At 46.5% G+C, this 69,808-nt stretch overlaps 2 protein-coding genes and 1 non-coding gene across 6 annotated transcripts; 2 read left to right on the forward strand and 1 right to left on the reverse strand.

The window, feature by feature from the left end:
* Positions 1–6,786: 6,786 nt before the first annotated feature.
* Rab19 (RAB19, member RAS oncogene family) lies at positions 6,787–16,057 on the reverse strand. 2 transcript variants are annotated; one of them, XM_021632155.2, is made up of 4 exons: positions 15,774–16,057; positions 13,478–13,690; positions 9,556–9,739; positions 6,787–8,481 (listed from the first exon to the last, which is right to left on the reverse strand). In XM_021632155.2, exons 2-4 carry the CDS (start codon positions 13,676–13,678, stop codon positions 8,213–8,215), a joined length of 654 nt encoding a protein of 217 aa, XP_021487830.1. In that variant the 5' UTR covers positions 13,679–13,690; positions 15,774–16,057; the 3' UTR covers positions 6,787–8,212. The 2 variants fall into 2 exon arrangements, with proteins under 2 accessions (XP_021487830.1, XP_060236138.1); XM_060380155.1 differs by having other exon boundaries at positions 13,478–13,701.
* Positions 12,318–12,507, forward strand: LOC132653314 (U2 spliceosomal RNA). The gene has a single exon (XR_009591083.1). It is a non-coding gene; the product is annotated as a U2 spliceosomal RNA (small nuclear RNA).
* Positions 16,058–18,494: 2,437 nt separating the features above from the next.
* Positions 18,495–55,817, forward strand: Slc37a3 (solute carrier family 37 member 3). 3 transcript variants are annotated; one of them, XM_060380156.1, is made up of 15 exons: positions 18,495–18,650; positions 28,248–28,407; positions 31,039–31,162; positions 34,800–34,892; positions 36,532–36,615; positions 38,615–38,760; positions 41,319–41,415; positions 43,745–43,829; positions 44,363–44,541; positions 46,386–46,527; positions 47,797–47,898; positions 48,401–48,448; positions 49,871–50,022; positions 52,904–52,969; positions 54,602–55,817. In XM_060380156.1, the coding sequence occupies exons 2-15, from the start codon at positions 28,319–28,321 to the stop codon at positions 54,692–54,694; spliced, it is 1,500 nt and encodes a 499-aa protein (XP_060236139.1). In that variant the 5' UTR covers positions 18,495–18,650; positions 28,248–28,318; the 3' UTR covers positions 54,695–55,817. The 3 variants fall into 3 exon arrangements, with proteins under 3 accessions (XP_060236139.1, XP_060236141.1, XP_060236140.1); XM_060380158.1 differs by having other exon boundaries at positions 31,039–31,147; XM_060380157.1 differs by lacking the exon at positions 18,495–18,650 and adding an exon at positions 20,316–20,547.
* Positions 55,818–69,808: the final 13,991 nt, after the last annotated feature.

A 69,808-nucleotide genomic window follows, 5' to 3' on the forward strand; every position in this document is an offset into this window, starting at 1 on the left:
CCCAGGACTTTGCCAAGTACAACTGGACATCTTCAATTAGCTTTTTTTAAGACAAAGTCTCACTGTGGAGTTTGGCTGGCTTCAAACCAAACTCGAGGTAAAGCCTCGAAGTTCCTGAGCCAAATTTCTTTCTTTTCTTCTTTCTTTCTTTCTTTCTTTCTTTCTTTCTTTCTTTCTTTCTTTCTTTCTTTCTTTCTTTCTTTCTTTCTGATTTATTTATTTTTATTTTATATGCATTGGTATTTAGCCTGCATGTATGTCTGTGTGAGGGAGTCAGATCCTCTGGAACTGGGAGTACAGACAGTTGTGAGCCACCATGTGGATGCTCGGACTTGAACCCAGGTTCAAGGGATTCCAGCACTGGGGAGGTGGAGGCAGTCTGATTTCTAGGCCACTTGATCTACAGAGTGAGTTACAGAGCAGCCACGACTACACACAGAAAACCTGTCTGGAAGAAACAACAACAAAAACGGGGGGGAGGTCCTGGAGAGATGATTCAGAGGTTAAGAACATTGGCTGTTTTTCCAGTGGTCCTGAGTTCAATTCCCAGCAACCACATGGTGGCTCATAACCATCTATAATGAGATCTGGTGTCCTCTTTGTGGCGTGCAGGCACACATGCAGGCAGAACACTGTATAAACATAAATCAAAAGACAAATCCAGAGTTCAGGCCCCAGTACCCTAAAAGAAAATGCTTAGTAAAAAGTGCAAAGAATATATCAGAGGTTTAGGGGTTGGAAGGAGGGATACCTCCCAATGGAGGTACCTCCTGGCTGGTCAGGTCCATCACTGCTCACCAGCTTCTCATCCTCCCCATGGTCTTAAGTCCATGACAGCATGCACATGATATGCGTATACGAGAAGACAAAATATTTCACACACATACTTAAATCCAGTCAAAAGTCAAGACCTTTATGTGATTTCGTCTCCTCCTTTCCATGGCAGTCAGTTTTATGAAAACTGGTTATGCCACCAGCCTCAGTCACTATGAAGAGGATGCTCAGTTGAGGGATATGGGACTAGGAAATAAACCCAGCTAGGGCAGCTGCTGAGCTGCTATCTCTTTGTCTCAGCGTAACACTGTGTCTTGTGTTGCTTAGAGAAGTTAATTGTCAGCCAGGCAAGTGTGGTGGTGGGATTACACGTGTAATCCCAGTACTCAGGCAGAGGCAGGCAGATCTCTGTGCCAGCCTGGTCTACAAAGTGAATCCAGGACAGCCAAGACTACACAGAGAAACGCTGTCTCAAAAAACCGAAACAAAATGAAAGGTACAGGAAAACGTCTCTGGTGAGGTTCTGGCTGTCCTGGGCATGTGTAGACGAGCCTCGCTCCAGACTCAGAGCTGCCTCTCTGTCCTTAGTGCTGCGATTCAAGGCAAATGCTACCATGCCTGGGCAGAGAAAAACTTTAAGATAGTGAGGGGCTAGGGAGGTGGCTTAGTTGTTTAAGTTTTATGATTGCTCCATTGACACAGAAAGCAGGGTGTGCAGGCATGGCCACTTGCTCATGCTAGTGCCGAGGGAGACAGGATCCATGGAGCTTCTGGTTGGCTAGTCTTGCTGAATCAGCTCCAGGTTCTGTCAGAGACCCTCCCTGAAGTATACAAGAACCTGTCCAAAGTCAAGCATGTGTCACGGGTACTTGGGAGGCCGAAGCAGCGAGGTATTCGTGAGTAAAAGGCCAGCTGGGGCTCCAGAATGAGACCTTATCTCAAAAATTAAAACGGTCCTGTAGGAAACAGGATTGAGAGCTGGGTTAGCCACTAAGAGCATGTGTTCTTCCAGAGGGCCTGGGTGCAACTCCAGCCACCTCTTTGGTGGCTTATAACCATTCCTAACTCCAGTTTCTGGAGATCTAACACCCTCTTCTGACCTGGGGCCCCAGGTTCACACAAGGTACACATACGTGCAGGCAAAAGCAAAACACTCATACACAAGACAGGTTCTAGGTTCTGGACAGATGCTACACAAGCCTGGGCCAAAGTCAGTGTGGTGTCACACCTGCTTTGAGAAACCAAAATGTCAGTCAAGCCTATATGTCTGGACTGGAGACCATCTAGGGTTTGTTATTTCAGTTTTCTTTCTCTCTTTGTTGCTTTTGTTTTTCCAGACAGGGTTTATCTGTATAGCAGGGCCTTGGCTGTCCTGGAACTTGCTTTGTACCCCAGGCTGGCTTCAAACTCCTATGTCTGCTTCCTTAGTGCTGGGATTAAAGGTGTGTGCTGCCACGCCTGGCTCATAGTCTGGGACAGCTCAGCTGCAGCATGAAGCTGTCTTCAGCTTCACGTTTGGGTTTCCCAGACTGCAGATGCTCAGTCAGGACATCCTCCATTGCGAACCACAGGTAATGGGCCTTTCTGGGGCCAAAGGCAATTTCTGTACAAGCTGTGAATATGGGGAAAATTAGAACCATGGAGATGTGCTCCAGCAATGCAATTGTGTAAATCTGTGTCTGTGGGTGTATGTGTGTGTGCTTGTGTAAAGGAAGTTCTGTCCTTCACCAAGTGAATCCTGAGGACTGAACTCGGATCACTGGGCTTGGTAGGTAAGCCATCTCAGCAGCTCAGACGTTGGCTTTTGGAACTGCTTAGAGCCCTGCCCCATGCAGGGCTAGGTCAACACTCTCAGGGGTGAGCAACTGCATTTTCCTCACCATTATCCTTGTGGACAGCTTTGTTGACTCATTCACATGCTGCCATAACTTCTCCAGCCCACCAGCCATATTAAATGGTATTTTGACTGGCCAGTCACTATCATCAAGGCCAAGGTTTCTCACGGCAGGCACCGATGCAGCTCACTCTTCCAGTCCTCCTGGCCACCATCATTGACGCACCTCCTTCTCATGGCTTCTTCTGGCCACCATAAGGAAGCTCGAAACTCCGCCTGCCATAGCCCCCTCAGGGACAATTTATGAGCAATGAAATATGAACAAGGATTTCCTCACACATTTCACACCCCCAGACAAATGTAAATACTGAATGAAAGGTTTTATATTTCCATTTTTCCCAAATGTCCCTTTGGGGTCCTGATTTCATGGAACTGCCTGGTTGCCAGCTATACAATATTGGAGGTGTGTGCAAATGGTATCAGTCTAGTCTACCCAGCCTGCCCAGCACCAAGTCTGTGAGGCCAAGTCCACCGGGAAGGGTTTTCTACGGGAATTTAGGAGCTTGCTGCGCTTAAGGAAAGCCTGCCTCACTCTTCTTAGCAGGCAAGACTATTGTGCATAAAATCCACAAAAATCCTCCAGTCTGTTGCTTTGTCTCCTGGGTCCCTTTCAACCGTGTGCTTGAGGATTTCAGCGGTAGGCCAGATTGGTTAATAAGAAGTTGCCAGTACTCAAGTGCACTCTTCTCAAATTTGGAGCCCGTGGGGAAGACAGTTCCCCAGAGTGTATAATTATAGAGGCTGAGGGAAGCTTTGGAGTGCTGAGAATCAGTGTGGGTCCTCGGGTCCGCATTCTGGCTGCCGGGGGGAGCGCTTCCTTTCAAGGAGCAAATTGTTTGTTTCATGTTTGTTTGTTTTTAATGAGTTGTTTTTGTTCTGGTTTTTTGAGACATGGTTTGTTTCGAGACAAAGTTGGCCTGGAACTCACAGAGATCCACCTGCCTCTGCCTTCAGAGTACTCGTACTGAGTGCTGCCGGGCCTGGTGTCACACGCCGTTTGTGCCAGACAGTGCCAGCGTGCCAGACAGAGATGGATCTCTGAATTCAAGTCCAGACTGGCCTGCCTAGTGAGTTTCAGGACAGCCAGGGATACATAGTGAGACCCTGTCTCAAAATCGACAAACAAAGCCATGTCACCGGTGCCTGTTCTTTGAGGCAGGGTTTCCTTACATGGTCCCAGCTGGCCTTAAACTTATCATCCTCCTGCCTCAGACACCCAAGTGCGAGTGCTGGGATTAGCGTTGTGTGCCACAACACTAGCTTTAGTTTTTTAATAGCGTATCCCTGTCTGTCCCTCTGACTTGCTATGTAGCTGAGGTTGACCTTGTGCTCTTAATTGTCCTGCTTTTATATTCCAAGAGCTAGGATTATGGCTGCGTACTACCACAGCTGGTACTAGTGCTTGAAGCCCAGAGTTTGTGCAGAGGCAAATGCTCTGTCAGTTAAGCTATATCCCCAGCCCTTGGGGATGTACTCTGTGTGTGTGTGTGTGTGTGTACATGCCATTGTGTGTTTGTGTACATGCCATTGTGTATGTATATGCAATTGTGTACATGTGTATGTGTACATGCCATTGTGTGCATGTGTGTGTGCCTACCAGTATGTGTATGTGCTATCCATTGTGTGTATATGTATGTGTGTATACATGCCACTGCATGAATTATGTATATGTACATGCTGTTGTGTACATGTGGAGGTCAGAGGACAACTTGCAGGAGCTGGTTCTCCCTTTCCGATGTGTGAGTCCTAGAGCTCAAACTCAGGCTGTCAGCCTGGGTAGTAAACATCCCTAGCCTCCAGTCGGTCTCTGCCTATAATTACTTTAAATACACACTTTCGTCTTCTTCTGGTTGCTGAGTGGCCTGAAGTTCTTTGTGAGGAAAGAGTTTGTGACTGCTCCTGTCTACTGTGGGTGATGAGCCTAAAGGCCTTGGTTTTCCTGGCTGAACAGGTCACTTACCCCCAGCCTTGGGTCAACCTAGGGTAGCACTTGGGCTTCGACACTTAGTTGTGCTTTCATTTTTAATTCCTAGATTGCCAGTGTTCTTGTGAATTTGGTTATGAAGCTAGTTTTTTATAAACACTAAGCCAGTCAGCGTGGCATGTATATGCAGGTCCCACTACTCTGGATGCTGAGGCAGGGGTATTCCTTGAACTCAGGGGCTTTTGGTTGGTTGGTCAATTGGTTGGGTTTTGGTTTTATGAGACAGGGTCTTTCTATGTAGCCCTGGATGATCTGGAACTGCCTATGTAGATCAGGCTGGCCTCAAACTCACAGGGATCCTTCTGCCTCTGCCCCTGCTCCCAAGTGCTGGGATTAAAAGTGACCTCCCCCAGGAAGGCAGAGGCAGGCAAGTGCTGTGAATTTGACGCCAGCCTGTTCTACAAAGTGAGTCCAAGACAGCTAAGGCGGGGTTTCTCTGTGTAGCCCTGGCTGTCCTGGACTCGCTTTGTAGACCAGGCTGGCCACGAACTCATAGAGATCTGCCTGCCTCTGCCTCCCAAGTGCTGGGATTATAGGCATGCACCACGCCTATCTTCAAATTTTTAACTTTACTTATATGTGTCTCTGTATGAGTGTAGGCCCACAGGAATGTAAGTTGCCCTCAGAGGTCAGCAGATGCTGTCAAATCCCTTGGAGTTGGAGTACAAGACATTTTTGAGCCATCTGAAGTGAGTGCTGGGGCCATGATGGAGCAGGAAGTGCTCTTAACTGCTGAGCCATCTCTGCAGTTCTTTGCTTTTTGCTAGGGATATGATTGTTTCCCTAACATGGGTGAAACACTAGGTTCATCTCCAGCCCTGCAAAAAGCAGATGAAAACAGTAATAAAAACCTACAAGGCAAGCTGAAACAGATTTCTTTCTTTTTTCTTTTTATCTATCTATCTATCTATCTATCTATCTATCTATCTATCTATCTATCTATTTAGGTTTTTCTGGACAGGGTTCCTCTCTGTAGCCCTGGTTATCCCGGAACTCACTCTGTAGCTAGGCTGGCCTTGAACTCACAGAGATCTGCCTGCCTCTGCCTCCCAAGTGCTGGGATTAAAGGCTTACACCCTCCAGCCCCCATTAAAATGTTGTTTTGTTTTTGTGTTTCTAAGACAGGGTCTTACTATGCAGCTGTAACTGTCCTGTTCCTCATTCTGTAGAGCAGGCTGGCCTCGAATTCACAGAGATCCACCTGCCTCTGCCTCCAAAATGCTAGGGTTAAGAGCATGCTATGGCTAGATTTTAAAATTTTTATATGTTTTTATCTTTATGTGTATGTGTTTGTGACTAAGTGTGCCACACGTGTGGGGGTGTCTGGAGAACAGAGGAAGGGGTCAGGTCTCAAGCTATAGTCTTTGAGAGCCACCTAACATGGATGTTGGGAAATGAACTCAGGTCCTCTGGAGGAGTGTCAAGCATTCTTAATCCTTGAGTCATCACTCCAGCCCAGAAAACTGAGTTTTCAAGTTAGGTGTGGTGGTGTACATTTGTATGCCAGTACTTGGGAGACGGAAGCAGGAGGATCAGGACTGCAAGGTCCTTCTTGGCTACACAGTGACTCCAAGGCCAGCCTGGGCTACATGAGATTGTCTCAAAAAAATAACCTATTTAACTTTTTGGTCATTCATTTGGAAAGTCAGCACTTAAATAGAGAACCTAATGCATGCTAGGCAAGAGCTCCACCCCCAAGCTATGTTCTCCCCATGTACTTTTCCTAGGTTTTTTGGTTTTGTTTGTTTGGTTTGGCTTTTTACATCTGGTGCTTTCAGACATTTATAGTAAGATTATTTCAGTTACCTGATCTGCCTAGTACTTAACCAAAGCCACCAGTCCTTTGAGGAACAAGTAACTTAGCATTGCTCTTTGTCTGTAAATCAGGAGACCAGTAGGTCTCAAATTGGAAGAACAGTACATCTCTTAAGTAACAGTTCTGAAAATGAGGCATGAGCACTAAGCATGCACAGAAGAGGTGCTGCCTGGCCTCAGACCTCAGCAAGAGCCGAATCCCCAAGTCATGATCTTATCCAGGATGATTGGTACTAATCATCCAGCTTTATGCTTGATCGGTGGATGACTGCCACAGCAGTCCATTTATATCACTATAACGAAATACCTGAGGCTTGGAAAATTACAAAGGAACCTGGTTTATTTAGCTCATGGGGTAAAAGTCATGGTGCTGCTGACCCCAGTGAGAATGCCAGACATTTGTTTGAAAGGGAGAGATCACATGGTGGATCAAAAAGACAGGGAGGGGGAGGGACCAAATTTACTGCTGCTCCTTTTTGTTTTTGTTTTGTTTTATAAGACTGTGTGTGTGTGTGTGTGTGTGTGTGTGTGTGTGTGTGTGTATGTGTATACTATGAGCATGTGAGTGCAGGCTCTTGTGAAGTTCAGAGGAAACCATCAGATCCCCTGGAGCTAGAGTTACAGGCTGTTGTGAACAGCCTAACACGGTGCCAGGAACCAAGTCAGATCCTCTGCATGAAGGGTACCTGCTAATAACGGAGCCATTTCTTCAGCTCTGGTCTGAGCTTTTGATCCTCCTGCCTCAGTCTCTTGAGTAGTTGAGAGTACAGGAGTAACAGGTCTGTACCACCAAGCCCTGCTGTTAAATATGGTATTAAGACAGGGCCTCATGCAGACCTGGGCTGGTCTCGAATTCAGTATGTAGCCAGGATGACCTTCAATTTCAGGATGGCCTCCACTTTCCAGGAGCTGGGATCAGCCCCACGCTGCATGCTTGGCCCTCCCTTATGTTTGTATCAGTTCATCGTCGTTTATTTCTTTGTTTTTAAAGTGTCGGGGACTAAGCCTAAGACATTGTACATGCTTGCGAAGTGCTCTACCACTGAGCATCACCCTAAACCTCTATGTCGCTCTGAAAGTGGGGACTACTCCACTCCAGGAAGACATCTTTGGCCACATCTTATGGGAGGCGACACAATACTGGTTTGCTAGTGATCTATAGCACAATTTAATGTCAATGCAGAGCTGACTTTTGTATAGTGGATAATTTGATGTTTTAGGAACTCGTGGAAGGCATCTCTTCCATCCCTGTGGTCAAACAGATTGACAGAGGGGAAGCCAGTTCCATCTGCCTCCTGGTTCCTGACCATTTGGCAAGAAGGCATTTCTGGCTTTTAGGTCAACAGGACTTGTTCCTCGGGAAGAAGACCTGGACGTGACCATCAGGAAGCAGTCTGGCTTTTCATTACAGGCTTTCCCCGTGCCTGGGCTGTTCCCAAATCCAGAATGTTCCAAACATCCTCTGCATGTTCCTGCTCTCTCTTCCCTTCACTAGTGTCTTTGGACATCAGAGAAGCAAACTCCATGATAAACACTTGGGATGCTGGGAGCAGTGGACAGAACGGGAAAAGGCCATCCTAACCCTCTTCCCGCCTGAAGTTTATTTCACAAGGAGTCTGTGAAGATGGTGGCATCCCTTTCTTCGTTCTGTGCTGCCCATCTCCGCCAGGATTAAGGCTCAGCCTGCAATGCCACTGGGTGATGCTGGTCTGGGTACTCTGGCTTCTGCGCGGGCCCACACGTGTTCAACAAGTACAGCGGGTGCTCTTGCTGGGGGCCGGGGCCACCAGGACTGGGCTGGAGTCCTGGGACAGACCTTGCTGGGTGCTTTCCCCATAGAGGTGCAGGCTGTTGCGGGCAATCAGCTCCTTCGCCATGAGCACAAAGACTTCATCTATGTTCCTGGACTCCTTGGCAGATGTCTCCAAGACAGCCAAGAGGCCGTACTTCTCGGCCAATGTGCAGGCGTCCTCAAACAAGACATGCCGCTCCTCCCACAGGTCTGATTTGTTCCCTGCAGGTAAAGGTGTGTGAATGCAACATAGCTGAGTTTATCAGAACAAACTCACTTTCTTCCCTCTCCCTTTCCCTCCCATCTTGTGCTTCTATTATTATTATTTATGGCTTTTCGAGAAAGGGTTTCTCTATGTAGCCTTGGCTGTCCTGGACTTGCTTTGTTGACCAGGCTGGCCTGGAACTTACAGAGATCCACTAGCCTCTGCCTCCTCGAGTGCTGAGATTACAGGCATGTGCCACCACGCCTGGCTTGTGCTTTTTAAACTAAAAAAGCAAAAACAAAAACATTTACTTACTGTGTTGGGAGTGTGGTGCAGTCACATGCCACAGCACATACATGGAGGTCAGAGGACAACATGTAAGAGTTATTTCTCTTGGGATACTGAGGCTCGGTGGCAAGCGTCCTAATCACTTAGCCATCTTGCCTAGCTCCTCTGTGTTCTTTGAGACGGGTTATCATGGAGCCCAGGCTAGCCATAAGGAATTGGCCTAGTCCCTGCTGATGTTCTTAGAGAACACTAAATGCACCAGACTTGAATCTGACAAATTCTGAACTCTGAAATATTTGTCCCTAGCTACCCTGCCCAGCACTTTGATTGACATTTTAGGAGAAATCCTATATGCCAAAGAGCTTTATAAGGCAGACAATCCATGTAACCGACCACAAGAAGTTTCCTCCCAAACTCCTTACTCTTTTTTTTGAGACAAGGTTTCAGTGAACTTGGACCTCACTGACTCAGATACACTGGCTGGCCAATGAACCATATGGATCCTCCCGTTTCCCTGCACTGGGATGACCGATGTTTGACATGGGTTTTGAGGCTCTGAACTGAGTCTTCTGACTGAAGCATCTCCCTGGACCCTCCTTTTTTTTTTTTTTTTTTAAAGAGAGTTTCACTCTCTTACTTGTACTAGCCTTGAACTCTCAATTTTCCTGCCTCATCATACAGAGATCTGGAATTACATGATTGTGCCCTCAGACTTTTAGAGTTTCATAGTCTGCTACTGAGGAAAGCAAGCTGAGCACGGGCAGAGTTGGGCCAAGAAACTAGCTGCTTGGAAAGCACCCTACCGATCAGCATGATGACCAAGGTAGCTGCTCCATATTTTTCTATCTCGTGAATCCAGTGAGGGACAGACTCGAATGTGGACCGTCGTGTGAGGTCATAGGCGATGATGGCTGCGTGGGCGCTTCGGTAGTAGCTTTGGGTGATGGTACGGAAGCGCTCCTGGCCTGCAGTGTCCCACACCTGCATCTACAGAAGGACAGAAGAGATGACGGCGCCTCACAAGATGATATCCCTTCATTGACGCCATCTTACAAATAGTGTCCCGTGGGCTGGCAAGATGGCTCAGTGGGAGAAGGTTCTGCGCTGAGCCCGAGAACAAGAGTTTAACCCGGGACCCACGTGGTGAAGGGAAAGAACCTGCTCTGGAGGCTTTTGCTCTTTTCGCATACACATGGTGGCAGACGTGCCGCACAGCCACAGGCGCACCGAGCAAATATAGACCACAACATACTTTTTAAAAGAAGAAATAAATTCCTGGGGCTTATTTCAATGCACTGAGTAGGGCCAGGCAGGGCCAAGATGTGCTGTCTTGTTTAGCAAGCACCTTGAGGTCTCTTCCACTGATAGGAGGAGCTATTTATTCCTGAGTCTTTTCTTTTGACTTTTGGCCTCAAACGTCCCTTGGCCTAGACTTTTGGGTTCATATTTCAAGTTTACCCATTAGGAAGAATTCTGCACTGATTTTAAAGGACCACTCAGACTGTTCACATTCGGGAGCATCCTTACCACAGTACTTTCCAGGTCACAGTCTGAAGCATTGATCACGTCAGTACCACTCACACACCTTTCAATAGTGTCTAAACTTGAAACAAAAACCTCAGATTTCTTTTCTGTGTAAGTATTTTACTTGCATGTATGTATGTCTGTGTGCACGTGTGCACCACACATGTGCCTGGTGTCCACAGAGGTCAAGAGGGCATCAGATACTTTTGAACTAGAGGTTGTGGACTGAAATGCGTTGTTGTGAGCTGTCATGTGGGCGACGGGAATTAAACCTGGGTCTTTTTCAAGAGAAGCGAGCGCTGTTAACCACTCAGCCATCTCTCCACACCTGTGTACAAGTTTTTGGTTTTTAAGATAGTCTCATGTGGCCCAACCTGGTCTTAGACTCAGTATGTAGCTGAGGTTGGCCTGAAACTCTTGATCTTCCTGCTCTCACTTCCCAAGTGCTGAGATCACAAGCATGGGTCTCTGCTCACCAGCATATGCTCATAACACTTATGGAAAGACTGATCTTTCGGCCTGGCTTGGTGTCTGTAATCCCAGCTATTCAGAAGGCCAACACAAGAGGATGAAAAGTCCAAAGCCTGCCTGTGCCACAAAGCAAGTTCAATGCCAGCTTGACTTCGCCTTTTTGCGTACATTTTGCTTTTGAGATAGGGTCTGGCTAAGACGTACCTCAGTGGGATGGTGTTTGCTTAACATGTACAAAGCCCTGGTCACAATCCCGAGTACCAGGAAAGAAAAATGTATGTCTAGGGTTGGGTGCCACACACGTGCCGTGATGTGCGTGTGGAGGTCAGAAGGCAACTTATGTCTAGGTCATCAGGTTTGATGGCGAGTGCAGAGTCATCTTGCCAGCCCATCTCTCCTTTTATCTGTTAAAGAAAAAAATGCCAACATGCCACCAACCAGGAGGGAATAGAAAAATGAGTCATCTTCGCTGGGATTCAATAATTATCAATTTTCCTCTTTTTGGATTCCTTAGAACTGTTCTTTGATAGCAGTCCCTTCAGCTGGACTTAAATGGTAGCTATTTTCTTTCTAAGTTTTGTTGTTTTTGTTTTTTGAGACAGAGTTTCTCTGTGTAGCCTTGGCTGTCCTTACTTTGTAGACCCAGCTGGCCTTGAGCTCACAGCAATCCACCTGCCTCTGTCTCCCTGAGTGCTGGGATAACAGGCTTGAACCACTACACCCGGCTTCTTTTTAGTTTTTTTGAGACAGGGTCTCACTAGGTTACCCTGGATGGCTCAGAACTCACTAAGCAGACAATCTGCTGGCTTCACATTTGCTGTTCTCCTCCTGCCTCCTCTTTTTAATTCTGGACTAACTACTACTCCAAGCTGCAAACTGACATTCATTTACATAATCACACCACCATCGCTGCCAACAGCTCCCTGGTGTCATTTATTAGCTATACCATACTACAATGAAAAATATATTTTAAAATATTTATTTACTTATTTATTATGAGGCAGGGTCTCTGTAGCCCATGCTGGGTCCATACTTATGGTCTTCCTTCTCCAGTGTCTTCAGTACCAAGATTACAGGGATGTGACAGCATTTGCCATTATCTTTTAGTTCTTTGAGAAAAATAGTGGCTGTCTACATGTAAACCTGTGCTTGAATTATTTTTTATTACATTTTATTTATGGTGTGCATGTCCTCCGTGGTGCACATATGTGTGGGGTCAGCAGGGAAATGATCCAGATAAGGTGAGAATAAAACTTACTTTAGCCCAACTTAGCCTGCGCTAGGCCAAAGCGCTGGAGCCTGATGCCAGGCTGTTTATTTTGGCTATAATTAAGCACAGCACCATTTTGGGAAAATATGTTTTCTGATGACAATTAACTCAGTCCTGTACATACAACAAAGCTTAAGACATGTTTACTTTGAGACATTTTACACAATATAAATGGCTTCTTCCGTGATGATGGGCTCTGCTGGCTTGCAAACAGCGCTCAAGGTTTAGAGTCTAAGGCGAATGATTAAGGTAAAACCTCGCTCTTAAGGATGGCTTTAATGGTCTTAGAAACAATGCTTAGTCGCTTCTCGGCCTTTTGGCTAAGATCGAGTGTAGTGTCTGTTCTTCTCACTTTAATATCCGATACATCCTCTATCTAAGACAATATATTAAATGGATTTTTGGAACTAGGAGTTGGCATAGGAGCTTGCTCTGTCCACTCCACGCATCAACCTGGTATTGAAGTACCTCCAGGAATGCTACACCCCGTCGGGAAAATTAAAAAAAAAAACAAACAAAAAACAATGCTCAAGATTTAGGGGGAAAGGGTCTGGGGTAAACAAAATACAGATTACTGGGGATCTAGGTGAAGCCTCTTTTCACAGAAAGCAAAGGGTCACCAGGTTATAAACCATTATCTCTTGTTAGCATTTCCAGAGGAAGACAGGTAAATCTCCTGCCTTTGAAGAGATAAGCCCCTGTGTTTACTTTTCCTGGCTTCTCCAGTGCTTATCTGTGTGTACAAGGACCTCTTAACCACTACATGCGTGTGGGGAAGAACAGAGGAACAGAGGGAAGGGACTCGGGTCATCAGACTTGGGGGACAAGCTATCGCGCTATTACAAAATTTTGTTGTTACAAAATTTGTGAAACAAGTTTTTTTTTTTATTTTTTTCTATTCTATGGCCACTTTTTAATATTTGGTCATTGGTCTTTTGTCTGTATAGCTCTGGGGGGCCTTGAATTCACAGAGGTCCAGTTGCCTCTGCCTAAAGCATGCACTACCACAGCTAGCTCTGGTTATTTTGAGACAGGGTTTTTATTATGTAGCTTAGCGTGGTTTGGCCCAGGCTGGCCTGAATCTGTTCACCTCGGTCTTATGCTGGGGTTATAGATATGTACTAACACATAGTCTTCTCTTAGTCATTTATCAAAGTTCTTTTCATATTAAAGAACCTTAGCTCTTCCTCATATTGCAAATATTTCTAGTTTGTCATTCCTCCTTTGACTATCATATTTTTGGTCTGTAGTAATTATGACCTTTAGGTAGACTTAGCAATCTCTTCTTTTATGGCTTCTGTGTTTATACCTTACTTAAAATGGGGACTCGGGCTAACTAAAACAACAACAACAAAAGGACAAAACAAAAACAAAACAAAACAAAAAAACCCCACCAAAACCAAAGCGCAGCGCTCCCCCCTGTTGGGATCAGCAAGCTGACACCGCCTTGGCCCTCTGACCTTCACTTTCTTGCCATCTATCTCCAGGGAGCGAACTGTGAAGTCCACCCCAATGGTGTTCTGCTGTGACTCGCTGTAGACCCCAGATTTGAAATGCTGAACCACACACGTCTTCCCCACGTTGGAATCTCCAATGAGGATGATCTTGAACAAATAGTCCACATTCTCATCTGCTGCTCTGACTGAGCTGGAGAACTGCATGGCTCTGGCTTCCTAAAACGGACCTCGGAAGGAAAGACGACATTCAGTGTTCCGCCAGTGAGCACCTGCCAGGCTCCAGCACAGAGGATCCAACAAGACAAACTGGGTAGCACTCCATTTTTCTCAACCAGAAAATTAGAATTTTGAGGATATTAAAAATTAAAATTGCAGTCAGAATGATATGGCAGGGCCAGGTGTGGTGGCTCACAACTTTAATCCCAGCACTCAGTAGAGGTAGGTGGATCTCTATGAGTTCAAGGCTAGCCTGGTCTACCTAGCAAGCTCCAAGATAGCTAAAGCTACATAGTGAAAGTCAGGATCTGGGGGAAAGAACATGATGGGAAATTTTAGTATGAAAAAAGAAAACTTAAAAGTTTCTAATGATTTTATTTGAATCATAAATTCAATGATTATCAGAATTAGCCAGAGGTGATGATTAAAAATATGTATTCTCAAGCCGGGTGGTGGTAGAGCACTTCTTTAATCCTAGTACTTGGGAGGCAGAGGCAGGCAGATCTCTGTGAGTTCGAGGCCAGCCTGGTGTACAGAGAGTTCCAGGACAGTCATAGATATGCAGAGAAACCCTGTCTTGAAAAACAAAACAACAAAAAACAACAACAAAAAGTATTCTTCAAAGCCATCCCAGATCTACAACATCTATCTATGTATCTATCTATAAATTTTTACATTTACATATATATTTAATTTATGAGACTGGAGAAATGACTCAGTAGTTAAGAGCATTGGCTGCTCTTTCAGAGGACCCAGGTTTGGTTCCTGGAACCCACATGGTAGCTCACAACCATCTGTAACTCCAGTTCTAGGGAATCCAATGCTGTCTTCTGGCCTTTGTAGGCACTGCATGCATGCGGAACACATATATGCAGACAAAACACCCATACACATAAGATACAAATAAATACATTAAGAAACATGTTTTTACTTTATATATGTTTACATTTAAAAAAAAAGGCAGATGTGGTGGCTTGCGCTTGCAACCCTGTCTCTGGGCGGGACTGGGGGGGTAAATAAAAAAGGATCCCTAAATGGTCAGGCATCCTAGCCTTCCCAGGGAACTCCAGAAATGGCAGGTCCTGTCTCTAAGGGCAGCTGAGGATGACACATGAGGTTGGTCCCTGGCTGGTGCATGAGGTGTGCACACATGAACACACGAAAATAAAATTAAAGACAATGACAGGTGCACAGGTTTCCCAGGTGAATCTGATGAGAGTTGAGGGAGCTGAAACTCCCCCCACCCCCCTTCAGCCTCTCTGTTTCAGTATTCACCTGCGCTTAAACAGCTTCAATCTCAAGGACCTCCATTTCTCTTGAATGCAACTGTACACAGGGGCAGCTCTGCATTCCATGAGCTGAAACCTGTCTCTCTGGGATTTCTCGCTGTCAGTCTCAGAGTTCCCCTTGTTCTGTAACAGCATATTGAATTCCTAGTCCGAGTGACAACTCAGCAGATATTTGAAGCAGCAAGCATATTCCCGCAAGGGCAGCTACTTAGGCATTTAAGCCCTCCTTCACATATTTATTAGGTCTCCTCACCTAATAGCTCCTGAGACCAAAACACCCCCTTTGATGACTGAATTTGAGATTCAGTAAGCTGCTCCTGCCTTATGACACCCTCATGTTCCCCTGATGTATTCTTTGGTTTTCTCTGATGCCACAGAAAAGCCCACGTCTATATTGACAGACAAGTAAAAATGCACACAAATATCAAGTCTACACGTAAAAGGAAAGGCTTTAAAGAGACAAGGAGTGGTCTAGTACCTGTTTGGATGCCCCTGAAATCACACGGCGAAATGATCCAGCAGACAAGAAACACAATCAAACCACCCTTTTTCCCCCTTCAGCGTCTTTTCAACTGAAGAAAACCATTCTACTTCCGGTATCTTATCACTGTAACTAGAGCTGAAACCTTGTTTCCAAGTCCCTTTTCTCTTCTTTCCCCTGAAAGTGCCCTGGGTTACATACAAGTCCCCTTTAAGCTAGCATACAAGCCCTGCCAGGGGAAACAGAATCCTCTCAAACACCATTCCACCCCCACCCCCGCAGCCTTTACCTCCTAGGTTCACCTGTTGCTTACCTGTCCCGTCTCTCACCTCGCTGGCGAGCGGGTACTGTTTGTTCTCCTGGTTTCCTTTGCAGCCCTCGGTGCCCTTCTTCCTCCTGCCTTGCTGCGCGGTGGGAACTGTAGTTCCGGCCCCTGGCGTCAGGTTGGTGGCCGAGAAAGCGAAAGGGGAACAAGGGCAATCCCTCCCACCTGCAAGGAGCCTGAAGCTCCAGGTAAGGGACCAGCACACACAGCTAGCTTTCCTGGCAGAATTTCTCAGACCAGGAACGCCCAGAGAGGAGCTGCCTTTCACTCAACTGACACCTGTTGCGCTTCCGTGTTCCTTCCTTGGCTCCTCACCCTTCATCCTACATCCTGCCTGATACGCTTGTTTGGCTGTTAAACTGAGATGACACCGACCTAAAGGCATAAAATGGGTCTTGAGTGACTTTTGTGAAGTCATTGGAAGAAAGGAGGTGCTCAAGCAGCTTAAAAAGGTAAACCAAGGGCTGGGGAGATGGCTCAGGGGTTAAGAGTAGTGTCTGCTCTTCCAGAGGACTTGGGTTCAGTTCCCAGCATTCATGTCATGAAGCCCTGAAACACAAGACAATTGTTCCCCATTCAAGAACATTGTGTCTGTGACGCCTTCAAATAACCTTTAAGTTGTGACTCATTTTACCCCAAATTTTACCCTCACAATGATTTTTAGCAAGGTAACTCACAGTTAGGTGGCTTCTCACACCATCTGGGGTGAGAAAAAACAAACGACACTGTCAAATGCTGCTGTTGACTGTGGCTTTGAGAGCCACTGTCGCATGAGTAAGCCTGAGTAACTCGGAAAGTGAATATAGGTCAAGTCCCACCGCAAATGTGAGGGCTGGGGCAGGAAATAGGAACCGGCAAGGTCAGCGTCAGTGAGGGGAGCTGTAAACGTTTTCTTCCTTTCTGTCGGTAGCGATTGCTGTGGTTTTTGTTTGTTTGTTTGTTTTGCTTTTTGTGTTTTTTAAAGTCAGTTGTCTCAGACCAAGCCACGTTATACCCTGGGAGAGCACCTAGAGGTGGAAATCAAGGGTTAAAATAGCATGCTGGATGCCTTTCTGCTTTGTTTTTGTTTTTATTTTTCAATTAACTGATTATTTTTAAATGTTAATTTATGAGAATGAGTGTGTTTCTCTCTGTGTGTATGCCTCATGCACATTTGGGTCCTGAGGAAACCAGAAAAAAAGCACAGGATCCCTTGGAACTAGAGTTATGGCAGGTTGTGAGCTGCCTGAAATGGGTGCTAGGAACTGAACCAGGTCTTCTAGAAGAGCAGCAATTGGTTTTCACCCTTGGACCATCTCCCTAGCACCTTCATCTCCCCTTCTACTTTATTTTAAAATCCACCAATGAAAAACCGAAATGCATACACTCTGGAAATCTGCTTACTAGGTTCTGCTTTTTGCCCACACCTGTGTCTGTCGGAGGCACTTCCCTTGCAGCCTGGGAGAATGCGTCCTTCCTTTATCTGACTCTCCCTCCTTTTAGTTTATTGTGCTGTGTAAGGTATTTTGCTTGCACACGTACCTGTGCACCATGTGCGTGCCTGGTGCTGGAGGAGGTCAGAAGAGGCCATCAACTCCTCTGGAGTTACAGACAGTTGTGAGGCACCAGGGAGAGGCTAAGGATTGAACCCAGGTCCTCTGGAAGCGCAACCAGCTTTCCAGCCCCTTGTTGTCTTTTTTGTGTGCACCCTAAGCTGTAAAACAAAGAAACAAACAATCTGATGTCTCTGTGTTGGGGTTTGGGGCCATTGAGCTACTTTTAGGCTATCCTAAGGCTTTCTGCATTAGCTTATTGCTTCAGGCTCTCCTCTGCTGAGGGATCTTGGGTCTGTTGCTGTGGCTTCAGCTCTCCTAGCCAGAACCCTTTAAGCCTTTGATAAGATTTGGCTAAAAGTTGGTGTGCAAGTCAAGAGACATTTGTCGGACTTCACTGCTGCCTTAAGATTAACTGTGAAATGAACTAGGTACTGGAGAACCGCGGAGAGCAACGTTTGTAATGTTTGAAGACATGGAGGTGCTTTGGGAGCCTGCTTATCTGCATGTTTCCTGTTCATCACGATTTGAGGGATCTTGTTCTGACGGTTGGAAGTATAAGGAAGTGTTCTTATTACCTGGTCTTGGATACCCCAAAAGAGGAGATTTAGTGGCAGCAGTGGGATCTTCCTCCTCCTCCCCTTCCTCCTCTTCTTCTTTTTCCTTTTCCTCCTCTTTTTCCTCTCCTGTTTGTTTTTATTTGTTTTTGTATGTCTATGTGAGAGTATGCTGTGTGTGTGCAGTGCCCACGGAGGTCGGGTCCTCTGGAATTGGAGTTATGAATGTGGGTGCTGGAAACCAAACCTTAGTCTCCTGGAAGAGCTCGTAACTGCTGAGCCATCTCTCCAGCCGCATTTAAAAATGCACTCATTTATTTAATCATCTCTCCAGCCCCTCCGCTGGGGATCTTAAGATGCATGATTTATTTTGGTGGGATGGCAATGGGGTGCAGAGCTACGAATACTAACAGGTGACTGTTCCTACCTATATGGACAATTACTTAATTAAACAGAATCTAAAGCAGAATAAGATCTCTTAAAAAAAAAGAAAAAAAGGTCAGCCTATCGGTTCTTCTCAAATTATATCTCTCACTCATTGCTCTTTTCAGCTAACATTTCTGGCCACTGTCACCGCCTGCAGGAGCCCAGTTAAACCCTACCTTCAGGCTCCGAGCCTCTCAGGTGAAGCGGCACTGGCGGACTACAGTTCCCGGCATGCCTCGTAGCGCGGTCACGTGAGCATCCGGAAGCTCGGGCCACATAGCGCTGGGTGAGGTGGCGGCGGGGGCGGCGGCGGCGGAGTCTAGCGGAGCGGCCACTTCGGCGGGTCTCAGGTGCGAGCTTGCGTGCACCCGGGTGCTTGGGGCCCTGGCCGGGCCGGGCGCACGGGGGACCTCGGGGGCGGGCCGCCGGTGGGTGTGGCGGCGCGGCTGGCCGCTGGCCCCCGCCGGACCCCGACCCGGACCCACTGGAGCTCCTGGTGCCGCGCTGCGCGGTCCTGAGGCTGCGTGCACCACCCGGGGAGGAGGATACCCGAGAGGGAAGGTGGCCCCGGCTCACGCAGACCCTCTGGGTGGGAGACACTTGTTCCCCTCGGCCCACCGGTCCCTTGGCCTTGGATCATGGGACATTTGAACTGAAGAAAAATGAAACCCAAGAAGAGGGCTCAGGGTTTAACAAGAGGAGGGCCACGTTTTGGGTAGGGTGGGAGGCTTTTGGATAGGATGCACCGCGATCAGAGAGGGAAAACGGACTTCGTGGAGAAGGGAGGGTTTTGTTTTCTAGTAACTACCTCGACCTCAGTTGAGGAATTCGACCCTGTTCCTTATTCCTCATTCTTTGCCTCGCCTTATTTGCAGAGTGTGATCTTTTCTTAATTTTGGTAAGACAGTGGGAATGTGTCCACGTAGTTTTAATGTTTTCTGAAATACGTTACGTGATGCCTTGTAACTTACTGAAACGTTTAGAGGAAACATAGTTGTCCGGGCGAGCAAAAGCAGACTCATAATTTCTAATCTCTGTAAACATTGCTTGGTATCTTCGAAACAATCGCTGATGAAGACTTGCCTCGACTGCTTTGACGGTTGAATTATTTCATTGCCACTTGCCAGATGTTTCCTATATAATCGACTCTACCGTAAAAACACAGTAAATCGTTTCATTGAATCCTTAAATGAGGAAATTGAGTAAACTATTGTAAGGAATCAAGAGAAAAGCAAAAGGCCCAAAGGAGATAGCTTGGTGGGTTCAGGGATTGGATATAGGGGTGCTGGGAGGTTGGAGGAGGAGAGGAGGCAAGTGGACAAAGAGATTGTGGCCTGACAGAGGTTTGGAAGCCATTCAATCCTGCCCATTGTGGGGACTGGTAAAAATAAAGATTTGTTCACAAAATGGGAATTTCATATGCTTAGAAGCAACAGGTAGGTAGGTGCTGAGAAAATAGACTTCCTGTGGTGGTGAAGAAGAAAAGGTACCAAGTTGTATGTGTTGTGTGATTGGAGGTATGTTTATCTGAAGGGGCTCAGCCTGCGGTGAATGCAGAGATACAGAGTCTGCAAGAACAGGAAAGGAAGCCGGGCATGATGTGTTGTCATTTATTAATATTTATTATTTATTTATCTTTTAGTTAAACAGTGGTTATTCCCAAAGCAGATAGTTGGGTAGAGAAATCAGCATTTGAATGAACAAGGGTAAATTGTATACATTCCACAAGAACATTACACCAACAATGGTGGCTCACACCTGTAATCCCAGCACTCAGGAAGGCAGAGGCAGGCAGATCTCTGTGAGTTCGAAGCCAGCGTGGTCTACAAAGCAAGTCCAGGACAGCCAAGCTACCTAGAGAATACCCTGTCTCGAAACAAACAAACAAACAAACAAGCAAACAAAAAGAACAATAAAGAAAATGCTCAGACAGGGTGTTTGGAGTTAAAGGGAGGCTTCAGTCTCTACCCTTTTATATCTTTTGCTTGTAGTTTGGATATGCGGTGTCTTCCTGCAAAGTTCATTTGTTGACCTCATGATCACCGGGTGGCAGTGCTAGTGTGTGTGATTGGATCACTGGGATGCTAACTTCATCAATAGGCTAAGCTGCTGATGAATTCATACCAAGTAGGCCATGAGGAGGTCAGTCTTGATGGAAGTAGATCATGGGGGCCTGCCTTTGGACGGCATACAGATCTTGACTTTGCCGCCGCTTGTTGCTCCCTTTGCTTCCGTGGCTGCTGCGAGGTAAGCATCTCTCCTCTGCCATGCCCTTTCTTCCTGATGTTCTTCTGCCTTGCTGTAGCTCTGAGTCAGTTGGACCAAGTATGGACTGACGCCTCTGAAACTGCAAGGCAATAGAAATCTTTCTTTTAAGTCATTTGCATCAGGCAGTCACAGTGATGGGAAAGCTAACACATCTGCCTCCCTTGTCTCTAAGCAATTGGAAAATAAACTAAAACCCTCAATCTGTGCAGCTCAGTCATCCACTCGTGCAGCCCTGACCAGGCCCCATCCATTCCCTAACCCTTAATCATACTCAATTCCCGCAGGAGACTAAGACAGATAGTCGGGAAGGCTCTGCAAAAAGTTTGTTTTTTATCAAGCTCTTGGAAAGCAATCAGAGGTTATAAACAGAAGTTAACTTACCATGCGTGTTTTGGGGGGTCGGGGCTAAAGATGAAGCAAATGTAGCAGCGGAGTCTCTCGTACTCTAGGTAGGCACGCTGCCGCTGTGCTGCATCCTCGCCCTTGATTTGTGTGTTTTGGAGACAGTCTTTCTGTGTAGCTCAGGCTGACCTCAGAGTCAACAGTCTTCTTGCCTCAGCCTCCTGAGTGCCCTGTTGACCTGTGTGCCACCTGCCTGATGCTCTGATTAATGTTATAAGATGTAGTTTTGCCAATCTGTGAGGAATAGGGAGAAAAACCCTGTTACAGTAAACAGGTGGCAGATGAGAGCAGGTCACCTTAGGGTAGCGGCAAGGGGTTAATTGCGGTATATGTTGGATAAAAGGACCATACTTAATAATGGGATAAATTTGGGGGAAATGGATCCCAGTTTAGATCTGTGGAGGTCTGTCATGTAGTCGGTTGGAACCACAGAGTGTGGGGGGGTTAGCGCTATAAACCTGGGAGGCGTTCCCACAAAGCCACGGGACTGGTCGACAGAGCAGAGCAAGCTCCTGGGAGTTTAGAAAGGAAAGAAAAAAGCGCTGCCGCAGAAGTTGAGAAAGCAAGATTGTTAGGGAAGTGTGGGAGGCTTGCCGAGCAGTGGCGCCCTTTGAGGTTTGCGGTTGGATCTGAAGTCATCCGCCTGTGTGATTTTTCTCTTGACAGAACTCAGCTGTGAGGGTACAGGGAAGGAAGTGGGCCAGCCTGGGGGAAGAAAGGACTCCTTGGGGAGATGGCATGTAATCTGGTAAGGAGGCATGGGTAAGGGAGGAGCCCGGTTGGGTGAAATAAGTATTGGAGCTTGAAGTATCAAAGGCAAGCACGCTGGAAGGCAAGGGTGTTCAGAAATGCATCGTGGAAGCTCACAGGCCTGAGTTTCACTCATGGTGTGAGGTTTCTTGGGGAGTCAGGGGAAGGGTAAGTGAAGAAGACATAGGACTGCAGAGGGCACTTAAGGGGGACTCCTTCCTCTTCCAGTTGGCTGCTTAAATACTCCAAAAGCAAAGGGGAAGGGCCTGTAGAGCAGGTGCTGTCCAGTGTGGAGGGCTGCTGCTGGAGATCAGAGTGCTGGTAGTGAGTGGTAGCGAGAGTGTCAGGGGAAATGGTGTGAAAGCTGCTCTGCGCACAAGGTGGGCATGGACCCTTATGTTGCTGAAGTAGATGGGCTGTGAGAATGCTGCTTTAGGCACAAGGTGGGCATGAACCCTTACGTTGCTGAAGTAGATGGGCTGTGAGAAAGCTGCTCTGGGCACAAGGTGGGCATGGACCCTTATATTGCTGACGTAGATGGGCTGTGAGAGGAGCGGTTGCTTCTTGAGGGGCGTAGAGACAGCATCTGTGAGGACATGGCTTAATTAGCTCTCTCTGGGTTTCCGGAGAGCCTGGTGGGAAGGGTAGACTGTTCAGAGTGTTGGTGGGTACCATTGTACGGCTTCTCTTCCACCAGCTCCCATTTTCATTGTGCTGTGGACTTCAAAGCGTTACTAGAACAAAACGTTTTAAAAATTGTGTGTGAGTATGTACGTTATATATGTATGCATGCATTCATGTATGTATGTATGTATGTATGTATGTATTGAGATAGGGTCTGCTGTGTAATAGCCCAGGCTGGCTCAGTGGTAGTCAGCCTGTCCCAGTCTCCCAGTCACTGGTATTACAGCACTGCCTCAGCTTCCCAGCACAAGATTCCTTCAAAGGCTTACTATACTTGGGTTGGAACAAACTGGAAGTGAAATAGGGGGTCACACTTACAACCCCAGCACTTAAGGGAGAGCAGGAGGAGTGCTTCAAATTCCAGGTGAGCCTGGGCTACACAGGAAGACTATGTTTAAACGAAAAGAAAGTCGAATTCTAGGAGCAACAATGTATTCCAAAGCAGCATTGAGTAGGATGACATTTTCTCCAGCTTGTGGCAGGATAAAGCCATCTTATATCATAGTGCACTTACGTTCTTTTCTACAGAGCACATGCCACACACACACACACACACACACACACACACACACACCAAGGTGCCACGGTACACATACAGAGGCCAGAAAACAACTTGTGGAGCCGGTGCTTTCTGCCTTGCATGAGTTCCAAGAATTTAATTAGGGGCCGTCTTGGCTGTAGGTGCCTTCGCCTGCTGAGCCGTCTTGCTGCTCCCACCCTCATAAGTTAACTTTTTCTTGTGTGTAATATGATGTGTAAGTGTTGGCGTGGACAAGCCACAGCATGCATGTGCAGCTTAGAGGATGGCTTGGTGAGGTTGGTTCCCCTTTACCTTCACGAGGGTTCCAGGGATGCAATCCAGATCACCAGGCTTGTTCAGTCAGTGCCTGTCTACTGAGACATCTTGCCGGTGCACGGGCGTGCGCGCACACACACATACACTTAAATACAAATGTACATGTGTGTGTGTATATATATATATATATTTATTTATTTATTTATTTATATGTGTGTATATATGTATTACTATTTTTAATGGTCTTTTAGGGTAAGAAAAAGCCTCATTTCGAAAGTCATATTGCTTAGTGGTTGTGAGATTGTTTTAAAATGCAGAAACTGGGTTTAGTGGTTCTGGATCTGATTGAATGGCAGAGGTCTGTGTTTTTTTTTGTTTTTATGCAGTGCTTGGGATTGAACCCAGGGCCTGTGAATGTCAGGGATGCCCTCTTCCACTGTGCTATAGTTCCCATTCCTGAGATCTTTTTTATTACTTATGTAACTCTGGCTGGTTTGGAGCTCTCTAGGTAGACCAGGCTGGCCTTGAACTCATAGAGATGTGCCTGTCTCTTGTTGCTTTTTGTTTTTGAGACAGGATTTCTCTGTGTGTAGCTTTGGCTGTCCTGGAACTGGCTCTGTAGAGCAGGCTGGCCTGGAACTCAGAGATCAGCTTGGTGCCTCTGCATCCCAAATGCTGAGATTAAAGGCATGTGTCACTTTACCTTTTTTTTTTTTTTTTTTTTTTTTTTTTTTTTTTTTTTTTGAGACAAGGTTTCTCTGTATAGCCTTGGCTGTCCTGGACTCACTTTGTAGTCCAGGCTGGCCTCAAACTCAGTCTGCCTGCCTCTGCCTCCCCGTGCTGGGATTACAGATGTGTGCTACCACGCCAGGCTCCCAAGACCTTACTTTTAACATTTTATTTTATTTTATTTTATTTTACTTTTAAGGTAACAGTGTAGAAGGTTGAGAGTTATTGGTAAAAGGATACAAAGTTTCCTTCAGAAAGGAGGACTAAGTTGAAGTTCCTATTGTATATCATGGTAATTGTAGTAATAACAATGTATCTTGTGGATTTTAAGTGTTTTTGTTTTTTGTTTTTTTTTCCATGGAAAAGGATAACCCAGTAAAGTAATTAATTTGTTCATTCCCTTGATGGAGTCATTCCACAAGGTATACATATTCTAAGATATACTATATGTGGCAAGTGTGTACTTTATTTTGTGAATTTAAAAAATATATGAAAAGCTAGGGCTGGCTGCTTGGTAGGGCTTGCTTTTAAAAGTGTGATGACCTGAGTTAGACCCTGTAATGCAAGATGGGAGGGGGAATGGACTCCCAAAATATTCGTGTGACCTCCATGGTGTAGCTTAGCATGTATGCTCAAATTCTCACACTCTCTCCCAGTAGTAAGTAAAATACACACATAGATAATAAGAAAAGCTAATTCTTAGCACTGTCAACATGATAGTTCTGTGTTCAGTGATCACACTGAGAAAATACTAAAGTTACTATGACATCAGAAACATAGAAATCTGGTTTCAGTAAGTGGGGTATGATGGTACCTATAATCTTAGTGCTTGGGAGGCTAAGGCAGGAGGATTGCTGAGGTTGGAGAACAGCTTGGACTACATAGTGAGTTTGAGGTTAGCCTGGACTCCATAGCGAAATGTGTCCTTATATATTTTTTTGAATTTTGTTTTTGTGTTGGCTAGTGTTTTGCCTGGGTGTATGTCTGCCTCATACCTGCAGTGGTCAGAAGAGGGCATCAGATTCCCTGGAACTGGAGTACAGAGAGTTGTGAGCCACCATGTGGATATTAGTGCTCGTAACTGCTGAGCCATCTCTCCAGACGCAGGGGTGTGTCTTTAGGGGGAACGTAAGCTGGGACCTGGCAGACATGGTGGTGCGTGCCTTTAATCCCCCGGCAGAGGCAGGTGGATCTCTGTGAGTTTGAGGCCGGCCTGGTCTACCAAGAGAGTTCCAGAATAGTCAGGGCTGTGACGAGAAACCCTGTCTTAAGAGAAAAACCAAAAAAGAAAAGTAATCTGGCTATGATGGTGTACATCTTTAATTACAGCACTTGGGAGGCAGAGTCTCTTCTGAGCTTAAGGCCAGCATGGTCCACATATTGAATTCCAGGCTAGCAGAGGCTACATAGCAAGACCCCGCTTTTGTTTTAAAGATTTATTTATTTTACATATATGAGTGCTCTATCTGCATGTGCACCTGAATGCCAGGGAGAGCATCAAATCGCAGTAAAGATGGTTGTGAGCCACCCTGTGGTTGCTGGGAATTGAACTCAGGACCTCTGGAGGAGCAGACAGTGCTCTGAACCTCTGAGCCAGCCTCCGTAGCTCATTTGGTAGAGTGTGCTTAACATGTAGGAAGCCTTGGGTTTGATTTCCAGCTGTAATCCTGGTACTGTTGGGTAGTGGAAGAAAGCAAGATGATCAGGTCAGCCTTGACTACAGAGAGTGTCCAAGGTCAGCTTAGGTGGGGTACCCAGACCCTCCCCGATTAGAAAGAGAGGGAAAAGGAAGGAAGTGCATAAACTAAGAAAGAAAGAGATTGGGCTTTGTTGATTGTAACAGAATGGCTAAACTTGAGAAGCACATGCGCAACGAGTGCTCAGAGTGTTGGGTAATGGCGAGAGCAGGGTGCGCCAACATCCAGACCTGGCAGAAATGGGTTCCTGTGCTCAAGGGCCCCCAGCCCACATCTGATTGGAAGCTCTCTCTGGGCTATGGAGGCTGTACGTGCAGTGTTCTTTTTAATTATTCTAATTACATAGGGCCAAATGGTATAATAATATTCATTTCAGCTGGCAGTCTGCCAATAGCAGGTGACTGTTTAAAACTGTTTTCGCCATGTGTTTATTAAAACTTTTCTCTTTCATCTCTATGGCTTAGGATAAGGTGGTTTATTTAGAAGCTAAATTCACGTGGTCTCACATATCTCAGTAAACATACATACATACGTATATATATTCATGTGGCTCTGAATTATACAACTATCACTGCTAAAGCAATAGTAAGCTCAACTCATTGAGTTTTAGTGTAGTGATTCATTTATTTTGGTCACACTTATCCGTGTGTCAGGGGATGTGCACATGTTTGATGACAACTTGTTGGAGGGAGTTGGTTGTCTCCTCCCTGTGTGGGTCCTGGGGGTCCAACTCAGGTCATCAGGCTTGGCAGCACGTGTCCTAAAGGACTGAGCCACTCAGCTCTTATATTACTGAAGAGCTGGCCTTGGCTCTCACATTACACTTTGCATTTTATATTTTATACTCTTACAGCGTTTGGAGGTGGAATGTGTTCAGGTAATAGACCTGGTTCCCCTCATCCCCCCTTTTTTTTTTTGTCTTATGTAGCCTCAGACTGGCCTAGGACTCACTGTATCAAGGATGACCTTGAATTTCTGATGCCCCTGCCTCCACCTCTTCAGTGATGGCATTACAGGCATGCATCATTATGCCTGGTTTATATGGTGCCGGGGATCAAACTCGGAGCTTCCCATTTGCCGGGCAAGCACTCTGGCAAGACCAAGAACTGTAATTTTAGTAGTAATATTTGATGGCTCTTGTTTTTGAACTGCTGGAATTATAAAGTTTTTTATTGTGTCAGAATTTTTAGGAGTCTTATTGTCCTCATAAATGTCCTCATTTTCCTGAAGGAATGATTTTAAAAGTGAAATTAGCTACATTCTGTTTCTCTGTGGCTAAAACAGTTATCTTTCGGGGGATGATCAGTTACTTGTTCTGCACCCTGGGCTAGTCTTGAACTTACGATTCTGCCTCACTCTCCTGCATACTAGGATTGTGAGCCACCGTGTGGTTGCTCACAACCGAACCCAGGACCTCTGGAAGAGCCGACAGTGCTCTTAACCACTGAGCCATCTCTCCAGCTCCCTCTAGATTTTTTTAAAGATTTATTTTTATTATTATTTCTTATGTGTGTATGCATGTAGGTCTGTGCACATGAGTGCAGGTTCCCACAGAGGCCAGATGCAGCAGATCCTCTAGCGTTGGAGCTAGACATTGTGAGCTGCCTGATAGAGATGCTGGGAAGTGAACTCAGGCCCTCTGGATGCTCAGTCTGTGCTCCCAGCACTGAGCCCCTCCTCAGCCCTGTGCAGATATTTTCTTATTTTAATCAGAGTTTCTTGGAACTTTTGTTTTTAAATTTACTATCTTAGTTCTTCTGAGTTGTTCTTTCAGTTACATTTTTTTTAACTTTTATTAATTACACTTTATTCACTTTGTATCCCCCATAAACCCCTCTCTCCTCCCCTCCCAATCCCACCTTCCCTCCCCATGCATGCCCCTCCCCAAGTCCACTGATAGGGGAGGTCCTCCTCTCCTTCCTTCTGATCTTAGTCTATCAGGTCACATCAGGAGTGGCTGCATTGTCTCCCTCTGTGGCCTGGTAAGGCTGCTCCCCCTCAGGGGGAGGTGATCAAAGAGCAGGCCAATCAGTTCATGTCAGTGGCAATCCCTCTTCCCATTACTATGTAACCCACTTGGACACTGAACTGCCATGGGCTACATCTGTGCAGGGGTTCTAGGTTATCTTCCTGCATGGTACTTGGTTGGAGTATGAGACTCTGGAACGACGCCTGTGTTCAAATTTCCTGGTTCTGTTGCTGTCCTTGTGGGGCTCCTGTTCTCTCCAGATCTTACTGGTTTCAGTTGAGTTTTCTGGCCCTGGGTGCCCCATGAGATGACAGTGTGATTATTTGTTTCCTGGTCATAAACCTACCAATTCAGACTTTAAAAAATTTATTTCAGTATTTCAGATGGTGTGTGTGTGTGTGTGTATCTGTGTGTGTCTGTGTGTCTGTCTGTCTGTCTGTCTCTTTCTCTCTCTGTATGTGTGTGTGTGTTTGAGACATGTCTCCTGTAGCCCAGTTTGGCTTCAGACTTAATTTGTAGCTGAAGATGACCTTGAGCTAACTCTTCATCCTTCTGCCTCAGCTTTCCAAGTGCTGAAATTACAGGTGTGTGTCAACAGGTCTGCTTTTGTGTGGGGGAAAAAAAAGTCGATAATATGTCTTTTTCTTTCCAGAAAGAAGAAACAATGTAATTGAGTCACTCTGAGGACTTTGAGGTCCAGCTGAAGAGGGAGGTGGGAAGAGCATGGCCTGGCCGAGATTTTTGCAGAGGGGAGCTCTGCTCCCTGGCTTCAGCCATCACCATGTCGCTGTGTTCCTGCTCACTTTCTTCAGGTAACGGCTTGCTGATATGCTTGTCTTTTGCTTTGGGAATGATACTGCATCAGATAGCCAAGTGTGCTGGTTGGCACAGGCTGCCAGTGAAATAGATAGCTTCCTTGTTTGTTGTTTTGAGATAAGGTTTCTCCGTGATACCTTCCTTTTGCATATGTTGGTTTTTTTTGGGGGGGAGGGGGCGTGGAACTCACAGCGTCGAGCATGTGAAGCTCATGCGCTGTCACTGAGCTGCACCTCTGGCTCTCAGTTGTACTTTTCCTCCCCTAAATATTTAATAACACCCTTGTAAGGCAACTTTTTGAGATAAGGTCTTACCATGTCAACCTGGCTATGTAGACCAGGCTGGCCTTGAACTTACAGAGATCCACTTGCCTCTTCCTCCTGAGTGGTAGGATTAAAGGTGTACATGACCATACCCAGCCACAGTTTAACCTTTTTCAAAAATTTAATGTGTCTGAGTGTTTTGTACATGTGTAGCACGTGCCTGTAAGTGCACCTACATGCATGCAGTGTCTGTGGAGGCCGGAAGATTGGATCTCTTGGAACTGGAGTAACATGTGGTCGTGAACCACCACGTGGCTTCTCAGAACTGAACCTGGTTCCTCTTTAAGAGCAGCAGGCATTCTTAACCACTGAGACATCTCTCCAGATCTCATCATTCAATTTTAAAATTTTATTTTAGTTGGTTTTTGTTGCAATAGGGTAAAATCTCAGCATTTTACCTGTGCTTAGCCTGTACTTACCCACAGGGCAGCACACTGCATTTTTATTTATTTATTTACTTAGTGGCTGTGGGGATAGAATTCAGTCCTTGCACTAGGATAATTTTAGGCCTAGCACCTGAGCTTCATTCCCACCCTTTCATTTTTATTGAGATAAGGTGTGTGTATATGTGTATACATATATGTATATAGTATATATATGTGTGTATATAGTATATATATGTATATAGTATATATATGTGTGTATGTAGTTTTGTTTTGTTTTTTGAGACAGTTTTTCTGCATAGCTTTGGCTTTCCTGGAACTCACTCTGTAGACCAGTCTGGCCTTGAACTCAGAGATCTTCCTGCCTCTGCCCCCTGAGGGTTGGGATTAAAGGTGTGAGCCACCACACTTGGCTTTATATTATATCATACACATATGATACACACAAGCACATATATGCATGCATATATATGTATATGTATGTATATATGTATATACATATGTATTTGTATACGTATATATGTATATATAAAACTCAGGCTAGCCTTGAAATCACCATCCTACCTCTGCCCTTCTATTATAGATGTGCATTCTTGTATCCCCATTGTACTTCATTAATAACTTTAGGCAGGTAGAACTCCAGGTCATTTTGGTCTCCAAGGGTTATATGGCAGTTTGGTGACATTTTGATTGTCTTGATGGAGGGTTACCATTTTTATTTAGTGTTAGAGACTAGGGGTGCTCCTAAAGGTCTCACCTTGAACCAAGAACTCATTGACATAAAATGTTGCAGAGGCTGCGGTCTGTTATCGGGTGCTCTTTATGGAAACAGAGGCTTGTAAACAAAGGATGTGTGCATTCCGGAGACGGATGCGCAGAGCCTCCTAGAGCAGCACAGGTGAGAGAGGTGTGTAAGGGAATTTTATAACTCCTGAGGGTTAGCAGCCCCGAAGTAGTCAGCTGACTGGAGGAATCGTCCATGTCTATGGTTCTGTAGCCCTGCGTGACCTCTTTAGCGACAGAACATAAACCAGGACATTCAGGGGTAGGAGCCTATTGTATGTCGCCCTCTGATCTAACTGTTTTGATATGTTTTATTATTCATTTGTTTATTTATTCATTTATTTCTTGTGGGTATGCTCTCTGCCATGGTGTGAATGTGGAGGTTGGAGACAAGTTCTTAGAGTTGGTTCTCTCTTTTTACCATGTGCCCTGGGGACTGAATCTTGGGAGATAGGTTCCTTTAGCCACCAAGCCATCACCAGTCCTATCACTGTTGGTTCCCCCTCCAATAATAAATTTGGAAAGTGGTTCTGTGGTCTTACAAGAGTTGCTAGGTAATTTTGACAGCTTGGCTTAGGGCTCTCCATTTGTGAGAATGGGGCCAGGCATCTCTGTGATGAAAAGCTGGAAATCTAAGGAAGAGCTACCGAATGGCTGTGCTGGGAGTGGCCAGTGGTTGCTGAAGACCCAGATGCTTTCCAGAACTAGCACCAGGCCTTAAGGTCGATGCAGCCAGTCACATCCAGTTCCAAGGTAAGTTATGCACAAACAGTGGAATCATAAAGAAGACAACAGTGTCTCTCTCTCTCTCTCTCTCTCACACACACACACACACACACACACACACGTTGTTTTTTCAAGAAAAGGTTTTTCTCTGTAGCCCTGGCCGTCCTGGAACTTACTATGTAGACCAGGCTGGCTTCAAACTCAAAGATCTGCCTGCTACTGCTTGCTCGGTGCTATGATCAATGACATATATCACCATCATCCAGCTAGCAGAGTCTGTGTTAACTGGTAGTTTTTACAAAGCGGCAAACCGTTTTCTTTTTTGTAAAGCTTCCAAACTCAAAGCAAATTTTTGTTGAGTGCTGTTTTCTTTGCTCCTCATTCATTTGTGTTTTCTCTCTGTGTTTTGCAGTTATTCGTTGCTCCATGCGTCAAGAAAAACCTTTAGCAATGTCAAAGTCAGTATTTCCAAGCAGTGGACCCCAAATGCTTTCAATACATCAGCAGACCTTCCTGAAGAGGTACGCAGAGTGCAGGCGAGAAGCTTGAAAGCGCTCTCTCCTGTCCACCTTTACGTGCCTCCTAAGCTCGTTTTTCCATCATCTGCTCAGTGTTTTGGAACAGCTCTCTGTGTCCTAGGCTTTGAGACCCAGACTGTTGTAATTCAGAGCCTTCAGATTCCACCTACGTACCTTGTTTCACACTGTGTGAAATCACAGTTCTGGCTTGCCTTCATCAAGTTTCACAAATGCTGTACACATGTCTCCTATGATTTATTTTTTTAATGATTTATTTATTTTAATTTTATGTGTACTGGTGTTTTACATGCATGCATGTCTGTGTGAGGGCATCAGATCCCCTGGACCTGGAGGTATAGACAGTTGTGAGCTGCCATGTGGTTGCTGGGAATTGAACTCAGGACTCTGGAAGAGCAGCTAGTGCTCTTAACCGTGGAGCCATCTCTCCAGACTCTATGGTTTATTTTTTAGTTTTAGTTTTTATCTAGTCACACACCTTTCCTTTCTATCCCTCCCTCCCTCTTTCTTTCTTTCTTCTTTTTTTAAGATTTATTTATTATTTATATAACATTCTGCCTGCATACCAGATCTTACTATTGATGGTTGTGAGCCACCATGTGGTTGCTGGGAATCAAACTCAGGACCTTTTGAAGAGCAGTGAGGGTTTTTAACCTCTGAGCCATATCTCCAGCCCTTCCTCCCTCTTTCATTCTTTTTTTTAAAAATAGGGTCGTACTGTGAGGCCTTACCAAATCGAAATCGAGCCTTTCTTTCTTTTTTTTTTTTTTTTTTTTTTTTTTTTGAGACAGAATCTCTATGTAGCCCTGGCTGTCTTAGAACTTAACTCAGAGAGATCCACCTGCCTCTGTCTCCTGAGTTCTGGGAATAATGGCATGTGCTACCCAGCCTGGCTACTTTTTCCTTGCTTCCTTTTCTTTCTGTTTTTTTAAGACAGGGTTTCTTTGTGTAACAGAGTCCTGACTGTTCTGGACTCACTTTGTAGATCAGGCTAGTCTTGAACTCACAGAGATCTGTCTGTGCCTCCCAAGTACTTGAATTAAAGGTGTGCATCATGACACCAGTACCCACAGAGGCTGAAAGAGAACATTGGATTCTCTGGAGCTGGAGGGTAGGAGCTGCCCCTGTAGGTGCTGGGAAGTGAACTGCAACAGGTGCTCTTAACTGAGGAGCCCTCTCTCCAACCCTTCTATAGCTGTTTTCTGCCTGAATTTTGCTTTTCCCTTTGGGATGAGATAAAATATCTTTGTTCTTTTTTGAAAAAAGAATTTTATTATTTATTTACGTGCTCTGAGTTTTGTTCTGGGGTATGTTCTTTTTTTCTACCTTGTGGTCCTGGAGACTGAAGCATCTTTTTATCAGCTCCTCAGTTCTCCTGTTTAGGCAAAACATCTTTGGCTTCTTCAGTTATAGTTGGGTGACACTTGAGCTCTCACTGTGGGATTCAGGAACAGTCTGCCTCCAGAAAACTAGGATTTGTCTTTTGGGATTCTGAATTGGCAGTCCCAAGACCACCCCAGGTTTGATAGGTTGGGAGCACTCAGCATGTGTGATTTATTACAGGAAAAGGGCATGAAGTGAAGTTACCGAATGGAAACCAGGCATGCCTTTGCAGGTTCTCTCCCAGCAGAAGGCTGTGACAACATGTGTGAATTGCTGTCTACTTGGGAAGCCCATTGGAGACTCATGCCCAGGGCTGGCTACATAGGCGCCCTCTGTGTGCCACATATTAAAATTCCAGGGTCCCTAGAAAGCAGGGTTCAGGATTGCTGGGTGCAGAAAGTGCTCTTACTGGGGAATAGTGGAGCCCTCCTTAGTCTCCGTTAGGGAGGTCTGATGCTGAGGGGCTGGCCTTGTCAGCAGGCTTTGCTAAGGAGGGCCATCTTTGGCCTGTGGGTTGGCTCTTTCTGGAGTAATCATTCACATTAGCTCTTCTGGAATAGCATTGGTTCTTTTGCTTGCTTGCTGGTTAATCAGTTCATCTTGATGTTGGGGATTGACCTCATCTGTACTAGGCAAGTGCTTCACTTCTGGGCTCTCCCCCAGCTTTTTAGGTACTGACTCTAGTTGATGTTATGGTAGGCATGAGTATGCCCTTTTTTCAGAGCTACCAATTTTGCAGTTTGGATTGGTTGGCTCTACAGAAGTCAGGTTCCAGCCTGCCCTGGAGAGCTTTGTGCTCCTCTTTTGAGGCAAAGCTTCTCTATGTAACAGCCCTGGCTGGCTTGGCGCTTGCTCTGTAGACCAGGCTGGCCTGGAACTCACAGAGATCCCTCTGTGTCTGCCTCCCGAGTGCTGGGATCAAGGGTGTGTGCCACCACTGCCCAGCCAAGTTTTGTGTTTCGTGACAGACCCATCCTCTGATCCAAGACAGAAATTCAGAATTAGTTTAAATCTAGCATTTTTCCTTCTCTGACCTACACCACTAGCCTAGAGGATTTTACTTTCTGTTAAAGTATTTGGGGGCTGGAAAGATGCTCAGGAGGTAAGAGCACTTGTCCTTGCAGAGGACCTGAGTTCAGGAGCTCGGTTTCAGTTCAGGGGATCCAGTGCCTCAGGCCTCCATGCACTTACACTTACAAGCATGCATGTGCACGCTTCTCTTCCTTCCCCCTACTGTGGGAGGTAGAAACAAAGATAAATCTTAAATTTTTTTAAATTGCATTTATTTATTTTGTGTGTATTAGCGAGGGCGTGTGCATGCCACAGCACATATGTAGAGACATCTGAGGACATCTTCTGGGTCCACTTTCTCCTTTCTCCATTGGCTGTTGCAGATCGAACTCAGGGAGCGTTTATTATACCTGCTGAGCTACCTTGCAGACCCTAGAAATAAATCTTAAAAAAGAATACCGCTGACAGTAAAATTTCTCTTAATATTCTCAAGTAAGCAGGCTAGCCCCTGCATTACCCACAAGCAGATTTGTGTCCTGCCCACAGCTCTCCTGGGTTCATATGTAGTCTCCCTGCAACTCCCGCTCCAGGCAACGTCTGATCTGGGAAGCTGGTTTTATTCAATTTTTAAAATTAATTTAAAAATTATGTACATAAGTGTTTCTCTTGTACATCTGTGCACCGTGTGTGTGCCTGGTTCCAGTGGAGGCCAGAAGAGGGCCTCAGACTCTCAGGAACTGGATCTCTGGATGGTTGTGAGCCACTCTGGATGCTAGGAACTGAACGTGGATCCTCTAAAAGAGCAGCCAGTGCTTCCGTCACTGAGTCATCTCTCCAGCTCAGGAAGTTGTTTTTAAAGTATGTAAAATGTGGCCTTCCTGGATGGCAGCACACAGAGTCTCCAAGCGCTGCGCGTGTACACATTGCCTAGTCTTCTTACTGAAGACCAGGTCATCAGCTTCTCAGCATTTTGGCTTAAAAGAAAAGGTATGCTAAGGAGCATCCTGCATGCGCCGGAAGCAGCAGCAGGGCCTTGTCAGAGCTTTTCATGTTGAACTCTGGTCAGGGATGCCACCCTTTTCCTGTGTGCCTGTATTGCCCTACCAGAGGTCACTGCCTCGCTCTTCACCAGCAGGGTCGCGCAGGCACCAGCAGGGTGGTGGGCAGGCACAGTGGGGGTGCCGTCGGTTGAATGGTGGGGTACTGATGCCTCAGCGGAGTGACTTGCCCTGTGTTTCTGCAGATCTGGAGCAGCAACCATTTGTTCCCCAGCGCAGAGGAAGCCACTCTTTTTCTAGGAACACTAGATACCATTTTTTTGTTCTCCTATGCTGTGGTAAGTCTTAAAATTATGGAGTTTTTCGTTCCTTTTTGTTTTTTAAATAGCTTAATTTTTTACATATTAAAATTACATTATTGTATATAATTTTTATATAATTTGTACATGTGTTTATATATACAATTATATTATTTTAATTTTTAAATAACTAATGTTTATTATAAAATTTTTTATTCTGAGACATGTAGTTTTCAAAGTTATCAAATACTTTATATAGTAAATATGCTTGTAATTCTCTTTGTTATATAAGAAAGACACCCTTATTCTAAATTAACTTATTTACTTATTTTTTTTAATGTGTGAGTGTTTTTCCTGTGTGTATGTAAGTGCAGTAGTTGCCTGTCTGGTAGTCTTGGCTGTCAGAAGAGGAGGGCCTCAGAGCTGTAGAAACTGGAGTCAGATGGTTGTGAGCCACTATGTGAGTGCTGGGAACGGAACCTCAGGCTCTCGAAGAGCAGCCAGGGCCCTCAATGGTGGAGACTTCTCTTCAGCCCAAATTTAATTTTTTTTAATTTATTATATAAAATTTTAATATATAGTATTAAAATTATATTGTTATATAATAAATAATTATATTATTTTAATTTTTAAATAACTACTTTTTTTTTTTAATTGTGGTGCTGGGAATCAAACCTAGCGCTTCTAAAAAAAAATATTTGTTTTTGTTTTTTGAGATAAGCTCTCTGTGTTGCTGTTCTAGAGCTCTGTGTATACCAGGCTGGGCTCAAACTCACAAGATCCTCCTGTCTCTGCCTCCCAAGTCCTGGGATTAAAGATGTGCTACACCCTGCCTGGTGGATTTTCTAATTTTACGTATGGGCATTTTGCCCGAATGTATGTCTGTACATCACTTGTGTGCCTGGTGTCTGAGAAACAGGGCATCAGGTACTGAATTTGTGTGGAGGGACAGACAGTTGTGACGTGTGTCACCAAAGGGTTCAGCACTATCAAGGCAGTCGGTTTGTTTAAATAGTTGGTTCTGTGTCACTTTAGGTCTGAAGTCAAGGTAGTGACTCATTTTATACATTAGTGGCAGAAATGTACCGTGCTGCCCTGGTGTGCACTGAGTTCTCAGGGTTTAGTTGCTGCTGGGCCCTGGGGGAAGGTAGCCAGTATGCCTCTCATTGGTTACTGTGATGTCCTGAGAGCCAAGGGGCACAGGCAGCTGCAGTACATTGTGAGACCTGTCCTGTGCCTTACAACTCACCGCTAGACTGTGCACATGTGGCAACACTTTTTTTTTCCTGAGACAGGGTTTCTCTGTGTAGCCTTGGCTCTCCTGGACTCACTTTGTAGTCTAGGCTGGGTTCAAACTCACAGAGATTCACCTGCCTCTTCATCCCAAGCGCTGTGATTAAAGGCGTGTGCTACCACATCCAGCTTGTGTCAGCACTTCACTCCAGCTGCAAACGGTTCAGAGAGCCCTGCATGAAGGCGAGGACCACTTCTTAATCCAGCTCATCTAGAAAATGAAGCGTATTTGGGAGCTTGTGTATGGACATTTATTAGTGTAGACTGTGAATAAGGTTTGGTTTTTTTCTTCTACTCCCCTCCTTTTAGTTTGCCTCATTTGTAATGTGTGCTCCCAGCTTACTGTTACTATTTAGAGCCATAAAATGAAATGCCTCATTTTTAGGGCCTTTTTATCAGTGGCATCGTTGGGGATCGGCTGAATTTGCGATGGGTTCTGTCTTTCGGCATGTGCTCTTCCGCATTCGTGGTAAGTTGGAAGATTTTATGATTATCATAGTTATTGCTGGGCTAGCCACATGACTTAGTAGTTAAAAGTACAAATCTGATGACCTGAGTTCAGTCCTCATCCCACGTGGATGGAGAGACACTAGGCCTGAAAGTTGCCCTCTGACCTCCACCCTCTCATGTGGGTACCCCTACTCAGGCTTGCATATCATAAACATAAACACACTGATAATAAATGAAATTAAAAAATAAACAGTTACTACTATTTTGATCAGATGTTCTAGAATTTTAGTTAACCCTTCTCCACCTCTGTCTAGAGTGGAGGAGTGAGACTGGTCTTCCTGTCGCTATCCCGTGTGTCTTTGACAGGCAGATCTTTTTAAAGCAAGACTCTTGCTGTCCTTTCTTGATTCACATACTCTGAAAATAGCCTAGTGCTAGGGCTCTCTGGAGCCTACCAGTCACGCTTGCTTGCCTATCTTTGCTGTTGGCAAACTAACCGCTTTCTGATTCCCTCACCTGGCCACTGTTTTCTATCTCAGATGGCCCTCATAGCCCGGTGACACCCCAGCTCACCTCTTGCCGAGTCACTGGTCCTGACACTTCCTCCTGTGCTCAGGCCTCTTCTGAGCTCTTGCTGTCTTTCATCCCCGTCCCCCCAACCTGTGCATGTGCTTTAGTCTTACTTTCCAGAGTAAGACCATAGACTCTGCTGGGCAGTCTGTGCTGGCTCCTCTTCTTCTGGTTTTCTGACTCAGACTCTGCAGTGTTTTAATTTCCTCATTTGCAAAGAGGATGTTCAGATCCCATCCTCCGGACATTGCAGTGAGGATACTGTGTGTGTGTGTGTGTCTGTACGAGGGCTGTCAGGGGCTGTGCAAGACAGGATCCATATCAGAGTCATCATTACTGCTTACTGCCAGTTAGGAAGGAGTTTTTATTGATTAAGTCAGCTCCTAGGCTTTAGTTAGGTTCTGACTTATACTTTTGATGTCTGCCATTTACATACAGGAAAAAAAAACTTTAAAGTTTTAGAAATCAGAGCACTTTGTTCATAAATTGATGACCTGCACTTATTTATACGTGCTTTTTTAATATTTGAAAACATTCAAGTGTGTACGTAGACCCTTTTTGTAATCCTGTTTCCACAAAAAGCAAGGCTGAATAACTACCTCTCCCTCTTCCCAGCCACCGGCAACCACTGATGATTTTTCTGTCCTTGTAGTTTTGCTTATTCCAGAATTTTACAACTAAGATCTGACAGAAGTCTGCTTACATGCCAAGTCCCCTCAAAATAGACTCTGACTGTGAATAAAATGTTCCTTTGAGCAAAATGCCTGGGGGAAAAAATAGGCCCATGGTAGAAGCAGCTGAATAATTCAGCAGATGACAGACAGGATTCACTTATGAGTGAACTTAATAGTTGCCATAGCAACAGCTGGGCTTACCTGGGACTGCCTTGATGCTCAGCCCCTGGTTCTGTCAACCGAACATGCACATGTGGGTTTGTGTGGTGCCTCAGCCCTCTGGATAGTGCCATTCCCAGAGAGCAGATGGAAGATGGAGTTCTTCTAGAGTGGAAGGTGCAAGTTGAAGGGAGAGAGGGAGTGTGTGTGTGTGTGTGTGTGTGTGTGTGTGTGTGTGTGTGTGTGTGTGTAGGTGCGTACATACAGAAACCAGTGGAGGAGAGTGTGGGTTCTGCTTTATCATGTCCACCTTGCTCTCTTGAGACAGCATCTCTCACTGAACTTGGTGCTTGGCTGGCATCTCTCAAACTCCAGCAGTCTTGCTGTTTGCGTCCCATATAGCGCTGGGGTTATACAGGTACTCACTCAGGTTTTTACCTGGGTGCTAGGGATTTGAACTTGGGTCTTCATACTTTCGTAGCAAGAATGCTTACCCTCTGCGCCATCTCCCCATCCCATGAATATATTTTTTGTGTATCCTGGAAAGCAGTTAGTTGGGTATATCAAAAGTGTCCGTGTGAATGTCACATGTCCCTTTTTTTCCTTCTCTCGAAGGTGTTTGTCTTTGGTACTCTTACGGAATGGCTGCACTTCTACAACAAGTGGCTCTACTGTGGCCTGTGGATTGTGAACGGCCTGCTGCAGTCCACGGGCTGGCCCTGTGTGGTTGCTGTGATGGGCAACTGGTTTGGGAAAGCTGGGTATGCTGCTTCCTTCCTCTGACTTCATTGATGTTGGACCGTTGAGTCTGTTGACTCAGTGCTTTAGAGCATGCCTCATCTTCTGTTTTAGACTGAGCAGTTCTGGGATAGAAGGCCCATGGCACAGTGTGTGGACCTCAGTGGTGGTCTAGGACACCCAGCGAGGCACATTCCTAAGGCTGTATGTCCCAGTTAATCCTTCTTAAGCTTTTCTCCTTCAGAAACTGTGCTAGTCCCACCTTTGTGCCATCCAGTATACGTGTTCCTTTGAGTGTAGCCGCCTTTGCCATGTTTTGAGATTGTGTGGTTACCTTATCATTACAGTAATAATAAGGAAACTTAGCCCAAAAGGTATCCATGAAAGTTGGGACACTGCTCAGTGATAGAGCAATTGTGTGTAACACGTAAAGGATACTGCCAGTAGAGAGAAAAAAGTTACCCATGTGACATGCCTAAGGTCACAAGCATGGGCTCTAGTTCAGATGTTGCTACGTTTTGGGGCTTAGATTGAGCACTGCCCTACCCCTCAGCCTTCGTGTTAGAGCTTGTTGGGCTTGGCATGTGTGGTGTGGGCTGCAGCGTGAAGAAAGATCCCTGTTGAGGGACCGTCCAGCCCGTCCTGGAAGAAGGCATGCTGAGTTCATAGGCTGGAAAATAAGCCGAGTGAACTAGACTTGCTTTGTGGTTTGTCATTGTTGGTGATGCTCCTGTTGTAGAAACAGTGTTGACTTGGAGTTTAGTCAGTTTCGCTGCATCAGTGTGTATATGTTGTCAGGGACATGCTCATCTCCTGTCTGGTTTCTCCTCGTGTTTGCTCTTACACATGGGAAACGGGCGCGGCAGGCCTTCCCTTCCACTGTGCTGTTCAGCACACCCTCTGGCAGGTGCTTCGCAGCCTCCATCTTCCCCAGTTTCATACCTGGGAGCTCCCTTGGTCATGAACAGTCTGTACTGCTGGGAAAGTTCACCTATAAACTGTCTTGTGGAATGATAAGTACCATTCAAGAGTTCTCTGATTATATTTCAGTGTGCTAGTGCCATCTGCTTAATTCTGACCATAGGTTAGCATGATTACATTGTAAACACATTTTCTTTTTGTTTCGTTTAAAAAAAAAAAAAAACAGTGGTGAAACTGGAGATGCACAGGGATTCATGCATACCAGGCAAGTGTTCTACCAAAGAATTTTATCCTCTAGCCATTTAAAATTTTTTTTCTTTTTTCCTTTTTCTTTTGAGACAAGAGTCTCACCATGTTACCCTGACTAGTGCAGACCAGGCTGGCTTCAAACTCAAAGATCCATCTGTCGGCCTCCCAGGTGTGTGCTCCCTATCCAGCCTAAAATTTCTGGTCTCTTTATGTAGCCCTGGCTGTCCTAGAATTCACCATGTAGACCAGCCCGGCCACAAACTCAGAGATCCACCTGCCTCAGCCTCCTGAGCGCTAAGATTACAGTCATGCGGCACATGCCTGGCAAGAAGGCTTTGTGCTTTCAGGGTCGCAGTGTGTGGCGATGCTAATAGAAGGAAGCTAACCTGGTTTGCAGGGGCCTTGGTCTGTGTAATGAACACTCATGCTCAAGTTGTAGCCCAGCTTGGAAATCTTTCAAGAATGTCATGCTGGCAGGGAAAAGATGATGAAACTGTGAGTACTGACTGAGAGTGGCTGGCTGTGTGCCTTGGCAGCCAGCTGCCAGTGGTCCATTGTGGGTGTGGAAGGGCATCTGAAGGAACCTTCCATCTCCAGGGTATGCTGCCAACTAAGGATTGGTTCATGCCGGTGGGAGGAAGCCTTTGAGGTAGCGTCTTACTGTAGAGACCAGATTGATCTTGAACTTGTGATCCCCTGCCCTGGACTCTGAAGTGCCAAGAGACTGATGAAAAAAAGCAACTGTAGTGAGAGAAGTCAGGTGAATATTGCTTTAGACTGACTTCTTGGGAACCTTAACAGTAATTCACAAAGTCCATTGAGACTGCATGCCAGAAGTCACGGTTTTCACAGGCCAGATCCTTGTCAGCTGGCACCTTGGTCCTGGTGTGCTGACCTGCTCCCCCTAGGACACCCTCCATGTGTTTTAGTATTTTTATAGTATTGGAGCTTTTCATCTTCATTTTGTTTTTGTTTTGTTTTATTTTTGTTTTGAGATATGGTCTTGCCATGTAACATAGATGCCTTGAACTTGCTACAGTTCTGCTCTAGCCTTTGAAGTGTGGGGATTAGAGGCATAAGTCACCATACTTGGCTTCTTTTCTTCAATTCTTTTTCTTTAACCTGCCCTACAAGGAACTGAGGACTTCACTGTTGCTGTACAAGTGCTCTGCCTTTGAGCTCAGTGTCCAACCTATAAGTGAAAATTTATTATCATTGAACCTTAGAGGAATCTGGTTTTATCATTCTGGTGTAGTTTTCAAAATGTTAAATAGAATATTATTATTATTATTATTATTATTATTATATATTTTTTTTGGTAATGCACATCTTTACTGTTTCAGCCATTTTTCATTTGACCTGCGCATAGAATCCTCTGATATACTGCTCTTGGTTTTCTATTATTCCTTAGCCGAGGAGTTGTCTTTGGTCTCTGGAGTGCCTGTGCTTCGGTCGGCAATATTTTGGGAGCATGCTTGGCCTCATCTGTTCTGCAGTATGGTTATGAGGTGGGTATTTCTTTCTCAGTTTGTATGTGTGCATTTTCCCTTGCTGTCTAACCAAAGGTGACCTTGAACTCATCCTCTTCTCTTCCCAAGTGCTATGATTACAGGCACACACCACCATGCCTGCCTGGCAAGAAGGCTTTGTGCTTTCGGAGCCACAGCTTGTGATGTTATTGGTAGAAGGAAGCTAGTTTGTTTTGCAGGGGCCTTGGTCTGTGTAATGAACACCAATACTCCAGTTGTCGCCCAGAATGCAAGAAGGGAGAAGATGATTTAAAAACCTGAGGGTACTGAGCAAGAGTGGGTGTGCGGGCAGCCCAGCTGCCAGTGGTCCATTGTGGGCATGAAGAGCCTCTGAAGGGACCTTCTATCTCCAGGGTATGCTGCCAGCTAAGGGTTAGTTCAAGCCAGTGGGAGGAAGCCTTTGGGGTAGGGCATATTCAGTCGGCTGAGCATTTGGGGTGTCTGAATGGGTGGGGTAGTAGATTTGCAGCTGGTACAAGTTTAAGCCTGTGCATGTAGAAAGAAGGATAAAGACAGATCACTTTCTTTCTGACCTCTGAGCCTTCTGGGAATATCATCATGAGATGTTGCCAATTGTTTGGATTGTTGTAACTGCTTTGAATTCCTGAGGCATCAAATGGTCAAGAAAGTCCTAGGCATCCATCCCAAATATCCCTAGGAGTTGGAGTGATGCTAGAAGTGAAACTCCCCTAGAAAATAGTCCCTAGGGCCAACAGAACAAGAAGCTGGGTGTAGCAACTGTATCACAGCGCTGAATGTATGGAAAACAGTCTTTGTTCTGCCTTCTAATGTGTCTGTGTGAGTGAAGAAAAAGAAGTATGCAAATTATCTGAAAGTCCTGGAAGGTACATTTTGAATATAGTTTTTGGATTTTTATTTTGAACCAGTAATTTTTTTATAGAAAAGTAAGTAGATAAGAGAACAACAGAAATACTATACTGCGTATTTACTGGCTTGGTAAAATCCAGGTTGGTAAGCTGTTGTGTTCTTGAGGTTGTTGGCAATGTCTGTCAAGTTACAGCTCTTCTGGCCGAGCTGCTCCGCCTCCAGGAAGTAGTGGTGTGTGTGAATGTCCCTACACACAACACAGGCACAAACAAATGTTATCTGCAGTTTTCGCAACATAGTTGTAACAGGCAAAGATTGATGTTACAGGTCAGCTGACAGGGAAGTGTTAAACTCTGATGCACCTGTTGGAAGACACAGAGTAGCTGGAAAGTAGAATCAGAAGCTCAGAACTGAAAGAGGTCAAAACACTGGGAAGATCTCACAGGCCACAAGCAGGCCAAGCAGTGTGGCTTCAGACGCCACCTGTGTGTTTATTAGCTTGTATGAAGGTGGGATTCGCTTGCCTGTTTCCTAGTGTTCCGGGGAGAACTGCAGCCATACCAGCAGCGTTTTTATGTTTGGACAGTTGGGAATTGGAAGGGTGAGGAAGGGAGGGAGGAATAGGATTTACTCCACATCTTAATGCTTGTTTTCTTGAATAGAATGCCTGGCCAGAAACTAAGATAATTAAACATAAGTTGCTCTTTCACAGAGTAGATGTTTTGCTCCAGGTAGAAGCAGCCTGTCATCCTTCACAATCAGCTTTTTTTTTTTTTTCTAGGCTGTTTTTATACCTGTCACACCTGGATTGTACTAATTGGTGCAAGTGTGAATTCACTCAGACCTGTGCTGCTCCAGGATCTGGATTCTAGAATACTGCTTTAATTTTGTCATTCACTTGCTCAAAAACTCTGACTCATTTCAATAAGTCAGCTGGACAGCTTGGCTCTTGAGTCTTTTCCTCCTGACGTCCACCTCCCAGGGGACAGAACCCCCTGGAAGGCATGCAGGGAACACCCCCTCCTGCTGCCCTTAAGCGTCATCTAGCTGTGTCATCTGGCTCTTCCCGGCTGCTGCGTCCTCTGACGCCTGTGTTTCTCACTAGGGCTGCTCTTTTTGTTCTTTCAGCTCTGTGCCGCCTTGCCCTTTCACATTGTTTTGGGTATTATTTACTCCCTTCAACTGGATTAAATGTCTTCAAGGGCAGATACTCTGTAAAAGTTTGGATAATGAAAAAAATGAGCTGGGGGGGGCAGGCTAATCTTGATTGCCCAATAGTTCCACTTATCCAGGTGAGCCTTAGGAAGATGCGGTGGGAAATCACGTGTAGGATGCTTGGTACAGTGTGTGGCTGGGAAGTGCCGGGTACTGAAGTCCCTGTCCCTGTCCTTCCTGTCCCGCCCCTGCCCTCACATGTCTGTCCTGAACATAGCTGTAGTGACCACCCTGTGTAAGAGTGCTCTCTCTCTCCTCTCTCCAGTATGCCTTTCTGGTGACTGCATCTGTGCAGTTTGCTGGCGGGATCATCATCTTCTTTGGACTTCTAGTGTCGCCAGAAGAAATTGGTGAGGATACCCTGCCTCTTCCATTCAAATTATCTTACTGTTAGGGGCCTAGGCAAGTCCAGGGACAGGAAATGAAAATTTTCTGAGGAAAGCTTTAAATCGGCAGTTTTGCCCTGTCCGTCCTGTTCATTACAGCCAAACTTAATACAGTGCAGGTGTTTGAGGGGTGTGCAGCTTCTGTGTGCAGGAAGAACCGAACATTTGTAGATGGTCTGTGTAATCGTACTGGCTAAGAATGTAACGCCTTGAGGCTGGATTCTTTACCTTTATAAAAAAAGATTCGGTTTGATATTTCCTTCTGGTTAAATATAGAGTGTACAGGTGAAGCTGCAGAGGCGGAGAGGTGTGCAGCTCTTCCCTGAGTGAGCAGGCTCCATGACCTCACCTGGTTTAGTTGAACCTTAGTTGGATCTTCTACAAATTGAAAATAAAAACAGTATCAACCCTGTAAGTGGTGGTGTATGCAAATCCTAAAACTGGGCCAGGCCCACGGGCCGGAGCTCTGTAAACAGCTTCTCTTATTGTTATCCTAGGTCTCCCAAGTATTGGGGCAGAAGAAGGCCCCAAAGAAGATTCACACAGGCCACTCATTAATGGTGCTGAAAATGAAGATGACTATGAGCCTAATTATTCAATCCAGGAGGACAGGGCTGTCAGCCCAGTGAAGGCTATAAGCTTTCATCAGGCTTGCTGCCTTCCTGGAGTCATACCGGTAAGGACTCGCTTGTCTCCTCCCACAGCTGGCCAGGTAGCATGCCCTCAGTAGCCCTCTGCTGGGGCTGCTGCTTTCATTTTACTAGTACTTTTTGAGATGCCTGTGTAGCAGCCCTCAGCTTTCCTGGTAGCTGTGAAAAGCTTTGGGGGAACTGAAACACCTCAGCCTTAATCACTTCATCCTGTCACACAGAAGCTACTGACCCCATGGGTCAGATGGGCATAGCCAGACATAGCCCATGAACATGCTGACCCTGATCCAGCATGCAGCCATGAAGGCAGAAATAACACGTTTTTAATTATGCATTTTGAGTCTGTCGGATTTATGTGGAACAAGGGCGGTTTTGAATGCTTCATTACCTGCCTTATTTGGAAATTCTGATCATTCCAAGTGTTTCTTGGTAATGTATCATGGTGTTTCCACAACTTTGCAGTCAGGAACCTCTATGTGAACTAAACCCCTCCTGTGCAGTTTGTCTGTCTTGCTGTGTTGGGTGCCCAAGCACTGGAGTGGAGTTAAGAGCGCTAGGCTGTGTTTGCAGCTTGCCCACCAACTTTCTGTGAGACCCGAATAAGTTACCCAACCCATCACTGTGTCTCAGTTCCCTTCCCGTGGGATGGAGATGACATACACCTCGCCTGGGTCTAAACGCTGGCTCATTGTGTAGTTTTGACAAAGCATCTGGTTTTGTCACCTTGTTTTCATGATGCAAGTCTGTAGGCCTTCCTGTTCAGTCCCTTGCAGCTCTTTTCTGCCCTGTGCCTCTGCTAAAAAACTAACCCTTCCAGCAGATAGTCAGGTGTCGGTCAGATGTCAGTGTGACACACTGTAGTTGTTGAGGGCAAAGGCAGTGGCTGGAGTTTGGGAAGCTCTGGCCCCTTTAGGCCTGTTCTTAGGAAGATAATGTCCTTCAGTTAGTAAAATACTTTTCTGGCAGTTGTTTAGGTTGAGACAGAACTTCCGTTTGTTGTGGCTAAACAAGAGACTCATTTCTGGCTCCTTTGTACTTTCCAAGCCATTGTTCCCTGGCGCAGGCAGGGTGGAAGGGCAGTCTAGTTAACCCCATGCCTTTGTCTTTGCAGCAGGCTGTCTGGGCAGACAGCTCTGGAGGTTGGGACTCAGCTCTCTGCAGGGCGACTGCTGCCCTGCCTGCCAGGGAAGCTCTTTAAAACAAGTGGCACCTGGGGGATAACTGGCACTTGGGGGCAGGAATGCTAGCCAGATGCCCTTTGAAGTCAGCCCTCTGCCTCTGCCTTCCTTTGATGCTAATAGTCAGGGTTTCCTGGTAATGATGTGTTGACTAGAGCAGTCTCAGCCATCACCACCACACAGAAGAGAGCCAGGAGACCAGTGATGACCATAGCTCTTCCTTTCCGGCCCACCAGAGAAGCTCTTCTTTGTGGGATGTGGGGCTTTTAGAAGCTCTAGTATGAAAGTGGTCCTTTCTGTCTGTGACTGAGTCACATTAACTTGTAGGAAGAGAACCAAAAAAGCCTGGCTGCTTGCAGTACGAGCTGATGTCTGCTAGGCCAGTTTTCCTGTCTCTGATGCTGGTTGGTAGGTAGCATGGATACCATAGACCTTTTGTCTGAATGAAGAAGTGTTGGTACAGCGTGCATTGCTTTCTGGGTTTCAAACACTGGCTTGCTTTTACCAGAGAAATGGCAGGAGAAGGAGCAGGAGATACTTAAGAAAAAGCTCTGTGTGTGTGTGTGTGATTTTTTTTTTTTTTTTTTTTTTAAGAAACCAATGGCAGTAAAGAACAGGGTTCCTGGGTAAACTCAGGGAAGATGTCATGCTGTGCCGTTTGCTGCTTGTTGATAGTTGTGTTTTTCTTGCAGTATTCACTGGCCTATGCCTGCCTGAAGCTAGTGAATTACTCCTTCTTCTTCTGGTTGCCCTTTTATCTGAGTAACAACTTCGGGTGGAAGGAGGCCGAAGCTGACAAGCTGTCCATTTGGTACGATGTTGGAGGCATCATAGGTATGCGCGTGTTCATCAACTTCTGCACGGTCGGTCGCCTGTCGTCTTTCACAGTTAGGAGATGCCACTTCATTTGAAGTTTTATTGCTTGCTCCACAGCCGTCTCTCCCAACCTGTCCTACTAGTAAGCACGCAAACTTCTCTGAGAACAAAAAGTCCATAGAAGAAGACCAGCCTGGGACAGGGCTGTGATTTATAGGGCTGTCTTTTCTTAGTCTTTGGTTGATGGATCAGTTCTTTTGTCCTGGGAACACTTGGGAATCTCTGTAAATGCAGCCCCTTTGTATGCTTTCATGGCTGGCTTGGCTTTGAAGCTGATTTTGTGAGAGATTCAAGATGGAGTGGGAATGCGTTCATTTTGGCTTCCTCCCACTGTCCCACTATCTCCAGCCAAGGAAGCAAACATAGCACCTTAATAAACAGATTATCAGATACCAGAAGAAGGAAAAACAGCAAGAATCTTTCTTTCTTTCTATCTATCTTTCTTTCTTTCTTTCTTTCTTTCTTTCTGTCTGTCTTTCTTTCTCTCTTTCTTTCTTTTTTCCTTTCTTCCTTTCTCTTTCTTTTGTGTGTGTGTGTATGTGTGTTTATTTGCAATTGCCTTGCTGTATACAATGGGTTTTATTTTATTTTCCAGGCTGGCGATTGAACCCTGGCCTAGCAATTGTACTATAACCTTAGTTCTATAACAGGTTGTAACAGTGGCTTTGTGTCATAATCAGAAATACAAACAAGGAAATAATAAACTTTTAAATGAGACCAACAGATCACACACTGTGGCCCCACCTTAGCACCTCTGTCTATGCCATGTTTACACATAGAGCCACAGTAAGACCAAGCTACCCTGAACACAGGAAGTGCACAGGAGGTCTTTAGGTGACACACTGCTGTTATATTTGAACTTGGCTATCAGTAGTCTTAGGTCCAGAGCCAAAGGTAATATAGAGACCCTGAGACCTGCCCAACCTCCACAATGAAAGGCACCCACTCTAGCCTCCAGGGTGCTGGAGGGCAGGTTCACTTGGTTCAGTTCATCATGCTTTAAATTCAAATGAAGGAAATCCGGGGAATTAGTTCCCTTGTAACTTGGTAGGGAAAACAGTAAGTACAAATATTAATTAATGCTTGATTTGTAGTGTCCTGTCCATGGGCCATCACTTTGTGGGGAGACTTAGGAGAGCCAGCTGTGTCTAACCCCTGAGGAACCTGCCTCGAATGGCTGAGCTCAGCCACAGCTGTTCTCCACTGATACATTCTTTGTGCTTAAAGGTGGAACTCTGCAAGGCTTCATCTCCGATGTGCTGCAGAGGAGAGCCCCTGTGCTGGCCCTTAGCCTGTTCCTGGCGGTCGGCTCCCTCGTGGGGTATAGTCGTGAGTACTCGCTTGCACTTGCTTGGAGTCGGTGGTCAGCCGTGGAGAGGTCTGTGGTCAGCTCCAAGGGCCTGGCAACTGTCGATCATCACATGGCTTTATTTGTGTGGGGAGGAAGCTGGCGTCTCTCCTCCTTTGTGGGTCTGTTTAAAAGCTTGCTTGGGAGTGTATTGCTTTGTTTGAGGGGCGGCTCCAGAGGGACAGCATTAGCACCAATAAAACCATAAAAGGGACAAGGTTTCAAAAGCGGTAAGATGGTAATTAGTAGGCCTTGGTGTGTGTGTTCTGAAGATGGTAGAGTCTTTCTCTGGCTTTTAGACATCTCATTAGCTTGAGCGGCAGCCAGAGGCAGACAGGACAAAAGCTGGAAGGGGCTGTGAGAGTCGTCCATCTTTGTTGTCTCTGGAGGGATTGTGAGGTGTAGGGCTGCAGCCGCCGAGCACTGCTGATGGAGGCACATGCAACTCCTTTGCCAGTCACTGCGGTGTGTCTTCTCTCACAGGCTCTCCAAACAATAAGTCCATCAATGCGCTCCTGATGACCATTACAGGTATGGCAGACCGCTCTGTCCTCCGTGCTGTTCCCTGGGAGTTCAGAGAAAGCTGTCTCCCACAGATGGATTACACTAAACCTTCAACAGCTAGAGCTCCAGTGATAGATGTCTCCTTAGTCAGCTTCTCCCTCTGCTTGAGGGTCACTCCTCAACCCTCTCTGGGAGAAGCTGTGCCTGTGGAGAGGTAACCTAAACATTTGGATTGTGGCCCCAGGTCTGGATTTGACTTCAGAAAGTGACTTAGGAAGGTGTCATGTCGGAATCCCGTCCACCAGCTTACAGAAGTGCAGAGCAGCTAGCTTTTTCTCTTGTACCAAACTGGGTTTGTATTTTCCTGAGCACTAGATAAAATGGTTGGGTACAATTAAGGAGCATGTTATAAGAAAAAATAAAGTTTTTGTTTTGGTTTGGTTTTGGTGGTTTGTTTTTGTTTTTTCGAGACAGGGTTTCTCTGTATAGCCTTGGCTGTCCTGGACATGCTTTGTAAACCAGGCTGACCTCGAACACACAGACATTGCCTGCCTCTGCCTCCCCAAGTGCTGGCATTACAGGGGTACTCAACTGTGCCCGGCTATAAAATTATTTTTTAATCCAACAAGATGTGAGACTGATTCGAATAGCATGACTCAGTTCACCAGAGCCGAGCCACACCCACCTGAGAGATGGCCTTCTGAGAGCTGGGGCAGATAGAATCCTGTCTCTTTAAAACAGCACTTGTCTCATCCCTGTCTTTGCAATGTGTTGGTTGGCTTGTGTGGATTGATCTCGGGGAATGGAGTTTTGCTCTGCCGGAACCTGACAAGCTGCTGCCATTTGCTGTTAAGGAGAGCATACCTGCACCATGAGGAAGGCTGTCCGCTCAGCAGTCGTTCTTAGGTGCTGTAAAATAGAGTGTCCCCTCACGCAAGAAGGCACAGTGGCACACACCTGTGATCCCAGCGCTCAGGGAGGCAGACACAGGCGGAACTCTCGAGTTTGAGGCCACTTAGTCTACAAAGCGAGTCCAGGACAGCCAAGGCTACACAGAGAAACCCTGTCTTGAAAACCACAAAGAAGGGGGGGGCTTTAGAAAAGTGGATACCAGTTGGTTTGAACATACTATGTAGAAGCATGTCCTTTATTTTCTATTTATCCCCATACGCCGATTAAGATATTGGGATGAAGCTGGGCTCGGTGGCGCATGCCTGTAATCCCAGCTTTGGTGAGCACAGCCAGGAGATCCCTGTGAGTTCAAGGCCAGCCTGGTCTACAAAGTGAGTCCAGGACAGCCAAGGCTACACAGAGAAACCCTGTCTTGGGGGGGAAAAAAAAAAAAAAAACAAGACATTGGGATGATATGATGACATTTCTTCTTATCTGGCCAATGGCTGGAGAAGTGGATCATATTCTAACAGGAACTTATTCTCTTTATGGCTCCAGGGTTTTTTATTGGCGGACCATCCAATATGATTAGCTCAGCCATTTCTGCAGACTTGGGTCGCCAAGAGCTGATCCAAGGGAGCAGCGAGGCCCTGGCGACTGTCACAGGAATTGTTGATGGAACCGGGAGTATTGGTGCTGCCGTAGGCCAGGTGAGACCGTGTGTACTTGCTGGCTCTGGCGGTAGGTGGCGCTCTTACGCTGTGGCCCACTGTAAGGAAAGCCTTAGGTTTTCAGCCTCTGAGAGGTAGGACCTAATATGGAAGGCATCTCACATGGCCGTAGATAGTGTGGCTGACTGAGAGCAGTCTTTTCTCCACGTCTGTGCACCTGGGACTGATCCCAGAGGGTGGCTGTGGGTGTCCTATAACAAAATCATCTAGGATGCAGAACTGTGGAGGCCTACAGACATGCAGAGGTGAACCTGTTGACCCGTATTTCCCGTGTGGATGTTGGGGAGCCTCTAGGCTAAGATTGCCCTGCCATAGCAGTCAGAATGACTTAAGTTTGCTGGTTTGCTTGATTAGTGGGGTGAATCAGTGACAGCTAATGCGTGGTCAGTGAGGGAGCAAGTAGAGAGGGACAGTAGCCCATCCCGATGGTATCCAGCCATGCAGTAGATGCTTATCAGTGCCTGCTCACTGCAGACATGGAGTCTTTGAGGGCAGCATTGGGGCTCAATTCTCCCTGTAGCCTCACCTGGCATTGCTTCCGGCACATGGAGACATCCTGGTTTCCAAAGCTCCCTACAGTAAATGGTTGACACACTTAGGATATTTGATTGTATCATTAAAGGACAAAAACATAAATAAAATATTTAAGAAGGATAGGAGAATTGCCTCTGCCTGCTCTGGAGTAGAAATCAAGCAGGGCTACTGTCACCCCTCAGAAGGCTTTCTGTCTGAGGGGAGAGTGGATAATCATTATTTTATGCATTTATCTGTTTGTATATGTGTACATGCCCAGTTGTACCTGTGTGGGAGTCAGGACAACCTGGCAGAATCTTCTCTCCTTATACTGTGTGGGTCCTGGAGCTTGAACTCAGGACCTCAGGCTTGGTGACAAGGGTCTTTACCCTCTGAGCCATCTTTCCAGCCCCTTCACATTGAATAGTATAAATTGTTCCTCCCTAACGCTTTCTAAGCCCATTAGGTGATTAGATTATAATTGACATTTCAGACATTTTACTTTGGTTTTTGTTTCTTTATAAAGACAGTTTCTCACATAGCTCAGGGTGACCTTGCGTTTACTCTGTAGACTATGACCTTGAGTTCCTGATCCACCTCTCAAGGGCTGGGATTATGAGCTGTGTTACCTGCCTGGCTACTTGGACTTTATTTCTATGTGTCTCACATGTCAGCGATTAGATCCCTATGGTAACCATGGGTTGCCACGCGTCTGACTTCCACAGTCAGGCAGGTGGGTCAAGGGTAAATCATTCTTAGTATGTTCATTCCTTCTCTTAGGGATGTTTGTTTGTTTTGTTTTGTTTTCCAGATGGTCTGGCTGTCCTGGAACTCACAGATTTGTAGATGGGGCTGGCCTTGAACTCAGGATAGGGTTAGGGTAGTGATCTGCCTTTCTCTGCCTCCTGAGTACTGGCTTTAAAAGTGTGTGCCACCATGCCTGGCCTCTTGGGGATTTTTGAATAATTTGCTTAAAGATTCACCTCACAGGCTCTGTGAGTGAAGGTTAAAACTCCATCAGCCATTCCCTGGACTCCCGCAAGTGACTGTTGCCTCTACTTTCCCTGACTTTTCGAGAACTTGCGGTTTTTCCTCCTGGTTCCTCGAAGCTGGTACATGCCTCTGGGAGAATACCCATTACATGTGATGGTCAGCTTGCCAGTCTGGATCTCTGTCCTTGGGCCAGATTCTGCGCTCTTTGAAAACAAAACTGTTCTAAACTGAGCATTGCCGGGTGGTGGCAGCGTTCTCCTTTAGTCCTACCGCGCAGGAGGCAGAGGCAGGAAGATCTGAGTCTGAGTCTTGAGGGAGAGTTCCAGCACAGCCAGGGCTATAGAGAGAAACCTTGTCTCGAAAAACCAAACCAAAGCAAACTAAGCGTGGTGTGCACACCTGTAATCTCAGCTCTCAGGAAGCGGCAGGCTTGCTCTGAGGTTCAGGTCCGCCTGGGCTGTGTGGTGACAGGCCATCCAGAGCGTAGCCGGATCCTGTCTCCACAATCCAAAGTAAAAAGTGAATTGTTTTGATCCACCGTTGTTGTCGATTATGTGTAGGGGGGCATACCTATGCTCTGTCACACATGCAGAGGCAATCTGTTTTTAGTGTGTGGCTTTTGGAGAGCAAGCTCAGGTTGTCAAACTTGGTGCCAAGTTGTCCTTACCTGCTGGGTCATCTAGCCAGAACCCCTAGTTCATTTTGGATACACGTTTGGGGGTAGATCAAACTGCATTGTCTACTAGAGAAATGAGAACAAATGTCTAATGTCTCCATTGAAACTTAAACATGTTAGCTGTGGAATGTGGAAACCACACACATGTCCAGTGGCTGACTGATGGGAGCACGCACGACGAAGGGCTGTGTAACGACAGGGTGTTACTCAGACCTCAGCTCTGGACTCTCCTGAGTAGTCCCATCTCATCCGCTGGTTCATCTGGTCTCTCTATGTCTGAGGTGCATGAGTGCTTCGCCGGCAGGAATTGTGTGCCGTGTGTGATGCCTGTTCCCTCCAGAAGAGGGCATGGCTTCCCGTGAGTTTGACTGACAGGTGGCTATGAGTAAGAGCAGCTAGGGCTTTCAGCACTAGCTCTCTGCAAGCCTCTGGGGTTCTGTCCGTCTCTTGAAGCCCAGGCTGGCCTCAGAGTGGCTGTGTAGTAGAGGATGACCTGATGGTCCACTTCCAAGTGCTGGATCACAGGTGTGCAGCACCACCATGGTCAGCCGACGCGGTGCTGAGATCGAACCCGGGCCTTTGTGAATGTAAACTAAATACGCTGGCAACAGCCACGTTCCCAGCCCTCACTTTGTTAACTTACAAAAATTATATCGTAATTTCCTTTCTCTTTTTTAGTATCTGGTGTCCTTGATCCAGGACCACCTGGGATGGATGTGGGTTTTCTACTTTTTCATTCTCATGGTAAGTGTGTGCTTTTTTTCCTTAACCACTTTTCTTACTTAAGTTAGAACATTTGATTTCATCACTACTTGAAACCAACAAAATCGCTGATTGCTTCTAAAGACTTTAGTGTGAAAAGTCTTGATTAGGCTGAAAAAACATTTGAAAAAAAAAGTTTGATTAGGCTGAAAAGACATTTCTTTCCCCAAGGAGCCAAAGAGCCCTGAGCTTGCCCGTCCCGGCCAGAGACTAATGAGTGTTGCCATTTACAGTTCCAGAGAAGCAAGAGGCTTACTCACACATCACCAGCCAGTAATCAGTGTGCTCCTCTGGGCTGCTGACTGGCTGCTAAACAGGACTTGGGAATTCTGAAGCAAAGCAACAGTGTTCAGAGAAGTGAGGCTCTAATTAACTCTGTCCTGTGCACGCCCAAAAGCAATGCCACTCTGCGGGGACAGTCGTTCAGCTAGAGGTTCTTGGCTGAGATTTCGTGCTTTGTGAGAAATAGTCAGTAGGCTCTGGTCTTTTGAAAAGGCGTGTGACAATTCTGTTCTGTTGTTGGTGGGACAGTGCTCATGACAGGTGACTGAGCTCCTCTGCAGATTTCCTTGCCCTTGAAACTAGACATCCTAATTGTCCACTGTCACCTACATCTGGGCAGCTGTCCTCTAACCATTCAAAGGAGGCCCCAGGAGAGGTCAGCATGAGTAAGTCCCCAGGGCTCTCTCCTCCAGCTTCTAATGACTCAGATTTGGTGACACACTTGTAATACCAGCACTTGGGAGACAGAGGCAGACAGGGGGATTGTGAGTTCAGAGCCAGCCTGAAAGACCTTGTCTTTAAAAGTCTAGTTGCTTCTAGGATCCATTTGTGGGCTAGGGATACAGCATGTTTGAGGCCCAGAGTACCGACCCCAGCTCCGCAAGACAAACAAAAGGAGATGGCTCAGTAAAAGCCCTAGCTGCACAAGCCTGGTGACCCAAGCTTGATACCCAGAACCTCCTAAAAGCAAGATGTGGTGGCACACATCTGTGATCCCAGAATCCTACTGCAAGAAGGCAGAAAGAGGAAAATCACCCAGAAGCCTGTAGTGACGGCACAGCAGCAGAAATGAGAGACCCTGCCCCAACATGGTGGAAGGCCAGAGCCAACGCCCCCACGTTGTCCTCTGACCTCCATATATGCTGTGGCAGCTGCACACTCTGTCTGTGCATGTGTACCTGCACATGTATCTACACTCATGCTCACACACACACCCCTCCCCCCCCCCCCGCAGACACAGTAAATACATTAAATAAGTCTAAAGGCTGGCAAAGACCTGCTAAGTAGGAGGAATCACTGCTGGTGTGAGGCACCAGGGTGCTGCAGTGAAAACCAGGTGTGCAAGAAGCCCGGCTTTCGTCTGCGCTCTAGTAACACACTGCTTGTGGTGGTGACGTACTTCAGTTATATCTCCACAGCAAGTGTGACATGACATGTTTGTGGTTCGAGCTGTAATTTTCAAAAGTCGTTTTCTAATCCACTAAAGGCAAAGTTTTCTCTCAATTGAAGTCAAATTGAATGTTTGCTCAGATCCATTGCTAATGCTCAAATCACGATGCTGGAACAGAAGTAGTTTGTTGTTTCATTTTAAAAACTTTTTTCTCTTCACAGACAAGTTGTACGATTCTGTTTATCTCGCCACTAATAGTGAGGGAAGTAGTCTCTCTTGTGCAAAGGAGACAGGCTTACACACTGAGTGAATGAGGTGCCCACAAGAGAGAGTGGATTGGGAAGTGCAAGAGGGCCCGTTGGTCTCCAGTTCGCTCACGTGACCTGGTGCAAGTTGTCTACGCAACCTCAGCCTGCCAGGTGTCCTACAACACTGCCAGCTGCCCCAGACACTGGCGAGTAAGGGGCGAATTATTTTTGTACACTACAGCAGTTACTGATGATTTTTCTTACATCTGTGAATGTACTGAAGCGAAAATGAACCTGGCAGCATCCTTATGGGGCTTGTCAGCTTATCCCTCCAACCTTAAACAGTGTATTGTCCTGGACCCTCGTTCTTCAGCCTTAATTAAGAGCTGAGTGAGCAGGAGGCAGAATCATGCAAGTTTGTATTGAGAAGACCGGTGCGATGCTTTGATAATGTTTGCGGAGTGGCTCACCATTAAGACGTCAGAGCAGAGCTCAGGCCAGATGGTGCTGCAGCCCGTGGATGGAGCGTACTGCGCTGTGGCTTCTGGAAGTCCTCGTCCTCTAGAATGGTTGTCAGCTTGTTCTCCGGCTTCACTCACATTTGATTCCTAGGAGAACTGCAAGTTATCTCTGACATTCCAGTATGGAGCTCGACCCCAGGTCCACAGCCTGGAAGTGTTAAGGCCCGCTGAGAAGCTGTGCTGTGCAGCCTTCCTCTCGGAAGATTGGTCTCTGTCACGGCCAGGCTCCTGGAGTTACCTCAGCAGAAGACTAGAATTAGAAAAAAGGCAAAGGCTCTTTGTCCAGGGTGTGACGTGTATGTATTGAATCATGTCAGTGGAGTGTTAGGGTCTGAAGCCTGTCATTTTAGAAGATTGTAGAGTGTATGTCTTTGAGACTGTGAATTCTCTATGAATCAGTACTTTAAGGTCATTGTGTACATACATTTTAAATTATGTAAACAAACAGGAGGAAAATGTGCAATTTTGAGGAACACCTAATTCACACTGGGTTAGGAAATATTCTTCCCCCTCTTGCTTTATGTGTTGATGGACTTATATAATCTTGCAGATTTCTGATCATTTCACTATTCATTTACTGACATAAAGGGAAAACACAAAACACAGGAAGGGAGAGGAAAACCAGCTTTTGTAATAAATGTCCAGCCGTATGGCTGATCTGTGCTCAAGCTCTGCACTGCCTCTCCTTTTTCCTTTTTGTGGTGCCTTGCACATGCCCAGTGTGTATCTCCTGCGCTGCGCTCTCAGCCCAGCTCTGCAGTTGAGTACAACAGTTGCCTTTAGTCACCCATCTCTGCCTGTCAGTGGCAGGCAGGCAGCCCACAGCCTTGTTGGTGGAGCTGCTGCCCTGCCTGGAAGGCCTCATTCCTCTTAGGGGTGGTGGAAACCTGCCGCCTCCCTCCACAGATGAAGCCTGTTGTTAGCACTAACCCTTTTGTTGGCATGTGGCTCACAGCTTCATCGTCATCGGTGGGCAACATCTTCATGCTCCGTTATGAGCCTGAGTTTTCTTATCCAGCTTAGCACCCCCTTCTCAGAACTGGATCCACTCAGGACTGGATGAAGTGATGTTTTGCTCTCTGGATATATTTCCTTGATCTACTTTTGCCATCCTGGGAAGGAAGTAACTTTAAGAAATGCCTAGGAGTTCACCTCACTTTCTTATTAAATGTTGCCCTGGAGGAAAGGGTCGGGAGCTGGGGAGCTGGCACGGTGAGTAAAAAGCATGGCAACCTGAGTTGGGGTTCTCAGTACCCGAGTAGAAATCTGGGTGCAGTGACACACGCCTGTAACCCCAGCATGCAGGAGGGGAGGCAGGCCCAGCTGAACTAGTGAGCTTAGGTTCAGGGAGATACCTAAAAGAGTGAGGACACAGGTTCAGCCCCCGAACACACGACAGCTCACGGCCATCTGCAGAACTCCATTTTCAAGGGATCGCATCCTCTTCCGTCCTTCACGGACACTGCATGCACACGGTACACTTACTTGCAGGCAAAACACAAGGCACATAAATAACAAATCCTAAAAAGGGTGATGGAAGAGGACACCCTCCCTGTGCATATGTCCCCACATGCTTACGCACACATACTGACATATAAAAACAGTTTGGTTTGAAAATAGATCCTCTTTCGGTTGAAAATTACTTTGGGGAAAAAATAGTAGGAGGCTTTTACACAGTAAGCTAAAGAATTTCTGGATAGGAAATGCTTTCCCCTTCAAGTGTGCTGTGTTCCGGAAGTCAGCGATAGTAGTTACGTAAGAACTTAGGAAAAGAGAGAAGATCCCCTCCTGACAGCTGGGCTGAAGGGCTGGAGTGTGGCGATGTGTTTTCGAGGTGCTGTGGCCAGAACTCAGGCTCTCCTCGCTTGCTACGCAGGTGCTCTCCTGGGAAGCCTGGGTGGTGTGGAGTTCACTGGGATCCTGCTGCCTCTGCCTTCTGAGTGCCGGGGTGACACCAGGAGCCACCACGCCTGACTACAAAAGCCTTCACTTGTGCTGACTAGTTTTTCTGACTAATATCCTGTTTTTTTCTTTCCTGTTGCCTTCCCGGCTCTAGCACCAACCTCCCCCTCAACCATTGAGCTGTGTAAGCATTCTTGCCAGGACTACCCATCTCTGTACCTGTCATTTTGCTGTAGTCATTAGTGACATCAACAGTGCCACCTCCTTGTACTGAAAAGGACACCATATCCTTTTACCACTCACACAACAGCTTGGGAGGCTCATTGAATTTGGGAGCAGTGCTCCCTTACCTTCATTTTTTTTCCCACCCTGAGACAGGGTTTCTTTGTGCAATCCTGGCTGTCCACCAGGCTGGTCTTGAAGTCAGAGATCGGCCTGCCTTTGCCTCCTGGGTGCTGGGATTAAAGCCGTGCACCACCACACCCAGCTAGTCCTTCTATTTTTTTAATCTTTCCCTTGTATTTGACACTGGTGACCACTTTATCTTTTCCCAGGACTTTTATTTTTCACCTTCTTACATTTGTCTTCTAGAGCATTTCAGTTTCTTTTAATCTTTGAGTTTATGTGTATATATGTTCACTTGTATGTTTTTGGTGACTGTGGTGTCTGCATGTGTGGGTGTTTATGTGCATGTTCTGGTTAGTTCACAGCTCCGTGTGGTGGCCATGTGCATTCATTCCTTCTTGTCCTAATTCGATCTTCCCTCTAATGCCTCATTCTTGTTATTATTTAAAAAAACGAGGCCACAACAGATCTTATATGAAAGAGTTTATTTGGGGGAAGGGAAACAGAAGAGAGCTAGGGCCTGAGTGAGCCATGAGGGCAGAGACAGAGACAGAGGGACAGAAATGGTGGGGAGTGCCCCAACAGAGAAACGAGGAGAGAGGAAGAGAGAAGGGGTCCTTTTATCCCAGGCCCCTGTGGGTGGCGACCGATGATGACATCACAGGTGCCTAAGCAACCTGGGAGTGGGCTGCTACATCAAGATTTCTGAACTAACACTTCTCGCTCCGAACAATCGCAGTCTTTATTTCCCTTCAAGCTTGGCCAGCACCATTTAGTTGAAATGCCCTTGTATAACCAGTGCTGTAGGCCTCCTCCGCTTGCTTTGTTAGTTACGCCCATCTTACTTGTGTACTCAGTGTCTCTGGCCCTCTCGGATACTATGGCCCTCTTCCTCCGAGGCTAAGACTCGTGTGGTTGGTGTTAGATAGCGTTAGTCAGGTTGGAAAAGTTGGAAGGAAAATGAGAGGGTGGGAATGGGGAGGGAATGAGGGATACAGAATTACAAAATGTAACTAATGAGAAAAATAAAATTATGGAAAAGAAAAAAAAAGAAATTGACAGTCAATCGATATGATAAGGACTTTTTACTAAGATTAAAGTCTATTTTTTACAAAAAAAAAAGAAAGAAAATGAGAACGGAGGCTGGTCAGAGCTGGCCCTGGTCCCTGGACCTTACAGCCCGCCTCGCGTCACTCACAGCAGCTCTCCTGCAGTAGCTGCCTGCGCTGTCAGGCTCGTGGCTTTACCCGTGGTGTGGCACCCTCACTCAGGTTCCCCGGCCGCAGAGAGCCTTGACCGCAGCAGTGCTCAGGAGTCGTCTCTGGGCTGTCTCTCCTCTCCAGCTGCTCAGCCCTGGCTCCTCTGCCTCCCGGTCACTCTGCTCGTGATGTGCCTTCTCTGCTGGAGCCTTCCAGAACCCTTATCGTAGGCACAGATTGCCAGGCCTGCTGGCTTTACTGCCTGAGAGTATCCTCTGGCTGCTGCTTGTCATTTCCTTAGTTAAACAGCAAGTGTGGACATGCCCAAGGACAGGCAGCCATTTAGCTGGTACACTGGCTTCTAGATTGATTCACCCTCGCACACTGCCTCTTTTGAACTTTTAGACACTATCTTAGTTATCTCCTACTCCACCCTTTTTTTTTAACTTCCTGTATTGCCTGGATTAGATAGATAGCTTGTGTCAGTGTATATCTTAAGAAAATCAGATTAAAGGTCAAATACTAGTGTTAGTGTAGACATAGATGGTACAAAGCCCTTAGCTGGGGATGTATGTACTAATGTTATAACTAATATTTATCTTTAACTGCATCTTACTGGTGGCATTTTAGAAGCAAGAACAAAGGTAATTCCAGGGAATCCAGTGCCCTCTTCTGGCCTCCAGGGGTACCAGGCACACACATGGTACACAGACATTCATGTAAGCTGTGTTGATTGGTTTTTGACAACTTGACACAAATCTAGACTTACCTAGAAAGACGCACTCTTAATTGAGAAGATGTCCCCTGTCCGTCAGATTGTCCATATACGTGGCCATGGCCAGGTAGTCCTAGACTGTCTAAGAAAGCGGGCTGAGCAAGCCATGGAGACCAAGCCAGTGAGCGGCACCCCTCCATGGCGTCTGCACCAGCTCCTGCCTCCAGGTGCGTGCTTCGTGATGGACTGTGATTGGGATGTGTGAGCTGAATAAACCTCATGGTGTTTTATCATAGCCACAAAACTTAACACAGACAAAATACTCACACTCATGAAATAAGTAGGATCTGTGAAAACCGCCGTACCATTTACTGTCCGGTATGCATCCCAGGCTTTGTGGCCCTGAGGCCTGCAGTGGTGAGCCCAGGGAGGATGACTGCGTGGCCTAGGATTGCAAAGTGACAGGAGAGAACCAAGCACCCAGTGTTTTTCCATCTCGCCGCATGGCCCGGCCTTCCCTCCAGCTGACTCTTGTTCTAGGCTCCCTTCCAAGGTGTGGTTGTGCAGTGCTCTCGTCTTTCCTCAGGCTGGGGTCTCAAGCAGAACTGACAGTTGTGAGGCTTTTGTGAGACCTCCCTGCAGCCCCTTCACCTGCCGTTGGGCTCAGGGCTTAGCAGAGCTGGCCAGGTCACACTGGGTGTGGATGGTGGTCCCAGATCCTAGCCCCTCTCTGCAGTAGTTTTCTGTCCTTAGTTGGTGTGTGTGTGTGTGTGTCTATAACTTGTGCATGTGTGTGCGGGTACCCTTACCTTACACGCGCACATGTGGAGTCCCGAGTTTGATACCGAGTGCCTTCTTTTGTTCCCCGCCTTATTATTTAGAACTTCTTTAAATATATGAGCATTTTGCTTACAAGTATGTGTGTGTACCATGTGTGTGCCTGGTGTGTGAGGAGGCCAGAAGAGAGTGTCCTCTGGAATCTGAGTTACTGGCAGTTGTGAGCCACCATGTTGGGACTGGGCTTCTGCAAGAGCAGGCAATGCTTTTCAGCTGTGGAGCCATCTCTCCAGCCTGCCACCTTATTTTTTGAGACAGTGTCTCTCACTGGACTTAACCATTTTGGCTAGACTGGCTGGCCAGCAAGCCCCTGAGACCCTGGTCATTAACCCTGTCCCCAGTGTGGGGGTCACAGACATGCCTATGGCACTGTTTGGTTGTTGTTTTTATGAACTCTAGGATCTGAACTCAGGACCTCTTTATCTGCTGAGCCATTTCCTAGCCCCTTTGCTGCTGCTGCTTCCTTTTACCTGGCCCTCTCCTCCTTGCCTCCAACTAGGGTCTTTCTGGGTAGCCTGGGCTTTCTTAGAACTAGCTCTATATACCAAGCTGGTGTCAAACTGTGAGTGCTGGGATTAAAGGTGTGTCCTACCACTGACCACCTTTCTCTTTCCTTCTTTAAGAAGTACGTCTTGACTGTCCTTCCAGATTTTTCCGTTTGGGTCTGAGAAGAATGCTGGCACCCAATAAACTCTTGCCCCAAAATTGCCCCCTCTTCTGTGCTGCTGGCCAGGATAGTCAATGAAGGTGAGATTATTTCCTGTGCATGAATCTCCTCTGCCTCTCTGCTCAGTTACCTTTCTCCCTATGAATGTTTCATTAACCTGGGGTGAAGTTCTTGCTTCTCAGATATCTTTAGTCAGCCCTCAACTGCTTGTCATTGTCCCTGGTTAAAGGAAATGACCTTGAGGCCAGTGAGCTGGCTCAGTGGGTAAAGTCACATATTTGCCACCAAGCCTGATGAGCTAAGTTTGATTCCCAGGACTTACTGGCCTCTGGAAGTTGTCTTTTGATCTGTGCATGTACCACTCACAAGCAAAGAAATGTGGGAATAAAATCTTTGTAAATGAAAAAAACCTTTCCTCCCCCCCACCTTTGTGCCCTTTAAGACAAAAAGGAGCAAGATTATTCGAAAACTGTTCAGTAATCCCTTTTGTCTGTGTGCCCAAGAAAGTTTTCATCTCACAATATCAGCGTTAGAGCTGCTGATGAGGGGCCAGCCACCGTCTTTGTCAGAGATGCTGTGGATTTAGTGGGATAATTGTACTTAGGTAAAGTTTCACCCAAAACTTCAAAGGCTTTTATTTTGGGTAGGAGCTATTTGTCCTGAGCCCTGGAGAATGACATCAGAAGGCTCTAATCCCAGGTTTGTGAGTATGTGTGTGTGTTTATTTAGCATTTGTTTGTTTTCCTGAGCTCAGTGTGTACAGTCTCAAGAACCTAACACCCTTGCAGTTGATAACGCTAGAGAACAGCCACTGTGTACTCAGGAACAGGAGCAAGGGCTGGGAAGGGGAGCTGCGGTGCGGTGCGAGGTTCAGGTGGCCTGGATCCTTTCCCAGCAGTCCACCACATCAAGGGCTCTTACTGCAGTGGGGCTCCTTGGGTTCAGACGAGCTGCCTTGGCCTCAGGTTTGTGTTTAATAGAACTTTTGAGAAGCAGCCTGTGCCTTGGCTGGGAGGGAAGACCCTTAATTGGTTCAAGTAGGACGAGAGCCCAGGTTCTATAGTCAATTAGAGGCCTTTGAAAGGGCCTCTGGATGAAGGGTCAGGCCGGGAACAGGCTGGCAGGAGTGGCCCTGGGAATGCCAGCCCGCCCGTCCCGTCGGTGTGCATCTGCCTGTTAGCTTTGTTGAGACCCGGAACTGTGTGCCGAAGGAGTATAGTTGTGATCAAAAAGGAGGCTTCTGTCTCATGGCTTAGGTTTTTTCCTCGTTCCTCCCAAAGGAGCAGCTCCTGTCCTGTTAAAGCTCTTCCCCTGTTGCAGACCTGCCTATGGCCAGATCTCTGCACACCGCCCTTGTCAGCAGCTCATACCACCCGAGCCTCTTCTGTTCCGTTATTACTTTAGGTTGCTTTGATGCGTCCTGACTCGCTCTGCTCCCATCTTATTTCTGTGGTTTCACTCTTTCCCATCTTCCTGGTCTTCTGGGAAGGAGCCTCCCAGGAGATCACAACCGTGGATGCTGCTGTGTCAGGAATGGAAGCCCACACTCATCTCCCGTCAGCCTTGAAGTTGACACACATGCAGGGTAGAGAATGGTGGGAAAGGAGAGCTCACGGGCCACCCTCTCTCTACTCCCAAGCCCGCTGCTCTGCATAGTAGGCTGATCTTTAAGTGAAGGGTCCCCTCCTCAGAGCTCCCTGTTCTCACCAGCTGATCCTCTGTCCATAACCTGGAATCCAGCTTAGAATTAGGGACTTCAGGGCTAAAGGGAACTTAGTCTACATTCACTTTTTAAACTTTTTCTTTTCTTTTCTTGAGACAGGCTCTCACTATGTAGCTTTGGCTGGCCTGGAACTCACTATGTAGACAGACTGGCCTTGAACTCACAGAGATCCCGCTGCCTCTGCCTCAGCCTCAGCCTCTCAAATGCTGGGCTTAGCAGGGTATAACACCACTCCTGGGCCCTTTGTCTTGAAAAAGCAAAACCACGTAATGAATTAAACTGGTGAGTAGAGGTGTTTGTGTGTGCAGATATACAGCATGTGCGCCTGCAATAGTGTGCGATGGAGTCAGGGGTCTTCTTCCTGTGGAAGCAGGTTTTCCTAGTTTCTGATGCGCTGGTACCCCAGGCCAGCTGGCCCCCGGCTTCTGCCCGGTCTCTTGTTTCTGCCCCCCGTATCGCTTTGGGAGTGTTGGATTACAGAGGTATACATGCCTGCGCATGGTGGGATACAGGGATCAGACTCAGGCTGTCAGGCTTACCCAGGAAGCTATCTACCTGGCTCCCGTGCGTGCTTGCCTGTGTGTGTGTGTGTGTGTGTGTAGTTTGGTACAGGTTCTCATGGGGTAGGCCAGGCTGCTGCAAACTCAAAATCCTTCCTGAGTGCGGAGATTACAGACAGGAATCACTATGCCTGTCTGCTTTACGTTATTTTACCAGTTGCACTGACCTGAGCTTGGGCTTTGTCCTCTCCCAGTAACAGAGTGTGCTGTCTCCGGGAACCCATTCTGTTGTTAAATAGCTTTACCGGTAAGAAAGCTCATTGTTCTATTGAGGGAAAACTGCCTTCTCATTTCTTCCTGTTCTCAGTTCTAAGGCAGAACAGGTTACTTCCCCCTCCTCCTCTGTGTGAGGTGTTGTATTTTGCTTGGTTTTGTTTCTTATATAGCCCGCGCTGGCCTTGAACTCTGAATCCTCTCTTTTCCGAAGTACCAGGGCTACACACATATACTATGAAGCCCGGCTGTATTTTCTCTTGTTAAAGTGGAAGGCTTGAAATTATTTCCGTGGCTACTGCTCTCTGAACAGCCAGGCAAGTAGAGCTCTTTGGATTTGAGACTGCTGTTACCCTCTCACTCTTTACCTGCAAGTTCCTTTCAAATTCAGTCTCTGCTTCTGCTAATCCCAAGAGACTTCTAGATAAAATCCCACCTCTTGTTTGACACTCTGTTTCTAAACTTGTTTTTGTCCCTTTGCATTATTAGAAGGTCAGGACCACATCTTGGTTTGTGTGTATATGGCTGTAAATGTTGAACCCAGGACTTCGTACCTGACAAGCATCCGAAGCTCACCAGCCACGACCTCGGCTCTGTGAGGCTTTTTCTAAATCTCTCTTACAGTTTCTGGAAAATGGGAGGTAGTTCTTTAGCAAACTGTTGTTTAGTTTCACATACCTACTTCTTCATGTTTTAGGTTCTTTTTTGTTGTTGTTGATGTTGTTTAATCTTGTTGGTTTTTTGTTTTGTTTTTTAAAAGATGTATTTATTATGTATCACAGTGTTCTGCCTACATGTATGCTTACACACCAGAAGAGGGCACCAGATCTCATTATAGATGGTTGTGAGCCACCATGTGGTTGCTGGGAACTGAACTCAGGACTTTTGGAAGAGCAGACAGTGCTCTTAACCTCTGAGCATTCTCTCCAGCCCTTTGGTTTTTTTTCTTTTCTGTTTTGTTAATTTGTTTGATTTTGTTTTTTGAGACAGGGTTTCTCGGTGTAGCCCTGGCTGTCCTGAAACTCACTTTGTAGACCAGCCTGTCCTGAAACTTCGAGATTCACCTGCCTCTGCCTCCCCAGTACTGGAATTAAAGGAATGCGCCACCAGACCCAGCTGTTTTTATTATTTTTAAATGTGGGGTGTGAAAGCTGCAGGAGTAGTTAAGTATTCTTAACTGCTGAGCCATCTCTCTAGCACCACCGGCTCCAAGTATGTCTAGCCTCAGTGTGTCACAAAGTGTCCAGTTCTTAAATTGCCTGTGGTGCTGCCCTTTGTGGGCTGGGGTGGAGGGGTGACCTGCAGATCACTGGGATAGCTGGATATGAAGTTGCTGAGTTCCTGGGAGCAGTCTCCACACGCACCTGCCCTCCTGTGTCACCCGTGGCCTTGAATGTCAAAGCATATCCAGATTTGCCCCAGCACTGGGGACCTCACGCTTAGTAGGCAGTTGCTCTGCCACTAATCTCAGCCTGCCCTTTCCTAGTTAGTCAGCAAGTGATTGTCCATTCCTGCCTTTAATGTGCCAAAACACTCACAGTTGCCCCGTTTCACTTTAATGTCGGTGGTTACATAATCTGCTACTCCCCAGCCTCACAGCCTGAACGGTCATTGTTGGTGTCTTTCATATGAGGTATTCTGATCTACTTTGGGGTGGAAGGTGGGGCAAAGGAGGGGGACACAGCCCTCCAAGGCTGACCTTGAACTCACTGTTACCCAGACTGCTCTGGCACTGTTAAGATTCCTCCCTGCATCAGCCAGTTCATCTTCCATTTTGCTTCTGGGGCCTCCTGACTGGGTATCTGGCAGCAGCCTGTGGTTGGTCTTTTGAGCCCAGCCTTGCCTTGTCCGGTCTGCCCATGCTCAGCTCTCAGAATAAGCAGATGCCCTGCACTCTGCACTGATAACGTCTCCACTGTAGGAAGCGACTTGGGAGACGCTTGTGAGACGCTTGTGAGCCTTGTGAGCTGGGAGACTCTTGTGAGCCTTGACACATATCTTCATGTCACCAGAAAACCTCGATGGCCAAGGGCTAAATTTCCCTTATGTCTTGGGGTATTGAACACTTCACGGTGTTCTTGAAGAAAGTCATGTTTCAGGTGTGGTGGTACCCATCTGTGATCCCAGCACTCAGAAGGCTGATGCAGGAGAAGTCCCACAAGAATTCCCAGCCTGAGCTACGTGAAACCCTCTCTCCCTGTTTCAGTATGGGGGCGGAGGGTTTGTTTTACATGACATGACCTTCTGTGAGGGGCTTCCTTCTCTTGGCATGTTTTCAACATTGGTTTATGCTGCACCGAACACGGTGGTGCACGTGCGTAGGAAGGGGAAATAGAGATCCAAGTCATTCTCAGCCACTACAAGTTGGAGGTAAGCCTGGGCTACATGAGACCCTGTCTCAAAACAGCAGCAATAACAAAAAGACATATCTGTGTTTCAGCACTTAGTTTTTATTGCACAAGAACGACTTTGTAGCATATACTGCATTCTTCTAGCCATCATTTGATGGATGTTTGGCTTGTGTATTTTATGTCACACGCAGTGAGTACTGCCTGACATTCTCTATCTGTGGGTTTGCTTGTTCTGACATGTCATAGGTGGAGTCCTTCAGTGCGTGGTCTTGTGTGACTGGCCTCTTTCGCTTACATAATTTCAGGGCTATTATAGTCTGCATTGGGTATACCTTTATCACAGACGGGGCCAGCTGAGTTAGCTATATATTTTTTGTTTTCTCTAGTTTTTGTTGTTTAATTTTTGCGTTCTTGCTGTCTGTCAGAGAGCAGAGAGCTGGTCCAAGAACACCTTACATAAGTAACTCAGCGGGCTGGAGAGACGGCTCAGAGGTTAAGAGCGCTGGCTACTCTTCCAAAGGTCATGAGTTTAATTCCCAGCAACCACATGGTGGCTCACAACCATCTATAATGAAATATGGTGCCCCCTTCTGGCGTGCAGGTGTACATGCAAACACACATTGTATACATAATAAATAAATAAATTTGTAACTCAGTCAGTGGAACCAGACAGCACACACCAGGGATAATTCAAAGGTCATACTCATTTGAACTGGGGCAACATACAGCAGTCATAGCTCAAAGGTCATGTCACTAACATGGGGTAAAGCAGGAATCTCTTATTTTCAGAGACTAATGCTACACAGTGTCTAGCTAAAATATACACAGTGTGTGCGTGTGTTTGCACACCTGGAGTTGGCCCTCTGGGGTGTGGGTTATGTAGCCACAGTAACACTCTGGGTTGAAAATACTGTCTATCTGGAGGGACGATAAAATGGCTCAGTGGCTAAAGCACTTTACCGCCAACCATGACAACCTAAGTTTGATCCCTGGGGAACTCAGCCGTGACTTTTTCTCTGATCCTGGTACAAGCACACACGCATATAAATAAATGATTATTTTAAAAAATTGTATTTGTACTGACATAGTACCATTCTTTCTTGTCTTTGTTGTTGTTTGTTTTGCTTTCTTTTCTTGTTTGTTTTGTTTTTTGAGGTAGGTTTCTCTGTGTAGCCCTGGCTGTCCTGGAACTGCGTTGCCTGCCTCTGCCTCCCTGGTGCTTGGGTTAAAGGTACACACACCACCGCCCAGCTTTTTGGCTTTATTCTAATCAATATAGATTAACAGCTGTCAAAGCCCTTACTTTGTACTAGGTATGAGTAACGCAGTTTAAAGTGTATGAGAGGGTCTGGAGAGATGACTCAGCAACTGAGGGGTTGGCTGCGCTTCCAGAGGACCCGAGTTCAGTGTCCAGCACTGACATCATACAGCTCAAAACCACCTGTACCTCCAGCTCCGGAGGATTTGATCCCCTCTTCTAGTCACTGAGGGTACCTGCATGCATTTAACACCCACCCCCTAACACAAACAGACATGCACACACATATACTTGAAAATAAAATCTTTATTTTTGTTTAGTTTTTTGTTTTTTCGAGACAGGGTTTCTCTGTGTAGCCTTAGCTGTCCTGGACTCACTCTGTAGATCAGGCTGGCCTCAAATTCAGAGATCTGCCTGCCTCTGCCTCCCCGAGTGCTGGGATTACAGGCTTGTACCACAGTACCCAGCTTGAAAATAAAATCTTAAAAAAATTTTTTAAGTTTATTTATTTTTCTTTTATGTATGTGGGTTTTACCTTAATGAATGTCTGTATACCATGTCTGTGTGTGGTACTTATGAAAACCAGAAGAGGGCATCGGGTCCCCTGGATCTGGAGTTAATAGTTCCAGTTGTGAACTTCCATGTGGATGCTAGGAATTGAAGCTGGGTCCTCTGCAGGAGCACCCATGCTCTTAACCCCTGAGCCATCTCTCCACCTCCCCAAAGAGAACCTTTAAAATAAGAAAGTGTGGGGAAATACATGCAGTTGATTTTTCTCATGTGTATATGGCTGTATTAACTGCATGTGTGTCTCTCCTTTATTCTTGTCAACACGCCTGTCCGTGCTGCTTTCACATTCTCACTCTGGAGTAAAGCACACCCATTTCTAGCTTTTCTTATTCCCCCATTCCCTTGTGTAGGACTCTGCTTAATCAGCTCCATGCCGTGTTGTACACACGTGTGTGTGAGAAGGCCAGAGGAAAGTGTCAGGTTCCTTGGAGCTGGAGTTCCAGCTAGCTGGTTGTGAGCTATCCAGAATGGCTGCTGCAACCCAAACCCAGACCCTTGGAAAAGCAACAGGTGTTCTTGAGCGTGCCTCTACTCCCGTCCCCTCCTTCCTGCACTTCCTTTGCTGTCCTGTTAGGATTGCCCTCCTTTTGGGCTTTGTTACTCCCATCTGAACTACAACGCTGGTTGGTTCTGTGCCTGTGGGTCCCCGCCCCCTCTGGAAGCAGGGGTTTTATGCGTGCTAGGCATGAACACTAATACCCAGACACACTCCAACCATATAGCTGTATATGGCTGCCAGTTTGTACTTCTGGAAGCTCTGATCCAATTTGATGGTCACTGTCACCCTGCTGTGGGTTTCCAGGTGATCCTCTACATCTGATGGATCACTTGAGGTCCACAGCCACTGTGGCTATCCAGGCCTCACTCCCCACACCTTTTAGGAAAAACAAAACAAACAAACAATGGATGGTTCGCTGTCACCCAGTGCCTTTTCCCTCGTGGAAAATGTGCTATCCAAGGCTCAGCTGACTGACTGCCGCCCAGGTGATTCCGACCCCACAGGGCTTGGTGAGCGTCCAGGGTGGTTCATGCATACTGCTCATCTTTCTCTTGGATTTAATCTCTTTGCAGGCATCTCCTGGTCTCTGTAATGTTGCTTCCTCATAGAAAATGCTTGCTAAGAGGACACACTGCTTCTTTGATCTTCCAGGAGCACACTGCCTGCAAATGCCTGTCCCCAAGGGTTTATGACACAAGAAAGTGTGAATGCAGAGGCCGACTTTCCCCTGTGGGGCCGCAATTCAGTAGAGTTTGGGCACGCTCTCCGTCTCTTTCTCTCTGTCTCTTTCTCCCTCTGGTTTTTTGAGGCAGGATTTTTGAGTTCCAGGACAGCCTTGGCTGTTACTCACTTTGTAGAGCAGGCTGGCCTCTGCCTCCCAAGTGCTGGGATTAAAGGCTCTCAGTGTGGGCTCTTTAATGTTTGAATTCTAGTAATTGACTTGAGATGGTCTCTGTGGCACTTCACTCCCTGTAGTTTCCATGGGCTTAAAGTTTCCTTGGGCTGTGTTGGATTCAGAGAGGCTGAGAAGTTGCCCAGATTGCTGCATTATGGAGAGCTGTCTGTGGGGCTCCCGTCTGTTTTATCCTTAGAGAATATGGAACTTAAAGACTTCTTCAACCCTTAGTAAAATAAGAGGCCAGGTGACTAATTGGTAATTTCTACCAGGTCTGCCCTGCCCTGCCCTGCCCTGCCCTGCCCTGCCCTGCCCTGCCCTGCTCTGTAATGGCTTCTCAACAAGCTCTCCCAGTTCAGTCTACAAGGAGGTGGTTCTCAGTGGCAGGTTCCTGTGATGTCCCAGAGACGGAAGCAGAATAGTTAGATGCTTTTGTCTCTGGGCTAAACCTGTTCACATGCCTCATTCTTAACAATGCTCATCTTCTGGAGCCAGCCTGGGAAGGAGAGAACCAGTGAGGGGTGCCAGAGTGCTGCCAAGAGCATCCGTGTCCTTGGCGGATCTCGGAATAGCACTGGCAGCTCACAGTGACTCATCGCCTGCAGGCCTGCTCACCCGAGCTCCTGATCCCAGTGTGAATGAGGGCGCCTGCCACTTCCTCCTGCCTTTCCCAGGCTCTGGGTGCTTCATGAGAGGGGAGGTCACAGTGCAAAAGACAGGATACGGTGCCTGCGGAGGGTCTGGGCCAGAGCCAGGCCTGTTTGGAAGGCTCTTCCCCCACCTCACCCCTCATTTAAGGTCTTTTGGAAAAAGGGGACTCTGTACCCCTGGCTTGCCCAGCCCCCTTGAGCTAGGGCCACAGCGCTCCTGTGGGGATCTCTCCATGTTCCTCATGGTACAGTCTGCCCCTCTTAAAACATTTCGT

This window comes from Meriones unguiculatus, chromosome 3, assembly GCF_030254825.1.
Source record: "Meriones unguiculatus strain TT.TT164.6M chromosome 3, Bangor_MerUng_6.1, whole genome shotgun sequence".
NCBI lineage: Eukaryota > Metazoa > Chordata > Mammalia > Rodentia > Muridae > Meriones > Meriones unguiculatus.

What these genes read in the sequence shown, in the direction of transcription:
- Slc37a3 (XM_060380156.1), top strand. Translation starts at nt 28,319, where the DNA reads ATGGCCTGGCCGAGATTTTTGCAGAGGGGAGCTCTGCTCCCTGGCTTC. An exon ending in TTTTGTTCTCCTATGCTGTG is followed by an intron (nt 34,893 to 36,531) that starts GTAAGTCTTAAA and finishes CCTCATTTTTAG; the next exon opens with GGCCTTTTTATCAGTGGCAT. An exon ending in GCCTTCCTGGAGTCATACCG is followed by an intron (nt 44,542 to 46,385) that starts GTAAGGACTCGC and finishes TTTTTCTTGCAG; the next exon opens with TATTCACTGGCCTATGCCTG.
- Rab19 (XM_021632155.2), bottom strand. Translation starts at nt 13,678, where the DNA reads ATGCAGTTCTCCAGCTCAGTCAGAGCAGCAGATGAGAATGTGGACTAT. An exon ending in TAGATGGCAAGAAAGTGAAG is followed by an intron (nt 9,740 to 13,477) that starts GTCAGAGGGCCA and finishes GTCCTTCTGTAG; the next exon opens with ATGCAGGTGTGGGACACTGC. An exon ending in CTTGGTCATCATGCTGATCG is followed by an intron (nt 8,482 to 9,555) that starts GTAGGGTGCTTT and finishes CTTTACCTGCAG; the next exon opens with GGAACAAATCAGACCTGTGG.